The 72,089-nt window shown below is 36.5% G+C and overlaps 2 protein-coding genes and 1 long non-coding RNA gene across 4 annotated transcripts; all 3 read right to left on the bottom strand.

The window, feature by feature from the left end:
* Nucleotides 1–59: 59 nt before the first annotated feature.
* Nucleotides 60–5,207, bottom strand: LOC109045338 (homeobox protein orthopedia B-like). 2 transcript variants are annotated; one of them, XM_019063198.2, is made up of 3 exons: nucleotides 4,935–5,207; nucleotides 4,136–4,536; nucleotides 60–1,271 (listed from the first exon to the last, which is right to left on the bottom strand). In XM_019063198.2, the coding sequence occupies exons 1-3, from the start codon at nucleotides 5,008–5,010 to the stop codon at nucleotides 762–764; spliced, it is 987 nt and encodes a 328-aa protein (XP_018918743.2). In that variant the 5' UTR covers nucleotides 5,011–5,207; the 3' UTR covers nucleotides 60–761. The 2 variants fall into 2 exon arrangements, with proteins under 2 accessions (XP_018918743.2, XP_042634588.1); XM_042778654.1 differs by having other exon boundaries at nucleotides 4,974–5,186.
* Nucleotides 5,208–12,446: 7,239 nt separating this feature from the next.
* On the bottom strand, nucleotides 12,447–26,347 carry LOC109045341 (tubulin-specific chaperone A-like). Its single transcript, XM_019063200.2, has 4 exons — nucleotides 26,170–26,347; nucleotides 20,514–20,619; nucleotides 14,689–14,775; nucleotides 12,447–12,917 (listed from the first exon to the last, which is right to left on the bottom strand). Exons 1-4 carry the CDS (start codon nucleotides 26,220–26,222, stop codon nucleotides 12,837–12,839), a joined length of 327 nt encoding a protein of 108 aa, XP_018918745.1. The 5' UTR covers nucleotides 26,223–26,347; the 3' UTR covers nucleotides 12,447–12,836.
* Nucleotides 26,348–32,146: 5,799 nt separating this feature from the next.
* Nucleotides 32,147–52,155, bottom strand: LOC122149272. The gene is made up of 4 exons (XR_006162901.1): nucleotides 51,241–52,155; nucleotides 49,752–49,910; nucleotides 48,890–49,432; nucleotides 32,147–32,771 (listed from the first exon to the last, which is right to left on the bottom strand). It is a non-coding gene; the product is annotated as an uncharacterized LOC122149272 (long non-coding RNA).
* Nucleotides 52,156–72,089: the final 19,934 nt, after the last annotated feature.

The raw sequence follows: 72,089 nt of genomic DNA, 5'->3' as shown, positions 1-72,089 counted from the left end.
TTACCAGTCAAGATCTATTTTTCCCCAAGAATAACAGAAGATGCGACGTGTCAATAATGACATATTGAAAATGATTTTATTCGTTAATTTACATTCAATCGTTATAAACATGTTCAGAAAACAAAAGAACCGTTAAGAAGATCAAACATTTAAGAAATTTATATTGGTATAAGCACATACATGAACTTAGAACATATCACAAACTGACCGAATGCTTTATCTACACAAAACATCCTATATAACAGCATATAACAAATTCATACTTCTCGTTTAAATAACATTTCTCCGTTGTTGTTGTGGTGTTGTTTACCTTGGTCGGCACATGCAGTCAAGAATCTTAATTCTTGTTGAGTTATTTTCCTTTCTTTCCACCGATTCATAAAACAGTCCTAAAATTTGAACGATTTCTTCCATAATAACAATGATGATCATAATAATAAAAACTAGGGCACCGTCTCTCGTCTTGTTTCTCAAATGCAAACGAATACATTTCAAATGTACAGACTGTTTACTGTCCAGGTTGCTGATATTTTGATTAAGCAAAAAAGAAAGTGCTAATAAATAAAAAATAAATTATTAAATAAATAGGACGTAATAAATACATTTCGTTTTTTCAGCCTATGATGCTTTAGGTTTTATTTCCATCAGGTGCGCACAGTTCATGTTTACTGGAGGACAGTCGTATCCTTTGACTTCCGTGTGCGTCACTGGGCCAGTAATGACGGGTGGACGAGAAACAGGAGGTGAACCACGTCAAAGTATTAGGTGAAACTCATGGACACTGTGTGCTCGAGCGCTTTACGGCGCAGGGACGCGATGCTCGTCCCTCTCCAGATGTCAGTGTCCGGGGAGCTACACAGCTGAGGCGAGCCTGTCACGTTGGTGGGACCAGAGAGCGACGCGGGCACCATGCCGGGGAAGGTGGGTTGGTAGAGGTGGGACTGGAGGCCAGAACCGTTGGAGGACATGTTGGACAGGCTCATGGAGTTGGGTGGCGGTCCGGCGCCCAGGCTGCACTGGGATAGAGACTGTGCCATGGCTTGTTGTCGGCCTAGGGCGGGCGGTAACTGCAGCTGTGAGACTCCCGGCATCCCGGCCGCCGCCCAGCGGCCGTCATTAGCGTGAAAAGAGCACAGGCCGTCGCCCATGGCCGCGGCAGAGGGGAACTGCGGTAGGCCGTGGTGAGTGGGCAGCAAAGTGCCCGGAGCGCGAAACACGTTGGTGGTCTTCTTGCGCTTCTTCCATTTGGCGCGTCGGTTCTGAAACCAAACCTGCAAGCAGAGGGAACAAAAAGAGCTGTCAGAAATGCTCACATTGCATTAGAATAGATGTAAAAGTGTGCATTTAATAAGTTTAATAAAAACAGCAATGTAACATGGCGTCCAGTATTGCTCACTGATAAATTTTGTGTGACTATGATGATGTGTTGTTTTTGTTATAACATTTTATGTTCACTAAAATAAAATAAGCAGTCAATCAATAAATACGCATTATTAAATAAACACTAGACTAATAAAATAAACAAGGTGTTTGTGTGGTGGGAGTTTTTTTTTTTTTTTTTTTTAAACAAGAACCTATATTTCTTGATGTCATTTTACAGATTCTTGAATTAATGTTTTGGTTTCTTTGTTCAATAACGAATTGTTTTAAGGATGCTGAAGAAATATAGATATACAAAAATCTATATTGCACAAAAAAGTATAGATGCACAAAAGTATGTTGCGCAAAAAAATATAGATGCACAAGAATTTAAGTTACACAAAAATACACAGCACAGCAGAAAAATATTATTCTGTTGTTTCATTTGTTTGTTTGTTTTCATGCTATTAGTGACATCAAATTAAAAAAAACATTCACTGAAAAAAATAGTGACTTACAATTGGTAACATCTCAATTAACTATTTTCATTCAAGTTCAAAAATATTATTTAACATCACTGAATCAAGCTAAATAATGTACACTGAAGTTTTACAAGAAAATACTATTTTACTTTTTCTATTTTAAAATAGCGTGTTTAATTCAATGTTACTTGACGTTTCTTTGTAATTAATTGTGAAATTTACTAGCAATTTCTCAGTGAAAATTGTTACACGATTTTTTATGGATTAAATTAGGTAGAAATAGCGATAGCATGTTACCACTTTTGACTGTATAACTAACATTGTTTTTATTTTAATATTTTTGTTTGTTTTTCTTTTGCTTCTTTCCTTGATAAACGTCTTGACATCACAAAATGGCGCTATTAATGCTGCTTTAAATGATAAGGAATCATAATATTTAGACTCCCCATTATTATGTGCTCGATTTTACAACACCAGGGCATAAAAAGTCCCATCCTGGGCCGTAAAAGGCTCACACGGTGTTTATTTCTCGAGGTCCTTCAGGTTTATAGAGATATCAGGCGCGCTCACAATGATTAACGAGCGGATTTTGACCTAAAGAAAAAGGGAGAAAAACTGTGGAGGGGTTCATATTAGATCCCCGAATCCCACTCCACGCAGCCAGCCGTGAAATCCGGCCTCAAATGCATTACACTTGAGAGGATAAAAGAAAATGCAATTTCTCATACCATTAAAAAAGACAGAGCACCATCCGCGCGCTCGCCATTAAGTCGTGCACGCTGATAGACCTATTTCACGAGAGCGCGAAACATTCATGCAACAAACCTAGTGTGCTGTTTCAGAAGATCACCGCGCGGTCAGCATGTCACTAATTTATTTTTTATGTAAATAAAATAGTTAGGACAGAGTCTCAGGCCTGCTCATTATGATGGTTATATACGCAGAATCGTCTTACGCTTTGAGCTTAATAAGCCTGTTAAGTTATAAATAATTCTGAAATTGGTTAATAATAATGGTCTTGGTTTTATTGCACTATCAACTCGAAAAGCTATACATTTATAATGAGCCACTATAGATCACAGAGATAGCGCTGGAATGCCGCGCGCGCTCGTAGCGTCCTTCATTTGTCTCGCGGGTTCATTTACCGCTGCATTTGCGCCTGACCACCAATCACAGCAGCAGCAAGAGTCATAATCTTATGAAGGTGATTAAGATTTCGGTCTGCTCCAATGGCTGAGATAACAATAATGGTATTGTAAAAGGAAGATGACCTGAACAATAAAATAATCATGAAAAGCTCGCCGCGTTTTAAATGGGCGCACTTTCAAGAGCCAAGAAATTTGCTAAAGAAACGTAACCTGCGTCAAATACAAATAGGCCTAGTAATCTGTAACAGCAATAATAATCATCCTAATTATAATACTAAAACAAAATAAATAAAACCTTTATGATGGTAGTGCTTAAAGCTTCACGGAGGCGATAAACACGATTTTACAATAATAAAGCAAGAGATTCGTGAGACTGGAATAAATATAGCCTACTGTTGAGTTATTTTAAACTGTGTAACAGAATGAGAAACATATGCTACTGATAATAAAAATAATAAACAGGACATGCTGTCTCATTTAAAACACCAAGAATATTTATATGAATTTAAAAGTTTTGTAGACGTTATTTATAATTCATTTATTTTCATTGTTTTATTGACTCGTTCGGAGATGTTTTCACCACATTTAAGAGCGTTTTCATAAACAATTATAGTATTTTTATGCAATGATTTTTATGTTCTATCGACAAACTCATGTAAACAAATAGAAATGCACATTCTCTTTATAATAAAAGTAATTAAATAAATTCTTGAAATTAAAATATAAGGCGATTTCATTTCGTTAGACTTCGTATATTTAATACTAAACATTATTTGAAAAAAAAGTTTTAAACTTTAATATCTAGTTAAATTCTCTAACTAAATATTCTTTGGGAATTCATTTTATAGAAAATATAATCTGAGTAATAAAAATAATTGCATAGTGCTTTAGTTTAGAGCTTTATATAGTGCTTTAGATGTATCGATTTACCTTTTTAATTTCAAACATAATAATTGCAGCCTACAGCACCGTACAATTGTATATTATATATATATATATATATATATATATATATATATATATATATATATATATATTATATATATATATATTTATACAGAATAAATACAATGTTAATGACGATACAGCAAAAATAATATTAATGAAACAATCCGAAACGTGCTGATCAGACTTCACCGGACTCACCTGCACGCGTGACTCCGTCAGGCCGATCCGGAGCGCGAGCTCCTCGCGCATGAAGATGTCCGGATAGTGGGTTTTGGCGAAGCTGCGTTCCAGCTCGTTAAGCTGAGCCGGAGTAAAGCGAGTCCGGTGCCGTTTCTGTTTCTGACTCTGCTGGGCGCCGGACTGAGCGGGGTTCTGTTGCTGCTGCTGCTGCTTCTCCTGTTCCTTACTGTTCACCGCTACACCCGACGGATTGGATCCAGCACTGTTGATATCGTCTCCGGGGAGAAGGGTGGCCCCTTCCACTGCATCGGAGACCGGAGCGAGTTCTCCGGGGTGGCCCGGGTCAGTTCCGCCGCCGCCTAGCCTGCATTTCAATGCCTCCCTGTGACCCAGAAGCTCGGCCGCGGCATCCTTCATCCCTGAAACAGAGAAAACAGGTCAAAGCTGAGTGAGCTCAAAATCAACACCAAGCATTGCTGAAAAAGAGAGAAGTATTAGTGCAGAAAATCATTTTTCTAGACAGTCACAACAAGCATTGTTCTTATGCAAAAACTACCATTTGCTATTTATCATTACAGCCATAAAATGCAAATAAAGGTGAAAAACTAGCTCACAACAATGTCATCTTTTAAAAATCCTAATTCCATTTGATTCCACTCAATATCTTGGAAAACGACTAAATCAAATTACTGCGTAATATAATAATAATGATTACTTTTCCAATGAATTAGTTCGCTTAAATCGAATTAAGATAAAATAAGAGACAAATTGTCAATTTTCTCTGCTTGATTTAGATGAGAAGAGTCCTCCAGCTTACAGTAGAGTTGCAGACCGGAGTTTGGCGTTGATAACTCACCGAGGCGAGCATCCAGCAGGTCGGCGTGGGAAAGCATCGCGCACCGCTCCAGGGCGAAATGCTTTTCCAAAAAAATCTCTATGACTTTAAACTATTTAAAAAATATATATGGCCTAAATGAAAGCAAATTCGGTTTGTGGTTAAAAAGGAGGTTCCTTGCATTATAATGTCCTTTAGAGGAACTGGGAGGCGCTTAATAGTTGAATGAACCCGTGAGCTCCTTCAAATGAGAGCCAATCAGCGTTGAAGCCTGGAGGTGTCAGATGCGCGAGAGACTCTCTTGCTGCCCTCCCAAGTTCATTTCTCCTCGTTTTTTGATCCCGACTGCCAAATTATAACCTTTAAAATGACCTCCTTCAGAAAGCTCTTCGAGAAACTCCCTCAGAACTGGTTTAATTGAGCGTGATGCCAGAATCATTGATGGGGCCCTGATTATTTGAGGAGAAACAGCGAATTAAAGTATTGTTTTATAAACGTGTCATCCTTATCAAAGCCATATGGTTTAGTAATGGCTTCCCGAAGTTTATTACTGGACTAAACGATCAAACCGTGCTCTCTTTATGATACGGACTCATTTGCTTGGTTTTCATGCGCATTCATTAGATCCAAAAAATCTCGCCAGCTGGTTTTGCGTTTTAATTAGGCCTAGTTAAAAAGTTTCAAGTTCCCCGAAATTTCCACTTTTGTTACTAAATCGTTAGTGATAATTTCATTTTTCCTCCTGGAAAGAAGGCCTTCGTGTCGTGCCATGTCCAACTCTCGCCTTTTGGAGACGAAGTGAACCTCTTCTAATGTTTCTAGTAGCCCGGTGCAGCCAACAACAAAGTTTAGATTAGCCATATATCTCAAACCAGGGTAATTTTCAACATCATTAGGCTTTTATGTAATTAGTGCCAAATCTATAAGCTTTTTATTACGATTATTAGCGAGATCAGTATAAATTAGGGCTGATTTAGTAGTGTTTAGGCCCGACTGTCACGGCGGGAGGAACTTGGAGTAAATGATATGTGAGCAAATTAGGTGCATAATTCGGTGGAAAGTCAGAGTCAGAAATGTGCTTCCAGGGCTGATGCGCGCAGACACAGGGAAACCCCCAGCAAAGCAAAGGGGGGAGTGCGAGGACTTTCGCACCAAAATAGATACATTTAGACTTTAAACACTCTACAATGACAAATTGTATTCGTTGCATTGATTTTTCATCCAATTGCCCCAAATTAACTTGATTTATTTCATGCAAAGAACACTCGAGTGCCAGTGCAGCCCGTCTAACCACCAATAAACGAACCTGCATTTACACCAATTAACACAAGAGCTTTTGTCACACACGGAGCCGGTGAACAATATCAGACAACCAGCGCAAACAAGACTCTAAGCAGATGTCAGTGGGATGGTTTAAAGAACTCCTTTATTTGCAAGAGTGAATGGTGTCTTTTCAGCGTGCACAAAGGACGCGTCCGAGCGAGAAACTTTCGACAAGCCACCAATCTGCTGGTAAGAACAAGAGCGCTCGCTTCCAGACGCCGGGTCAGATGAAACTGTTGACTCGCCGGGGAAATGTATATGCCTCGCTGAAAATGAGGAAAGGAAGAGAGTGCGGATTCAATTTGGAAACAATTGTTCTTGCGCTGCGTTTTGATATCCGAAATGTCAGAGAAGGCGAAGGAGGCACCGGGCGCGTAATGGAAGATCTCGGGTTTGTGTTCATCTCACACTTTGCTTTTGGCCAGGAAATAGACTGGGGCTTTTTGAATTGGGATGATGATGTGGCTTTAAACCAGAGACTTTAATATAATTCGAACGCGGTTGTGTTGTTTTATCTTGCTGGAGTTGTAATACTTTTATTGTACACGTTAAAAAAATAAAGGTTCTTCGGTTGTTCCATTCAGACAACTGCAACTTGAGTTGTTTATATGCTTCTTTGGATACATCAAACGAGAATTATAGACTTTTAAGATCAATTCGATTACAGATTCTAAAAAACTACAAAATAAAACTTCTTTAAAATCATCATCATATCGAGAATTATAGACTTTTCACCGGTACCAGTACCGCCACTTCCAAATATAGCTATTGAGCGTACCGCCACCTCTCCGTGCGCCCAGAACGTGCTGTTTAGCGTACCGGTACGCTCATTTTGGATATCTGTTTTAATAGAGGTTTTAATCCTTTGCCTGCGCTGCCGCTTTTCAGAGCGCCCTTCATAATGCACGCTTCCCTAATTCGTCCCACCTAGAGCAGAGACTACATTACCCATACACCCTTGAGTTTTACAAGTGAAAAGCGCATGCGTCGCTTTTGCCGCTTTCAGTGTCAACAACTCAACGTAGCCGGAGAGGGTGTGTGTTTTGAAACGCGCACACTCGGCTCGGTAAAAATAAAATACATTGAACAACACTTAATATGCTCTCCTGGCTTCAGACTCTGAGTACTAAAAGAACACGGTCAGAATCAGATGACTCGCTCGCTGACACCCTGTTCTACTGTTCTATGGTTATGTTTGTTTATAATTTATTTTATTTACATTTTGTTAAAAAAAATTTAAATACCCTTTTGCACATTTTATTTATGTTCAGTAGCTCTTTCTAAGGGGTATTTTTTCAAATCCTTTTGCACATTTTATTTATGTTCAGTAGCTCTTTCTAGCTCAAGCAAATACACAAACTAATAAAAGGATTTAGTATTTTTTATAAGGTCGTCTGTTACTGCTGTATATAAAACCCATTCAACATAGTTGTTGTTATTCAGGGAATGAGGGGAGTCATCAAAAAAAAAAAAAAAATATATAATAATAATAGGCTATAATAGAGTACCGGCACCTCTTTTGGGCCACTTAAAGCACTGCAAAATAAAACTTCTTTTAACAATTTCTAGTTATAAGTGGAACCTTTATTTTTTTTAAGAGTGTACGATTGGTGTTTAAAACGGAAATTATTCACATGCATTCGCTGTTCACAATGGCATTTTTCCTTGTGTATCATAGCAAGAAAAAATCAACTGCATTACCTCAACAATAACGATCATTTGAAATCATTACATTGTTTGTTGTGAAACAGTTGCCGCGTGATTGATAGCGCGCTTCATTTGATGACTTTTCTATAGCTCGATCCTTTTATAGCTGCACAAACAGAAGTGAATCACTCTTCTGGAGGCACACGGTCATATTTAACGGACTAAAAGTGCGACAGACGCCTAACGATGCTTTCAGGGCACATATGAATGAAGGGCTGCCGTGCACTTCATAAAATATGAACAAATATAGTGTGCAAGCTGTGACCCTCAATTAACATTCTTCTATCCTCTTACTGCTTGCTTTTTTCTTTATTCGGCTGTGAGAGGTTTTTTTTTTGTGCATAGGATCAAATGTTTTTCCCCCTTCTGTAATAAATAAGTTTTAGATTGTTGCACACAAACGGAGCAAGGGCTGAAAACTGGCTAGCTGGAAATACATTGGCTTGCTCTAATGCAATTCATTCCGTCTGTTTACCTCGTACAAAATGTACAGATTGAATTTCTGTACACCAATACCCGGCCTGCAGCCAGCAAGGGGATTTCAAGCTTTATTTGTGAAACGCGAAGCGAAGCAAAACATTTTATTAAATGCATTTGAGGGGGATACACAACTGTTTCCTGACCTCACCAGTAATGAAAAAGAAAAAAAACTCTCTAGATCCTCTGAGCTGCAGCAAAAGGTGGTGATCACAACTAAAGTTCAGAAATCAACACTATAAAAACCTATACAAAAAAAAAAAAAAAGAGAAAAAAACACACAGAACGACCAGCAGTACCACGAATACACAGTACTGTAATTTAGCAATTAACAAAACGTGTAATAATGCAAATAATAATAAAAAATATATTTACATTATAGTGCATGCACACAAAACACAACTAATAATGTAAATATATAATATATAACCACTAACATTTGTAATTGTATCACCAAAAAATTAGGACAACAGAGAATCTGAGATTTCTTTCCCCAAATAACTGAAAGTAATTTTTCACTAAAAACTATAAAATCAAACTATAAATTCAAAGACTCCAATATGGATAAATTAGTACGAAGTTAAAACAAACAGTTATAACAGTAATAATACCATATTATAACTTTAATGTATATAATATGTAATGTCTTTAATAACAAATCTATGCATATTATTATGTATGGATAAATTAGTGTGAAGTCAAAACAAACATTCGTTTACTACATAAGCACTAACTTCGCATAACATTTAACAGTATAGCAGTATTATAACCGTAATATTATTTTTTTCTAACTTTAATATACATTATATTTCTTTATAATAATGATAATAATAACACAATTATACTATTTACTCATTTTCTAAGACAAAAGGTATTTTATAAAACCTTTGCGCTCAGGGATTACAAAAGTTATGCATCAGTGATAGTGTGCGTGTGATGAGAGAGAGAGAGAGAGGAAGAGAGAGAAGGAGGGTAATTTGGGAGGTGATTCAGAAGCAAAGCTGAGTTGCATCTCTCTCTCCCACCAGATAGCGATAACAAGCTCGCATCAATCTTCAACTGCATATAAATAAAAATAGACAAACAAACAAACTCGCGCCTTGCAAGTTAATGCGGCGCATCTGAGTGGAAAGTAGACATTTTCACGCGCTCTGGAGATGAGGAGTGACTTTTAATAAAATCACAAGAAAAACAAATGTAATTCCGAACGCGGTCTGGAGCTGAGAGAATTTTGCTCCCTCCCTCCTCATTGTGGAGGGATTTTCAGAGAGACTTTTGTTTGACTCACCGTGTCATGGCCTTCACATCCACATCACATCTGTCCCACATGACACACTGACATGCAGGACACATTTCCACACATACATGATTCTCCACCAACACACAAACAAGTTTACTTACGCGTCAACACAATGCCCAATGCCAGTTATAAATACAGACTAATAATCACTAACCCAAATCAATTCCGCAAAAGGAAGCAATTTTTTATTAAAATATAGATTATTATAGATTATATGATGACCTATATAATGAACTATAATAAAGGAATTATTTACTTTTCTAAATGATTCCTGATAACTAAAATAACCATTTAAAACACACACAAAACCTCAAAGTCATCTTTTCGCATTAAACATTAACTGGTACAAAGGTTTTTGTGTGTAAACTACTCTTCCCATCAGGGACGGATGAAGGAGGTTATATCAGATTTATTCATATTTTCAGATATTTTGCCTCCAAAATGTGGCAAAGTCGCATTCTTAGTTAATTGCATAATTGCTTGCGCAATTTATTTACAGCTTTACTATTTTTTTGGAAAAAATATTATAGATATTCTAATTTAATAAAAAATGAAGTAATTTAGAATATTATTCTAGAAAATATATTATTAATGTTATTTATTTTAGGGAAAATATTTTATACCACTTTTCACGAGATTTCGTGTAAATTAGCCACTTTATGTTGTACATTTTCAGCTAGGCTATTTTACTCCCAATGACACGCAAATACACTGACTTCTCGTTATACTGATCTAGTACACACAGACCTTTCTTTATTCTCTGATTTCCATTCAAATATTTTTAATGATTTTAGGTCTTAATGTCCGTGTGGGGACATAGGGTCCACACAACAGACAAATCCTGCTCCACACCCACACCCGTGCAGCACAACTCCCTCTGTCTCCGCACATGCAGTTCCACGGCGGAATGTGATTCACGGGGCGTCTATATTCACTCAATTAGAGAATTCTAAAGAGAAAATCGATCGTCCATCTGCAGAAATGCCAGTTTAACAAATTAGATTCTTGTTTCGTGCAAGTGATGCGGTTACAGTCGGGGGGATTAAAGGTAATAAGCTGTTGTGTTTTAGCTGGAGGAGGAGGAGAGGGTGATGAAGAATCCCTCCCCAATCCATCAGGTGCTCGGTTCCTCCGGTCGCGCGAGCAGGCTCAGGTAGCGCGCGCACGCCGCCGCATCTCATGCTCCAATTAGAGTCTGCCCTCCGAACGGACTCGATTAGACCGTGATTTATCCGAAAGAAATATAATTATGGCTCCAAATAAAATAATCAGCATTGAAGAGCGATTTCCTTAACGAGATGGAGCGGTTGGGTGTCACGGAGTGGCGGCGCCTCATTAGCGCTATAATGAGGCTTCGGGGTGAACCCGATAATTATCGAAATCTGTAGAATGAAGACCAAGCCAAATGGAACCCGAATTCATCTGCTCCTTCGGCTTTCAAAAAAACCCCGAAACACATTTTAAAACACAGCGAATTAGGCGGAACTATATAGCCTTGAGAGGAAACGCGATTGTGGGATGAACCTGACTGAAATCCATTAAATTATCACTGAAGGAACACCCATTGAAAAGGACAACATTTAAACAACTCCTTATCACAACAGTACAAAACTATATAATGTCTTTATTTAAACAGTATATCTATAATTTTACTAAAACAAAATTTAACATTTAATCATTTAGCAGACGCTTTTATCCAAAGCAACTTACAAATGAGAACAATAGAAGCAATCAGATCAACAAGAGAACAACAGTATACAAGTGCCATGACAAGTCTCAGTTAGTCTAGTACAGAACACGTAGCCAGGGTTTTTTTTTTTTTTTTTTAAGAATATGATAGACAAGAAAAGAAAAGGTAAGTCCTAGTATTAGTTGGTTAAGTGCTGGCGAAAAAGATGAGTCTTTAGATTTTTTTGGAAAATGAGTAAAGACTCAGCTGTTCGAATTGAGATTATTAAATGTCTTGTTTGAAAACTGATTATGCCATCTTTTCTTAAAAATAAATGCCACTTGGTTTGATTACTTTATCTTTTATGTTTTACTTTGTTATCGAATGCAACAACATTCACTCATGTTTAGGTTTGACTGTCCAAATAGTTTTTGGAGCACTTTAAACAGAAACCAATACATAACTAAGAGTTGCCCCCTGCATTTTATATCACATAGTTCTGTAAAAAATTCTGAACTATGTGATATCAAATGCATTGAAGAAAGCAGTAAGTTATTTACTCCTTTTTTAGCTTAACAATATTGATTGCATTATCTGAGAGACATGGGAAAAGCTTGATGCAATCTCTTCCAGAGGATCAGAAATAGGCCCTCCATTACCTATTATTCATGGCAAAGACATTCATAGCCTACAAAATACACCCGGAATTCAAATGATGTAATTATGTTAAAACTGCAATATATCCAGCAAATAGGTCAAAGCATGTGCAGGCAGCTACAGCCTTGGACACGTGCTTGCATGAGCGAAACTGGCCAGCGGAGGTCAGTGTCCTTTCAGGAGAGCTGGAAATACATTCTCATCATATATTAGTTTTTCATGCTATACCTGTCTCCCTCTGCATGCAGGAAAGCAAAGCCTGTCCACGTGATTGACATCCAGGTTCAAATTCTGCATTAATTACTGCAGTCCTATGAGAAGGGGAGTGTATGGCATCTTATATGAAAAGTCAAGGCCAGTGTTTTACATATTAATTCAGCTTTATGTAGTCACACATACCTGCAGCAGGAATACATGTGAAATGCTTACATGAAATCAAAGATGTGTCACAATTATTTCATTCCCAGCAGGTGAAGGTCTAATCTAAAAAAGTAACATACTATAATGGACTGAAGATATAGAGCTATACAAACTTTATTTCACGATTGTGTGCATTTGATCACAGAAGGCTAAGAAGAAAATGGTGTTGTTGAATTCTGAATCAATACAAAAATCTTTGAAATGCAAACATAAGCAATCAGTAAACATCGCATTGGTTCTGAAACACTAAACGGGTCAGAACAACTGGAATGGACACTTAGGATGTCAGTGTGTATGTTAGCGTCTGTGGGTGTTTATTCGTTTGTGTCCATCATCCTTCTAGCTTGGCTGAATCTAAAACTGTTCTGGCCTCCTTGTATTCTTCCATTTCAGCCAGTTCCTCTTCTGCTTCCTGAAAATAAAAATTATTTCAAGTCATCGTCTGTACCCAATCTGGAGTCTTAATGAGTGTGAGTAATATTTGGTTAATTAAAAATATTAATAATAAACATACAACATTAAGAAAGTGATGCATCTTACAACCCTAGTAATTAACAATACATTCAAAGCATTGGTTACAGAATTTCATGAACTGATCATAATTACTACTATACCTATTACACATTTGTTACTTGTCTAAAATACTGATATATTTTAAGATCACAATGTGTTTTTTTTTTTTTATAATCATGAATCATATAAATGTAATTGGATTATACCAAATCTCAGATTCCAAGATCCACTGCATCGTTTTAGTCAATATGATAACATTTATCAAAATATTTACACTTATATAAACAACCATCTTGGTTTTTAACCTGAAGTCTACAGAGTGGGAGCTTTCCATCCAGTTGGAGTTAGTAAATCAGATCACAGTAACACAATGAAAGAGACTAACTACCTCACCAAAAACAGCTAATCCACTCAGTGAACCTGTCAGATAATCGCACACACAAGCCTCTCAGACAAAAAAACCCCACACTCACACACGTAACACAGTGAGAAAATGTAATGGAGGCAGTGAGAGGAGTAGGTCATATCAATGCTAATCGATCGACGACGGTTCCTATGGAGGCCATTGCCGTGACAACATTACTAATGAACTGAATGAGTGCAGCACAGGACTGTGTGTGTAGGTCTGTGTGTGTGTGAAGCTTCACTGAGCTGCTGCTGACGGTAAGTTTTACTCCGACACAAAAGTGTGTGTGTGTATAGAAGCCATTTTTATATAAAAAAAAAAACCATTTTTATTGAAACTCAAGCTGTTTGAAAAGCACCTGTGCAATCAGCTTCGTTTCCTGTTAATTAATGTGACCCCTATAATCCTCTACTTCCTCTAAAGGCCAACAAACAGGAAGCGGATGGCACACTGTCTCCCCTGTACATCTCTCACGAACAGGCATTTTCTCTAAAGGCCAACAAACAGGAAGCGGATGGCACACTGTCTCCCCTGTACATCTCTCACAAACAGGCATTTTTTGACACAAAATGTCCTCAAAAAAGGAAGCGGATGGCACACTGTCTCCCCTGTACATCTCTCACGAACTGTAGTTTAGTTTGTCTCTTCATCTTAATTGTTTTTTAGTATTTCAGCATTCCATCATTTGCTCACCAATGGATTATCTGCAGTGAATGGGTGCCGTCAGAATCAGTGTCAAACAGCTGATAAAAACATTACACAAGTAATCCACACCACTCCAGTCCATCAATTAACATCATGGGAAGCAAAAAGCTACGTGTTTTTAAGAAACAAGTCCATCATTAAAAGGATTTTAACTTTAACCTCCAGTGAAAAAAATCATCTTGTCGGAATGAAGAGAGAAATATGCACGGATCAAGCAGCATTTACAAGTGAAAATAGTCCAAAACAGTTCTAAACAAACATGTTTGTGTTTTAATTGGCTGACTGGAGTGGTGTGGATTACTTATAAATTATTGTGATGTTTTTATCAGATGTTTGGACTCTCATTCTGACGGCATCCATTCACTGCAGAGGATCCACTGGTGAACAAACGAGGTAATGATAAATTTCTCCAAATTTGTTATGATAATGAAAACATTACATCTTGGATGGCATTTTGAGCAAATTTTCATTTTGGGTAATTATTTCTTTAATTGTGCTGCTGAGTTCAAACCTTTCAGTTAGGTCAACACCTGAAACACTGTGCGTTTCATATTCTCACCAACAGTTGTTGCAGGTCAGCGTGGGCCATAGCTAAACGACGATGGCAGTCAGGGATCATCATTCTTGACTCTTGCAACACCTCAATCTGTTGAAGACACGTTTAAGAGATTTTACTGGATCTGTACAATAACAAAACAAACAGAAGACTTTTCACATAAAAACATCATTCAGAAAACCCAGAACTTCTCTCTTACTCTCAGAGAGTCTGTATTACTTCATTAAGACTTTGAAGAAGCTCACTGGAAAACACTAAACTCCTTGTTGAGTGAGTTTGTTTGTTATTTTTTTGGTCTCAATATCTATATCTTGCACATGTTAATTGTATATTAAGATGAGTAAATCATGTCAGAATTGTACATTTTGTGTGAACTAGTCCTTTAAAAGACAGCTGTATATGCATTGACTCCAGATAGAGGGTGAAGAAGAGAATGAAGAGAGAGAGAACATGGGCCACTACTCCTTGAGAACCTCTAAATTAGCAGCATGTGTTGTTAATTACAAAACTCCTCTAAAGTTACATAACATCATTAATTTTGCATCAGCACATTAAAACTCATTAAAACTCTCCCTGATTTCACCGCAGCGCTGCCATACTGAATGAGCTCTCTCTTTCACCCTTACCAAAGCAATTTCTTTAACCAACAGAACAACCAACTGGTACCGGCAGTGTAGTTCCCTTTTGAACAGTCTCTCCCATTGCCTTGACACGCTTATGAGGAAACTCCTTTTTACTCTGATACTGAAGCCTGATTTATTCACTTTTGTGTAGCTGCACAAACCAATGGTGCTTCAACCTGACCTCTATATAATTTGCCTCTGTAGAAGCCTTCACTGCAGCCATCTGGCACACCTAAGAGCAAATTTCCAGCGACATTGCTTCAAATGTCACACGTGAGTGTGGCTCATCCATGGAACCCCTGCACAATGCAGATGGGTACAGTGAATGCGTCGCCTGTCTGGGCTGCGCTCACTGAGACGGCATGCTCTCACTGCAAGATCATGAGTCTTTCCTTCTCCAGCTCTCACTGCAAGATCATGAGTCTTGCCTTCTCCACTCTCCTGCTTCCTCTCTTCCCTAGGAAAAAGAAACAGTGGAACAGCGGGGCTTTAACATCTGGCCTGAGTGAACTCACACCGGCGCAGCTCTCGTGTGCTTCATTCTAGCCTCAAACTTGATTCGCCTGTATGCTTCACACATGATGATCAGCTCCCCTCGTCGGCTACGAGCAGCTTTATTCCCTTCGGCACATCTGAGGAAGAAGCCATCGTTGATGACTCCATATCATTAATGGCTTTGGATGCTGAAGAGTGTCAAAAAGCCTGAAACCCCGCCTCTGATGCAGACAACACGGCCTAGTGTGGACAGCGAGCTTATCCGTGTTCCAACAAAGGCTGTGGAGTAGGGTTGTGCCGATAGACGTCATCGGTCGAGTGCTTGGACCGATATGCAAACTGGAAGGGCTCCAGGGAGGGGGGTGGAGACTTGATATGGTGCATGAGTAGCTGTTCAAAGCACTTCATGAGAATTGGAGTAAGTGCAACTGGACGGTATTCACTGAAGCAGGATGGAGACGGCTTCTCCGGGACTGGAATGAAGGTGATAGCTTTGAAGCATGTGGGGACAACAGCCTGACTAAGCAAGATGTTGAAAATGTCTATGAAGACATCAGTGAGTTCCGCTGCACAGTCTCTCAGTACACGCCCAGGGATGTTGTCAGGACCCGGAGATTTGCGTGCATTGATCCTGCTGAAGGATCTCCTCATGCTGTCTGGGGTCAGCGTCATCACCTGGTCACCAGGAGGAGGTGGAGTCTTCTGTGCAGTGGTGCTGTTTTGATCCTCAAAGCGAGCGAAGAAGGCGTTCAGCTCGTTCAGCAGGAAGATGTTGCTGTCACAGGTGGGGGCTTGTAGTCCGTAATGGTCTGTATTAGGCGTTGACCAATTACCGGTTTCAAGGTATACCACGATTTGAAAATTTCACGGTTTCAAAACCACTAATATTTTCCATTTTACCGTTCCTGCGGTATGCGCTGTTTTCCATGTCTCCTCAAAGACTGAAAGTGTAGGAATCCCTCAGGCTGAGTGGAGTGTAGAGAGTAACACTGACCTCCTCCTCCTCCTGTTGGTGCGAGCGAGCAGTCAGTCACGTGTGTGTAAGATGGCCGAACTTAAGGCCCGGATACACTTCACATTCAGCGTACCTTTCCGTCTCGTGCAGAGCACAGCTTTCAAAAGTATACTCAACTCAGAATGAGCCCTTAGCATGAAGTGTGTCCACACACTTCATTAGTCTTGTGATTAGGAGTGCTTTTCCGTCTCGTGCAGAGCTCACCTTTGAAGAATTTGATGTCTTGTATTGATTTGATATCTCTGAATTGGCTATGTAATGGCATAATACTTACCTGACTGATAATAAATTGTTACATTGATTTACTCTGAGTTACTCTTAATGTGTTTTCCTCAGGTAGATTAAGTGAAGGCTATGTTTCCGCAAATCTGAGTCCAGGGTTAAGTATACTTTGGCCTTTATGGCGCATGGGGCACATCAGGTGAGGTTTTTTTCTGACTAACCGCTTATTAGTTAAGTTGTACTCAGTTCTGGAGGGGGACTAAACGAAAAATACGTTGCAAATATGCCATATTGGTAACCAAATTAAATAGTATTATGTGATAACCTATGAAGTCTGTTTAGACTGGCGAGTTTTGATCGTGGGGCACACGTAGAAGAACGGCCATCGTGGAGCACCCTGAGCGACATAGACGCACATGACGAGCAAATATAAAGTAAAGAGTTAGCTAGGCAGATCCAATGTCACTGTTCATAATAATTAGAGACAGACAATCAACCACTTTTGGAAGAAATTCTCAATACTTGATTTGGAGTCAGATGAAATATAAAATGGCGTCTGATTAGAGCTGGATTTAAACTGTCTCTACGCGCTGAAAAGTTTACATGCAAGAAATTTCACAATACCTTGTGGACAGAACAAGAAACCTTCAGCTGGTTCAGGTTGGGTTATTTGTTCAGATTGTGTGGGTGATTATTGTTTTTTTGCTTAATGTTGTGTTATTATTTAAATTTTTTTTATTGATTATTTTTATATAATTAAATGATTTTAATTGATAAAAATTGTTAAATAAAGATGTCAGTTAGTTTTTTATTTTAGGAAACCAAAATAAATTCAAGAAAAAAAAACTAATTCTACTGTTTCTAATATTCTGCATGTTGCTCAAAAACAAAATATATTGTCCAGCGGGAATTTTTTTTTTACCCTGTCATTTAAAAACACATTTCAGAGCTGTAACAACAATACTGTGATGCAGTGAAACCGTGATATTTTTGCGTAAGGTTATCATACCACCCCCCAACCAGGTCCCACATCCCCAGGTCCTTGCACTCCCCCCCCACTAACATAAGATGACATGCACCAGTCACTTTGTGCAGCATTGGTCTGCTCACTACCTCATTCAGCATAGAACTGACATCATTCTACTACCTCTTCAGTCAGTTTAAATAAAAGAACTGCTCTCTGAGTCCTGTCACTTTAATCAGACTGAATAAGCTTTTTTTTTTTTGCACTACAATCTTTTTATCTGCACTGTTTGTTCACCTCACTGGTTTGCATCTGCCATGTGCCTTGCGCTGCTTTATTTAATTTTTTTTTTTTTTTTTTTTTTTTTATATGGAGTTTTTTTTTTTGATAAAGAGTTTTTTTATTTTTGATTGGTATCTTTTTTTTTTTTTTGTTTATATTTTTGGTTTTATCTGTATGCACCATGGGTCTGAGAGTAACGCAATTTCAATTCTCTGTATGTATGTACTGTACATGTGGAAGAATTGACAATAAAGCAGACTTGACTACACCAGAGGAATGGCCTCCTTCTGGGCTTGTTCCAGTGGGATTTCTATTGTTGATATTTGAGTGGCTTCACCAGGTTTTATAACTATAACTGCAGGCACGGACTTTGTCCGCTTAATTCTACCTAAGCCCTTTTGTAAGTGGAGAGGGTTATGTTATGTGTATGTGCTGGTATCTTTTTTGGTAACTGTATCATAATAAACTTTAAGCAAATGTGATGTTAGTGAGGCGAGTGATTCTTTACTTCAGTGGAATATTTAACATCACAAGTTTTTCTAGGGTGCCTTACATTTTTGTTGTTGTTGACATGTAGAATACCTCACAAATAAAGCCACCAAAACAAAATAAGTCCAATAATCTCATATGATTCGCTATGAACTGTGCAGACAGTCACAAACACACATATGGTTTTTTATGAACTGTGCAGACAGTCACAAACACACATATTAATTGAAAATAAACGATTGCCTTAATGGAGCTCTGTATCACTGAAAGGGGTAGTCGTGGCCTAATGGTTAGAGAGTCGGACTCGAAATCCAAAGGTTGAGAATTCGGGGCTGGGGGAGTTGTGGGTTGTGGGTGGGGGTTTGCGATATTGAAGAAAAGGGCCGGCAGGAATTGTTTGTTTGCAATATTCGTACGATATTGGCTTAAAGTGTGTAAAGTCAATTTCAAATATATTTTCAAATATTTAAAAATGAAAATTATATATTGTTTCACATTCTTTCTTGGAAAAAAAAAAATCACTATAACTTCTGAAAGTGACCAGCAGTGTTTTAGCATTACATAAAAAATAAAGTTACAAATCAGAAATTGTCATTTTAACATCAGTGAACAAAAAAATAAATAAAATCAATGACACTAAATTTATATCATTGTAACTTTGCTTTCCATACACTTTAAGTACTTCATATACCACAGCAAAAACTATAGTCAAAGTTCAAACATGATTAAAGGCAAGTGTAAACAGTAGTATTTAGGTACAGAAATTTTATAAGTGAAAAATAACACTGCATAGTGTACACTGTATGAATTAAATTTAGATTAATCTTTGTTATAGCTGTTTTGTTGTTTGATTAACATTAGTGACATATTCAGCAGCAAGTATTTATAGGCTGTTGTCCCTTTAAAACCTACTGCACAGATCCAGTATAATGATACACATCCGATTTCTTTCTCAGCTGTTTACATTTATTTAAAACATAACCGACTACGTTTACGAGAATGGTCGTCGAGACGAGTACTACTGACATAATTCTGTGTATGTGTCTGTTCAAACATGTGAACTCATCTGAAGCGCGTCTCTGTGTGTATGCGCGTGCTTTGCACGTGTGCGGCAGAACTGAAGAGATGCTGTGCGAGATGTGGCTTGTGCACGCGCTTCAGGTGCGAGTCAGACAGCAAGACGAGACGACAAAGAGTTGTTTTCTGCAAATTATTGCACTTAACTCTTTTTAATGTCAAGCAATTCTGTGCTATATTCGTCGAACTAAAACTTTGACCTTTTGCAACATTTTGATTTAAGTAGCCTATTATTAAAATGATTCAGATATCACACACCCTTCCGATATGCATATTGTGATATTTACATTTGCGATATTTCAATAATATTGCTGTATCGTGCAGCCCTAGTTGGAGGAGTGAATGTACAGCGCTCTCTCCACCGTCAATACCATGACTGAGGTGCCCTTGAGCAAGGCACCGCAGCATAAATGGCCCCCACTGCTCCCAGGGGTGTGTGTTCACGGTGTGTGTGTTCACTGCTGTGTGTGTGCACTTTGGATGGGTTAAATACAGAGCACGAATTTCGAGTATGGGTCACCATACCACCACTTGGCTGTAAGTCACGTCACTTACACTGCATTCTTCATCAGTTCTGGACCCTAAACATCGTCCTTTAAATGATTGAATCTCATCAGGTTTCTCAACAGGGCAGGTGTTGTTTCAGGTAGTTTCTTCGTACCTGTTTCTTGATTACATACTCGTCTCCTGCCTCTGCCTTGAGACGCTCAACCTTCTCTTCCTGCAGCTTTGCCTCCTTTATGTAAAACACCTCCTCTTTGGCCAAACTGAGAGAGAGAAACAAGAATGAGAATGGATAGAGAGAGGCGAGTTTTACTAAAAACCTTATTTGTCTAACCAGTGCTGTCAAGAATTTATCGCCATGAAGTCAAACAACTAGCTAACTTGCAGATCTCTCAAAAGACAAATACACCACTTTTATGGGCCCAAAATAAGAACACCAACTTCTATCATTTTATTTTTTTTAAAGAAATCAATACTTTTTTCAAAGCAAGGATGCATTAAACTGATCAAAAGTGACAGTAAATACATTTATAATTTTTCTATTACAAATAAGTGCTGTTCTTTTGAATTTCCTATTCACCACTGTTTCTGCTAAAATATTAAGCATTACACTCAAAATAAGAAATGTTTCTTAAGCAGGAAATATTAGAGCATATTAGAATGGTTTTTGAAGGATCACGTGACACTGAAGAGTAAAGACTTGAGTAATGATGCTGAAAATTAATTTTAATTAAAAACAATTGAATTTATTCCAATTAATTCCAACAGAAAACAGTTCTTTTACAATTTAATAATATTTTAAAATAGTACTATTTAACAGCATTTCTGATTTAAAAAAAAAAACTGCTTTGGTGAGCATAAAATTTGAACAACTTTAATTTTAACGACCCTAAACTTTTGAACACTACTTAACTGAAACAACACGAAATGGTAAAACACAAACAAATGCAAGATGTTAACACACTTCTGTATGATTCCCCACAAAATTTCAACCCATAATCAAACACCTATACATTCTACTGTGTCCTACTGTAAACACATCCTTCCCAAATCCAATCTTTTTCCTCTTCCTTAATGATTATCTACTGGCAATCTCAGAAAAGCTGCATTCTTGTTAGCTGCAGCGCTAAACTGCATCAGCTACTTCGTGATCGCTACACTAATCTGTCTTTTAAAGGCATCTGTCTCCATCTCCCTCGCACACACTCACAAAGACACTGTACCTCCCCGACTAGGATTAATTGATCATCAATTTAGTCCCTAATTTGGACCAAGTCAGGTGGCAAATGGGCCACTTTTGCTTGATTGTTAGTGAAAACGCAGAGCGAGTACATTGATAAATTTTGATTATTTATCAATTATGGCCAAATGAACTAAACGCACTGAATAAATTCGCGGCCTGATTGCCGTAATGGAGTTTGAAAATATCACTATTGATAATGATTCTAGCTAATAGCCGCTTTCCGTCTGCGGCCTGCTCGCTTGTCGGGACGACATGCCGTTGCGAAATTCATTTTTCATAAAATCAGCCGTGAATGTGTGTGTGTGTGTTAGTCAGAGAAAGAGAGAGAGAGCGCAAGACACTTCTCTATTAATCAAACATACTGCCAGCCCGGGCTGCATGCCGTAAGATTCGTCTCCGCCTGCAACAATATGTCATATTTTATGTCAATTATGCCATTTTAACAGGCTTCAATCATAACGCCCTGGGTGCAATTCTCAACATATGCTAAGTTAAGGCTTTCTCTGACAAGCACACAAAAATGAGACCGCAGTAAAAGGAGAGGGGGTGCAACCACAGAGGAAACCAGAGGGGTGGAAAGATCGGGGTGTAACATAATTCTAACAAAAGTGAGAGACAGGCTAATGAAAAAGTGTCATGCTGATGTTAATTTCTTGTTTCTGCAGGGTGATGTGGGAGCTGCTTATAGCAGGGGCGGAGCTGGGCAGCTGTAAATGGGGCTGCCAGGCCTGCTTCCTTCAGCTTAATGGAAAAAGCATCTCTCTGGAAAATAGAGAAAAGAATTAGACTCGACACACACATTCTCTCCCCTCTAATACTGTATTTTTGAGGCAGGGGGCTGGTGGCGAGACCCGGTGACAAAAGCAAATTACGTCTGTCATTTTATTAAGTGCATCCGCTGAGCTAGGCCAGAAAACACTGACTGGAATACATCAACAAAAAGAAGAAGAACAGGGTAGAACGGAGATGGTGGAAGACGGAGAAGACTACGACAAGATGTGGGATTGTCAGGCAGTTCGTTTAGATCATCCTGTTTCAAAGCCAAGATTAAGAGAAAATTCTGTAAAAATAGCTAATTTCTTTACAGGACAAAAATTCTGATATTTTGCAAGACGTTTGGACTAAATTCTTCAGATTGAGCAGAGAACACTATTGAGTTGGCATGAGATCTTGACCACTTCATAGGACATTTCAGAAATTCCCTGGAGGTGTTTGAAGACGTGAAGTTCAGGAAGTTCAGGGATGTAGCAGTATGAGAGGAGCTTGACCTGAAAGTGTAATTAACTGACATTACAAGCACCCACATGTACTACAGCACCAGGTCTTACAGCACATTGACACGTCACCTCAGGATAACTCTTCATAGCCCTGCATCACCAAACAGGGCAAGGACAACAGACGTCATTGGTGGAAAGGATGACCACTTTACAATATGTGATTTAAAACTGTCTAGCAGCATCAATATATTCACAACAGTGTGGTCTTAAATACAAAACGTCACCAAAAATAGCAGTGCCAGAAACACTGGATAATCATAAAAATTAATTTATATTGCAAAATAACCACATTGTAAAAATATCCTGGGGAGTTTACGGTAAAAACAAAAACAAAAAAAAACAACAACAACAACAGCTGTGGTTGCCAGAAATTCACCTTAAAAATGCACTGACAGTGTTTCAGTTATTTCACAACGTTAGCATATTTTATTAAGCTATATAACGTTAATATACATTATATAGGCCTACATACAATAATCTACTCAAAGTAGATTAATCACGATTAATCGAACGCGATTAATATCATAATATTACGATATAATCGTAGGATTATGAAATCGACAAAATTGTTCGCGATAATGACAGCTGTTTGCGTATCTTCTCAGTGAACTACGGCTCTGTGTGGTAAATGCTGCTCCATCTGAGAGCACATGAAAATACCACATTTAATAACATGTTTTTACTCCAAACTTGCTTCATAACGTCAGTCGAGTGTTTGAAATAAATCCTTCTGTGAGATGATGTGGCCTCTAAGAGTAAGTAAAGCACACAATATTTCATTGTAATATAAGCAGTGATAAAGGCTATGTCGATTAGCATTTCATTATAGATATACTTTATGATGATGAAAATAAAAATAAGAACTCAGATAAACTATATATTGCCATAGTTGTTTGTTTATTAGTCACGCTGAATCAATCAAAGCAATTAAATCTTCTGTTTATTCAGCTGCAGATAGGCATTTCCTGGATTTCTTCTTCGGGGCATATTTGGATTTTCAGCGCGAGATCGCTCTCTGGCCTTCGGATGGAGACTTGCTACTGATCACAGAACTCTGCTTCACTGAAAGATATGCATGACAATCGCAGCTTCTGCCTAATCACGATTTATTGTCTTTGCAATTTAATTTCGATTAATAGTGCAGCTCTAACTTGAAGCAAAAAAATCTGTGTTGTAGCTTAAAATGCAGTGGTAACCACCATAATACAAAAATAAAAAAAATAAAAAAATTCACATTATAAACTTCATGTAAAATATGTGAACTTGTAAAATAATGTAATAAACGTTAAAAAAATACCAGAAAAATGTAACAAAAACAAACAACCTAATGTACATTACTGATTCAAAAAAAGAAAACAAAGAAACAAAATTATTTAAATAAAATATAATCATACGTGATTTGGCACACAGGCACTTCTGGGAATGTCCTATAGAGAGAACAAGACTTGTGCTACTTGACCATACAGAACAAAAATGAATACCCATGGACCCAGAGCAGGTGAAGATATAAACTGAAGCTAGCACAAACATACAAACAGACTTAAAATGAGTCAACCAAGAGACCATCAAGCAGCCCACACCTCACGGGCCGGACAAATGAAGAAATGCAATTCAGCATTCAAAGGTGGACAAAATCAATTATCTGACCTGGAGCCAAGAAGGCCTTGCCTGAGTGAACCACAGAGGCCTGTGCTCGCATGGGGAGAGAATTCTGAGACAAATCTATAGAAGCTAAAGACTCAGCTGAAAGAAAACAAAAGCAGCTCGCACCGCTCTAATCGATACGAAGGCTGGACCGTCCACATAGAGTGCAAAAAACAGATGGGAAATCCAGAAGAAACATGTCTGAGAGACACGAACGATGTGTCTGTCGTCGCAGGGCCTGACAGCGGGAATGTTCTATCATAAAAACCATCAATCGACACCAACAGTGCCCATGCAATAAGCAAATTCAACATAAATTCAGACATCTAGAAGTGATTGGTCCCTCATGTGAACATCAGCTGAGTTTGACAGGCCGAGTGTTTAGTTCTTATCACAACGCGGCTCATTACGATGTTGTCTCCTGTGTTGGCATGGTGTGCGAGTTGTTTCCTAACCCTCTCTCCTTCTCAGTCCCACTGAGAATCATTCCCACACTTCCATTACCAGCCCTATCAAACAGGCCCATCTCAATCAGGCCCTCATCTGGTCAATCAATGCAAACAGCAGTCAGGTGGGGATTGAGAAGAGAAAAGGAGGGGCGAGGAGAGGATGAGGCGAGATCAGAAACACTCGCAGAACACAAATGACCAACTTTAATACCAGTCTAACATTCGTTAAGCGGTTCTATGATCCTGGTCTTACTGGGGACTGTCAGTTGTACAGACTAAACATAATCAATGTCAGTGAGATCATATGTAGGTCGTATCTGATGCTATAAAGTTCGTACTTTCATGCTAAATTCAAAAATAAAGTAAATATATCAAATAAACCCAAAATACGTATTTTATATATGTATATGATGAAATTATAAAGCTCTATTTAAGGTTCACAGTGCAGTCCCAAATCATTAATTATCATTTTAAATATTTACAAAGGTATTTGTTACAATACATTGAATGACAATCAAACATTATTTAATTTATATTTTGGCATTTTATTTCCCCAAAAGTTATTAGAAACAGTAGATGCTTGCATTTAATATGCTTTTATATAAAACCACCTTATGTAAATTTAATTTGATGAGTACACCAAAATGGGACGTCTAATGTTTGACACACACACACACACACACACACACACACACACAATATACATTTAACAAACATATATACAAATATTTTATAGTACACACACACACACACATACGTCAATAACAACATAATATTTTTCAATAATCAATAATTACAATTAAATAAATCAGATGAGATTAAGTCATTCTTGATCATCTTTAATTATAGTCCTGACACATCTGCTGCTTGACAGAGGATAAAAATTTCTATTGCATGTGGCATCAACACAGCCTCAAATTCTTCATTCAATCCCTAATTTTTGTCTGCTTATGGTTGACTCGTAAACAAATAACTCTTATGAGTTGCATAACATCAGCTTTCTCTGCACTGAATGTGACTGGGGTATTCAGCATCTGGACAATGCTACAGCAGCTATCAGAGCACCGGGCTGTATTTACAGCTTCCGCCTAAAGAGGACACTCAATTGCGGCGTATGCCCGTGGAGGGGCGCGGTGAATCCGCGGCCTTATTCTGCTGCCATTAATACACTTAAAAAATAGGATTACTCAGCCTTCTTACCGTTTAACCACACCGGTCTTGATTTTTATTTGCCGTATTCTTGGATCTGCCATTGTCCGTGCTGTTTGAAGTAGTGCAAACGGAAGAAAACGCGGATAAATATGTTTATAATAAGAGAAGCAAGTAGCCGAGATCAGCCTATTAGCACAGACACTACGCACTACGCAGCAGGAAATGAGCGCATGCGCAGATGAAGCAGAGTGCGTGACGGTTCAAAGATCAACTCAAAAAGCTAATGTATTTTGTTTCTTTATTTTTACTACGTTATAATGTCATTTACCGGTATATAGGCTGTTTAGCTATAAAATGTGATCATGAAAAATTCGTTAACAACAACAACAAAGTAGAAGTATCATGCAAATGTCATAGTATGAATACAGTATCACACGGTGTAATGTTTTTCTTAATCTTTTTTTTTCTTTTACTGCTGATTATCAAGGAGTCTGATTTTTTTTTAAACTTCCATATGTAAATCACATGTAGCTATTACTAATAATTAAATGTAACATTTAACAGACCCATTAATTGCAGATTAAATTATATTATAGGCCTACAACAGACTATTTTTTGAATTATAATAATAATAGTAATAATAGTTAGTGGACAGATACATTCTCTGGTAGTTAATTAGTCATAATTATTAATAATAACAATAATAATAACAACAAGAAGAATAAATATAATATTATTATTAATTAACTATATATAATGTTAATAAAATTATAATATAAATATTTTATAATTATATTATTATTATTATGTTATTATACATTTTATAATTGTATTATTAATATTTTTATTTTTATGGAACAGAAGTTCACGGTTAATTAATAATTATTATTATTTATATATAATTAATAACATTATTACATCATAAACATTTTCTAATAATGTTTACATTATTATTAATTTAGATATTATTATACATATGTTATAATCATATTATCATTATTATTTAGTAGACAAATTAGTTCTATGTTGGTTAGTTAATTAAGAATAGTTATAGTTATTATTATTGTATTATTGTTGTTGTTGAAAATGCTTCAGTTGTTTCGGTCAGTGCTCTTGTGTTGGGCTCTGTGTCTGTGTGATCTACTCCTCACAGCCACTGGAAGCAGAGTGGACATCACAGACACCTCGATTGCCGGAGGTAATGTTTTAGACCGGGGCAGGTAAAGTGAGATATGTCACATGTGTCAGGAGTTGTCAAAATGTAGACATCGCGCCGGGAATGATGAATGTCATCACCGCCGGAGCCCATGAGCAGGGGCCCCGGTCTCCATCACCCGAGTGCAGTACTGTCCGGTGAAGATTGAGACGCGTGTGATTCATGATCACATCGTTAAATCGACTCATTTACGGTTATTGATCATAAAAAGGGTCAAGTGTAGCAAAAGAAAAAGATGCCATCAGAACAAAACGCCCTTGCACTGGCCTCCAGTCCATAAGAAACCAGAAGAACTGCATTTTCTACCACAAAAATGAACAAATAATAGAAACAGATAGAAATAAAAGTATGCGTGTATATGTAAATATATGTTCATCACCTTTAGACTTCAACCACTTCAACCACTATGTTTTGCAATGCGGAAGTAAGCTACTTCCTGTGAATGTGCGAGACTTCCGATTCATTAGCCGCTAAAGTTATAGATAAACATTTAATGTTGAAGAATAATAAACAGTAGTAAATGAAAAAAAGCGCTACAAACCAGTATGTTAATGATTATGATACTAAATCAAAATAATATGACAACAAATACAAGCTTTATTTCAATATTAAGCAGCATAATGGACTGTTTTTGTATAGCTAAAAATAACTAAGCGAAGACACCGGATGTTCCGCACATTCAAGCGACAAACGGCCGTGCCCACGCACTTACGTAAAAAAATAAGCTCTGCTATTCACACTATACAATCTACTTTGCCTCCAACGAAATACAGATCTATTTTATTCCATTCTATTTGAATAGCCAAGTGTAAATGAAAGAATTGGTCAATTTAAGCCCATATTGTTCAACCACATCAGTGGTGGTTATAGACCTAGCTGTATTTTATAATAGTTAATCTATTATGTGCTATTTGACAACATCAAAAGCAATTTAATCAAGTCAAGCCACATTTATTTATATAGCGCTTTATGCAACACACGTTGTTCCAAAGAAGCTTTACAGTAATAAACAGTAAAGTAACAGTGTTATTTATTGCAAAATTAATTATGAAACAAGTTCAGTTTCAGCTGTAAAGTAGTTCTACTGACAATAGTGTCATGTAATGTTAATGTTAGGCAAATATGATGGGCTGATTTTATCTGCTGCTTATTAAAAATGTGATTTATGCAGTAACATCTTAATTAACTGGTTTCATTCAAAGTCAAAAATAGTATTTAATAAGAAAAAAATCTAAGGTCAAAGTTCAGGTAGGAATAGCTTCTTGAGATACAACTACACACTGTCAGTTTTTAGCACAAATTTAGTCTAGATAGCAGATATTATTGACTGGCAAAGAGCTAAAATGGTGTTCAGACACTTTGATCAGAGGGGAATGGTGAATTTAATGCAATCCAATACACTGAAAATTTCCACAAAGATGCTGCAATTGAGCTGTGTACTTGCCATTGATATTGTTTACTGCAATAATCATTTACTGTGATTCCAGCTTCTGCGCCGTTCATTCACAAATTACCGTGCTTAATGAGAAACCAAACCATCAGGCTTCTGAATTCCCAGCATTTTATGTTCGCTTGTATCGCTTGGACACTTTATACAAGGGACCAGAGGAAAATAATTGCGGGCTTATTAGATGATTTCTATTTAATGATATAAATAAATAAAATAAACCATCATTAACTCCGGTTCCAGGAGGTTAGAAGGAGAGAAAAAATACTTATTCATTCGAACTGCTACCGGAACGACCTAATGATGTAGGATTTCAGATTTGTCACGCTTTAATGTGATTCATTATATCTAAAAGTGACTTCAAAAAGCCTAGATATTACCTTGTCTAATACATTTTTCTTCCCCGCTGACACCCTGATAAGGGGCCACCGTGCTCCGGTCTGAGATGACAGCTGTTATTATCATCCGGCCCTCATGCACACACTCCTAAAACTGGCCCCTGAGCTGAAAGTATCCATAAAAAATAGCCCTTTTTCTTGCTTTCCCTCTTCTTCTTTCTCTGACTCGTTGATTATTGGTATTTTCCTAGTTTTCCAAACTAATAAGTGGCACTATCAAGCATTTGGAGGCGCCCAGAGAGCCGCAGACAAGCTGCTGGGCCTAATTGATATTGAGCGAGTCGCGGGTAGGCTGAACGGGGCCACTGCTGGCTAATTTGCAGTTTAATCAGCGTCAGTAATGAGAGCGGCTGATTAGCGCTGCCTGGAAATAAAAGAGAGTTACAAGGAACGTCTGTCAGAGTCCGGTGATAATTCAGGACTAATTGTGGTGATTAGAGCAAACTGGATGACTTTGGAGTTTTCAAAAGCAGTCTCTGTGTGTGTGTGTGTGTGTGTGTGTGTGTGTGTGTGTGTGTGTGTGTGTGTGTGTGAACTCCAGTTGCTTTCAACAAAGGCCCCCCTTTCTAATATTCAATTAAACATTTAATAATGTAAATCAGTGTTCAAAAGCATGAAGAATGTCTGTCATACCAGACAGTATATTTGATCACATAAACCCAATAGTGGCTAATTCATTTACTGATGTACTCGCTCTTCCCCGCGTTTGGATTTGAATTAGCCTACATAACACAAAGCAGCGATGTGCATCTGGTGCCGAACACCACCGCCGGCTCTCTCTCGTTCCTTCAGAAGGCTTTTGTCATAAATTTTATGTTTGTTGAACCCAAAAGCACTCATTGTGGGAATTTATGTTATGCTATGTTTTTCCTTTTACACCCTTCGTATTGATAAAATGTGCACTACAAAAGACATCAGGGAGCACTGTAAACTCATGCACAAGCATCACCATCTTGAGGTGATATTATGTGTGAAAATACTGAAGGTTTGCAAGATAAAAAACTTCTAATTAATAATATGTTTTGCATTAATGCTAATGGATGTTAAATTACAGAACTGATGTCTTCTAAATCAGCAGGTTCTTGGTTCATTTGATATATAATATTACTATTTATCATCTACAAGAAAAAAAAAACATATCAAGACTAAGCAGACAGCAAGGGCTGTAAAGCCAGCTTTTTTCATTTTCCATATACTTACTACTGGATCCATAAACAAACTAAATTAAACAAAATGTGACAATGTGTGTGTGAGCCATTTATTTATTTTTGTATTATGTATTTATGCATTATTTGTTTCTAACTTTATTTTAATTAAAATGTTTAAAATAAAATGGGGATGAGGGATATTTTTTTCTGAACAAGTAATTTTAATTATAAAAAGTTAAAATTTTAATTAAATGTTTAAAATGCATATTTACAAATACAATATTCTAATACATATGATCAATGTGTCCTTGTTGAATAAAGGTAAAAAAATCTTACTGAGTACAACTGTATTTGATAATACATTGATAATAAGAAATATTTCCTGAGCACCAAATCAGCATTAGAATAAAATCTTTGTATATGACACTAATGTGCACATAATTTTTTTTTGTTGTTGCAATTTTTCTATTCTTAGAAAAAAAAAAAAAAGCTGACAAGGGAATTTTCTTAAAATATGTGTATGTGTGTGTGTGTATGGCACATTAACGAGTCTGAATTTTAAAGGCCTTATTATCAAACAAAGCTGCTAATTTCCTTCTACTTTTTTTTTTTTTAAAGATCGTCGATGGCCTGCACGGTAAGTGCAAATACTAAGTATTCCTTGAGACGTGCCTGGTTACCCCTCCGGAATAGCAAATGTAAAATTAGTGAGAATGTGTGTATGAACGCTGTCGGTCAATTAGCGCTCGGGAGGCAAGAAGCCGCTGGCACCTGCTGCCATTCATCCAGAGCACTCTCTCTCTCTCTCCACTTCAGAAGGAATAAAGTTGGAAATATGACAGATACATAACAGACATTTCTAATATCGACCTGCCATCTTCTCAATTCCACCCAGACCAAGTCTACAGGAGAAAAAAACACACAGTGCACAATGTGAATTGAGGTTTTACATCTGTTTCAGTCAGGAGAGAAAACCTGAAAGATCCACTAACCTTGTTTTATTTTATTTTAGTCCTGGTCCTGGAAAACCCCAGAGCTGCACATTTTGGGGCCTCCCTCATCTGACAAATTCACTTCCAGTCTTGAAGCCTCTATATTCCCTTTTTTATGTTTTTGAAAGATTATGCTCTTCTGCTCACCAAGGCTGCATTTATTTGATCAAAAATATGGTAAAACCAAAATATTGTGAAATATTATTGCAATAATAATAAAAGTTTTCTATTTGAATCACTTTAAAATGTAATTTATTTCTGTGATGCAAAGCTGAATTTTCAGCATCATTACTCCAGTCTTCAGTGTCACAGGATCCTTCAGAAATCATTCTAATATGCTGATTTGCTGCTCAGTTATTATCAGTTATTAACTAAGCCCAATTATAATAGAGTAATAAGGATTTTTATTATAATAAATGTTGAAAATGTTTATTTCAGGATTCTTTGATGAATAGAAAGTTCAAAAGAACAGCATTTATTTGAAATAGAATCTTTTGTGACATTATAAATGTATTTACTGTCAATTTTGATTAATTTAATGCGTACCTGCTGTATAAAAGTAGGAATTTTTTAATCTTACTGAGCACAACTGTTATAATAAATGTTTCTTGAGTAATGATGCTGAAAATTCAGCTTTGCATCACAGGAATAAATTACATATTAAAATATATTATAAGAGGAAAAAAAAGTTTTAAATTGTAATATTTCACAATGTTATTGTGTTAATGCAGATTAAAATATCTTTATTCCAAACTTTTGACTTGTAAATCAGTGTGTAAATAAGCAAAATGTGCAGCACTGGGGTCCTAGAGAAACATAAGTGGGCTTTAGTGGGTTGTCTGTGTCATGCTGGTGTGATTTGCTTCATTGTTTTACTTAATAAACCCGAGCGGAGGGCTGGATATACCATGCTTTTATTCTTAGCCTATTGTCCCATATGACCCCGAGTCTTTCACGACTGCCTGTGTAAGCTGCTGCCGGGCGGATCGATAATCCTCCGGGGGTATATCCATATGTGCTATTCTAATGTCAGAGAGCAGGCCCCAATTGATAATGATAAATATTTTGCCGGAAGATTAGGTGAAGGGAGCGTGTCGTGGAGGAGCTCTATTTTCCAGCCCCGCTAACCTCTGGCTCCGTGCGGCAGATCGGGATTCATCCATCCGAGTGTCAATGGCTGTCTTGTTGAGAGCATCAGTGAGTAAACACGGTGGACGGGGACGCCGCACCAGCTCTCGACAGAGACCCCCAACGGACACCCCCCTCCCATCCTCCATCCTGCTGTTCCCACTTTGTCCTCCATCAATCACCGCCATTGTGTCCTGGATGTTAGATAGAGTCACTTAATATCCTCTTCTTCATCTGTCCGCTCCAGCGGCACATGATGCACCTGCGAGAGCCGAAGGACGCTGTGTACGGATGAGGGACGGGGAACCAGGGACTGGTACCCTAAATGTGTGTGTAAGGTGTAAGAGAGAGAGAGAGAGAGAGAGAGAGAGAGAGAGAGAGAGAGAGAGAGAGAGAGAGAGAGAGAGAGAGAGAGAGGGATCCAAACATAACCTGCTGTACACACAAAATAAGACCAGACATATGCATGTTTTTGCTTTACACTCTCAAAAATAATAATAATAAAACTTAAAAAAAAGGTTCTCCAACCATTTTCCGCTGTGTAACATTTTTAAGTTGCTTTATGGTTCTTTGGAGAATATAGAATTTTACAAATAAATTAATAAATAAATATAAAATAAAATAAAATAACAAATGAATACAATTGTAAAAAGGTTCATAAATAATAATAATAACAATACTAGTAATAATTGTAAGAAAATTAAGCCCACTCCTCATGGACAAATTAAAACATACAATGCTATAATAATAATAATAATAATAAAATGTTTATTTAAAATATTGTCTTATACAGTTTCTGTTTACAATAAAAAAGCATTTTATAAATAAATAAATAGAATAAAATTCTAACAATAAAAATTAATAAAATTGTAAAAAGGTTAAATAATAATGTTTTATTGTTAGTAAATTAAATTATATCATGCAAATATACAAATGTTTTGGGACTCTAAACAAAATCTAAAATGCAATAATAATAATGATAATAATAATTTTTATTATATATAGTGCCTTTCTAAGTCGGTTTACAATACAAAAAGCATTTTAGGTTTCAAATGGAAATTTATAGTCCACAAAGAGCAAGATTATGTTTATTTACCTGCAATTTAAAAATACATGCAATGCATTAAATGCAAAAGGCCTGTAAGATCTGCTAACGTATGCTTTGTAAATGTATTAATTTAACTAAATAAATGCATTATTTGTTTAATTAATTGTCTGCAGCTGATTTTTAACAGCCAGCTGTTTTTTTTCTTTTTCTTAAAAATATAGAAAGGAAAAATAAAAGATGTACTGTAGTCTTAATTGTTTCAATTCAAAGGTATTTAAAAACTGTGCAAAATAAATGCAAATAAAGAAATAAATCAGCAGTTTGTGTAGGACTGCAACACAGACCTGACTCGACTGAGGTTTCCCTCTGTGCCTCAGTATTGACTCTTACAATTAGCAGCAATATCAGAGCCATTAGTGACCATATTATTGTGGGATTGAAATCAAAGTGAATTCATAATGACTACAGCAAACAGCACGACACGGTTAAAGGGCGGAGCAATTTGAAAAATAGCCCTTTCATTTCATAAAGCATTCTTAACAAATAATAAATTGACCTCTTAATAAATGGTGCAATGTTCAAACCTTGAGCAGCCGCTTAACTAATTAGGATTAAATTCCAGTATATTAGAACTCGCTAATTTGTCAATTAAAAAATGCTTAGCGACCATGGCATTGAATTAAACATTAGACATATCTGAGGACCTCCCTATCTCCATGCATTCCCTTGTAAAAATGACAAAGAAAAAAACTTCTTGTAGCATTAATTGTTTCTTAATTATACATATACTTGCTCTAAAATATATGCTTTTACTACAGGTATATTTAATGCACAATTTTTAATAAATGAAGACATTGTGTGTGAAAAGAAACTGTGTCATACATGTTCCCAGACCTCATCAGCGTGATTTATGGAGTTAAACAGTGACCTCTGAATGATGGTCTTTCATGTGCCCTCCGAGTTTAAGCTCCTGTTTAAAATGGAGACATCACCTATCCCGGCCCGGCCCAGTATTTATTTATGGAAGATTTTTTGACAAATAGGCAGTGCTGCCACGCGTGGATGGCCGCCCTCATTCCGCGCACGGCTTGTTTACAGCGCCAACACCATTTCCACGGATTAAACAAATCACACACACATAGACCTAGAACAGGGGAGCAAGATAAACGGCCTTTTCCACAGATGACCTTCCTGGCCTTTAGGTAACATGAAGACACTGAGTTTTAGAGTAAACAAATAGTATTTTAGTCCCTTGATGTTACTTATGCATCAACCACTATAATGATTTTAAATATAAATATGCCCAAAAACTCAAAATAATTTAATATGAATGACATACTATATTAATATTTTAGTTAAAAAAAAATAGATGCAATACGAAACTTATGTATTGACTATTATCATGTAAAAATATAAATATGCCTAAACACTTTTCTTGCTGCACTTTATGAGAACAGTTTGTGTGTTGTAATTATAACTTAAATAATAATATACAAAGATTTTGTCTTGATTTAGGAGGGCAGTCTTTATGTTTTATCCTTCGTCCTCCTGCTATCAGTGGGTATCCTGTTGTTTCATTGGCATTTGACAGTAAATTTGGGCACGGCCTCTGCTGAGGGAGCTGTGATGAGCCTCTCTAAAGAGGGAAACGCATCCCATCAGCTTCCATCAGATTTCACGACAGTTAGAGCTGCGATTCATGACACATAATGCAATAGCAATGAAAGATTTCCTCTGAACGGCGGGAGCCTCTCGAAGTAGGCCTAGATCAGGAAAATATTGTATAAATTCCTCTCTAATTTATTTCATCATTCCACATTAGGGACATATGAATTGTTCAAATTCGATAACAAGTCCTCAGTTCAGTTCATTATGTAAGATAAATTAGACTTCGATAAAAATGCAGTGACGCACAGTGGTTCCTTGAATGAAATGTAATTTGCGCGAGAATTTGTTTTATCTGTCACAAATATTCCCAATTAGCGAACATAATTATTTGATAGTTTCTGCAATTATGGTCTGAACTGGTGGATTTGGAACAGTGTGGGACCGTAATTGGCCTAAATGCGATATTTTGCATATTTGCATAATGAGGAAATTGGTAGAAAATTGTGTTCACCCATTTGTGAAAAATCCTATGAATTTTATGAATTTGAAAGGTCTGTTCCTAGAGCCGGTGACTTTGCCTGCTGCTCCCGAAGGAGGACCTGCAGTGGAGCGGGCAGAAAGCCAAGAACAGAGGAGGAGAAAAGAGCAGGAGGAGAGAACGAGCGAAGGGGGATGTCGTGTAGGGGGGAGGGGGAGAGTAGTATAGTAGGTCCGTTAGTTATTTAATTAGGAGTGGTCTATAATTGTTTTTTAGTGATGTGGGTTTGTAGTTTAGTGATGAGAGTGTACAGATTCCAACAGCTAGAAAAAATTGTAGATGGAACAATACATAGAACGACAAGACAACAGATAGAACGATAGAATGAAAGATAGAAGAACAGCTGGAAAGAACTGTAGAAGGAACAATAAATACAACAACAGAACAACAGACATAAAGAGCGACAGATACAATGACTGAACGATAGATAGAAAAAAATGATAGACAGAACGATGGATGGATGGATTGAATGAAAGACAGATCTGTCAGGAATACCCTAGGTGACTTCAAATTTTCACAAAAATATACACAAAATTGCTGCAAATACTATGATGGATAGAAAAACAACTAGAAAGAATGATTGATGGAACAATAAATAGAACAACAGATGGAAGGATAGAAAGAATGATAGATGGGATGATAGAACGATAGAACAATAGATAGATAGATAGATAGAAGGACAGACAGACAGACAGACAGATAGATAGGACGATAGATAGATAGACAGATAGAAGGACAGACATACAGACAGACAGACAGATAGACAGGATGATAGAATGACAGAAGGACAGAATGACAGACAGACAGACAGACAGATAGACAGATAGATAGATAGATAGATAGATAGATAGATAGATAGATAGATAGATAGATAGATAGATAGATAGATAGGAGGACAAAATGACAGATAGAACGATAGAACAATAGGTAGAACGATAGACAGACAGACAGACAGACAGATAGATAGATAGATAAGGAATACCAGTGTGACTTCAAACTTTCTAAACTATATATGTAAATGACATGCAAATTATTGCTTTTTATAAAAATATCTCCATTAACTCTAACAGCAAAAATCCTAACTGTAATTGCACTTATGATAATGCATGAATTAGTTCAAAATAATCAAAATATCTCACAGAAGGCATTACTGTTATTGTTATTATTGCCTCTGCTGTCGTGGCTGTTGTTGTAAAACAGTGATTAAGCGTGCGAGTGTTTGTGTGGAAGACACATGTTGATGGGCCATCATAACTTCATGAAGCTTTAACGCTGCTGCTCACACCAGCAGCACTTGACATGTGACAGGACTGCTGCGTTTTGATTTATCAGTGAAATTAATTTCTCTTGACATTTCCTGTAAACCTCTATCCTTCTGATTTCTCTGCTATTTGGCGGTTTATTTATTAAAAAGAACAATAATTAAAAAAGATAAATAACCAAAAACACATAATAACTTTCACTCTTATTAATAATGTTAATAGTATTAATATAAAATATTACATGAACATTATTCAATGTTATTAAATATAAATATTGCATTAATATTATATAATAATGTGAAATAATATGTAGATCTAATGCTTAAATATCAATGTTATGAAGTTAGATTAAATTACTCTAATATAACAAAAATAAATTAGCTCTTTTATATGTGTGTTTAATTTTATTCAAGTTTATTTGTATAGCGCTTTTTACGATACAAATCATTACAAAGCAACTTTACAGAAAAATAAGTTTCTACATATTTAGTAGTAGCTTATCAGTGGTGACTGTCATTTCATGTGCATATAGCAGAAATGTTCAGAAAAAATCAATAAAAAGACGTAAACAAACAGACGATTAACACTATTAACAAGCAATTTTGCAATCAAAACTTATAGCAAAATGTGGTAGTTCTGTCTGTTGTCTCTGGGTTAGCATCATCTGAGGTCCTCTGAGGGGCTGGCATCATCGCTTCTCAGTGTGTTCTGGATCCAGACTGGAGCTTGTGTAAATCCTAGTTACCACGGGATGTAAATCCCGTGGCAAAGCAGAGAAACAAATAGAGACATAATTAGCGTAGCTGCTTTTTCCAGCCAAGTAAAATTAATTTGTTTAACCCAAGCCTAAAGAATAATAATGCACATTTGATCAGATATAACTGCAGTCCAAATTAGGAGATGCATTATTTGAATGCTTGGCCAAAGAGGAGTGTGTTTTTAATCTAGATTTAAACAGAGAGAGTGTGTCTGAGCCCCGAAGATTATCAGGAAGGCTATTCCAGAGTTTGGGAGCCAAATGCGAAAAAGCTCTACCTCCTTTAGTGGACTTTTGCTATAATAGGTACTATCAAAAGTCCAGCGTTTTATGACCTTAGGGAGCGTGATGGGTTGTAGCGTGGTAGAAGACTAGTTAGGTACGCAGGAGCTAAGCCATTAAGGGGCCTTATAAAGTAAGTAATATATTTGTAACTGATACGGAACTTAATAGGTAGCCAGTGCAGAGACTGTAGTATTGGGGTAATATGATCTAATATAACAAAAATAAATTAGCTCTTTTGTGATATTTAGAGTTTCAGTTTTGCTATATGAATTATGCCATCAACAATATTAATATTCATGTTTAATTATTATATATATATATATATATATAATATATATTATATATATATATATATATATATATATATATATATATATATATATATCTATAATATTTTTTTTTTTTTTTTTTTTTTTTTTTTTTTTTTTTTTTACACATGTATAAAATATGTAGTATTCTTAATATCTTAGTACATTTCACATGATGCATTTCCATATGCATCATCTACATAATCTACATTATATAATGCTTCCTCATATCTTATTAATGCCAGTTATATAAAATACTACCAAACCATATTATATTCATGATGTGTACGGATCACCACCCGAGACAAGCCACCAAAGCAAACATCGTCGCTTCAATAATAGCCCGAAAGAGGAGGATAAAACTCATATATACAGACTCTCATATAAAATATTGCTCAGTGTTGGCCCATCCACTCAGCGCCGGCCATAAAGTGCTTGCAGTAATGATCCCCACCATTTCATGGGGTATTACACCATAATGATGATGGCGCTGCCATTTGCATCCGAACCATCAGCCACCTTCATCTTTACCTCGCACCACCGAATTTATAGAGCGTCGATATCGAAAAAAAGCAGCCTGGAATAATATAACCAAGCTTAGTGTCACCGAGGGAGATTTATATATAAAAGACAGAGCACACCATCATAACCAAATAGTTTGTGTGTATGTGTGTGTGAAAGAGAAGAGAAAAATGAGGAGGTAAAATAAAAAGATAAAGGTTGTAATAGTGAAAATGGAGGCTGAGAGAGAGAGAGAGAGAGAGAGAGAGAGAGAGAGAGAGAAGGGGGGGGCAGATGGAGGAAATAAGCAGATGAAGATGTACACTAAAATCCTCCAATGACAGCCCATAAAAGATGATAGGGTTAGGATAGGGATTGGGGGAGGAGGAGGAGGTGTTGTCGAAATGTAAAAATGTCCCTCAAAAACAACACTCACACACACACACACGTTCCATAAAAGTGTTGCACGGCAGATAATTCGCAACAACCAACCTGTGCAAACAGTGTATACACACACAAGCGCAAACACAAACAGACACACAACGCTCTCTTCCCTCCTTCGCGCACAAACCCTCAGTGTATTTTACCATGGGAGTTAATGGGAATGAAATACCTCAGTGGATGAGTGCAGATGTGTTTGATACAAATAGTCATTTTTCCTATTTGCTGGCTCATTGACTTTGATGAATGATGGGAGTTTGGGAGGACGCATGATGAGATGTTACGATGGCGCTGCGATGAATGGCAGCACCTTGGCTCCATTGCATGCCCTATTGATTCTCTTTCTTTATTACTGCTGCAACCCAGCTGCCTGATGCTGCTCTCTCTCTCCCTCTGGAAGAGAGGGGAGATGGGAGGTTTGGGTTTCTTTAGGGAGTGAGAGGGGGCATAGGTGCTGTGTGTGTGTATGTGATGGGCTGGCACTGTGGGAGGCTGCTTTTGAGCAGGTATATATTTGTAGTGGTTAATCACACTGCTCGCAACTTATAATGTGTTGCAGGTGCATGAGCGTCCTTTCTGGGTGCTTTAGCGAAAAGTGCCAATGAACTTTGACTCACTGATACATTTTATTGGCTTGAGTGAATGTTTATCATCAACAATGTAATCTAAATTCATACATCCACATTAGAATTCAAAATTTCAAGTAGGAAGTTGTCATTCTGTTGATATTTTCCAAAAAGGAAATTCCAACATTACAAATTGAATGGAAAGCAACTGAATGAATGCATTTATATAGTGCTTTACTGTGTATTATTGTACACCCAAAGCACTTTACAATAAGTCAGTAATCATTCTAGTATGCTGATTTGGTGCTTATGAAATATTTCGTATTATAAATGTTGAAAACAGTTGTGCTGCTTAATCTTTTTTAGAAAACACGATACTTTTGTTTTTCCAAAAGTTCTAAAGAATAGCATTTATTTTAAATCTTTTGTAACAATTACTCTATTACTGGCATTTTTAATCAATTTAAACAGAGGTGGACAGTAGTGAAGTATTTTTACTTTACTCAAGTCAATTTAAAAAGTATCTGTACTTTATCAGAGTGTTTTTCTTTGGAAAACTTTTACTTTACTACATTCCAAAGCATAATGTTGTACTTTTTACTGCACTACATTTAATAAATAAAAGATTTTTTTGTTTTTACCTTTAATACTTAAGAACATTTAAAATGTAGTACTTTCTTGCACTCAAGTAAATGTTTTTGAATTAATTTTACTTGAGTAAAAGTAAGAAAGTACTAGATTTCTAATGTAATTAAGTATTAAATTATATTTAATATGAAAGGTAGTGCAGTACAAAGTACAATATTGTGCTTTGGAATGTTGTGAAGTAAAGTTTTCTAAAGAAAAAAAAACTGATAAAGCACAGAAACATGAAAAGTAGGCTTCTTTTAAGGCAGAGTAAAAATACTTCACTACTGTCCGCCTCTGAATTTAAAGCATCCTTGCTGAATAAAACTAAAAAGTTTAATTTATTTAAAAATAAAAACAAAAAACGAATTGATCCCAAACTTTTGAACCATAATGTAATAACAAATAACAACATTTAAATGTGGTCTGGAGGCTGAACTTTACCCTTAGCTTCCACATTTTCTCATTGAATATGCATGGAAATATATCACATTACAGAGGTAAATGAGTCACAGATTATAGACTGACAGGTGTTTTGTGATAATTAAACACTTTTTGACTAGATTATTGCACAACATAAATTGTACAAATGAAAAAAAAATGACTTAATTATGTTATACCTTCCATGAATCACTCACACAAATCAGTTATTTCAGACTAAATGTTAATTTTCTCAAAGTAACATTTCCCTTCTTGAACCCCAAATTTTCACTTTCACATACACTATTTCCATCATGTTCACACCACCACGCACACATTTGCTCTGGATATTTTGATTGAAGGTAATTCAAGGCAAAACTGAAAGTGATGTGTATGAGTGAGAGGTTGAACTTTTCTCATTTTTGATGGACAGTAAGTTTCGAGGCAGGCATGTTTATGTGAAGAGACTATGTAAATCATAATTGCTCTGCATGTACATGGTTTGATAAAATTAATTAATTTATGCAATATTTTTCAAATGCCAAACATGGATGCTTACGCTGTTAATGTAATTGTTCCAAAATGGAAACACATTAACTATACAATATAAAAAGGCCACATAGTGGTTTTACGCTTTGCTCACACTCCATACAATGTTATGACAACACTTTGTATAAATCACTCAAGAGTACTGAGTGAAAATATGAAACCAGGTGTGTGATATCAACCTCATATCAGCACACAGATACTCGTGAAAGATCTGGCTAATTATGGCTATTGAATCTGGCTAAAAATAATACTCCAGATTTACACTGAAGGAGGGACTAATGCCATATCTAGAGACCAGAATATCAGAGATTTGAGGGTCGGCTCCTTTGACTTAAGAAACCACCTAACAACGACTCAGAACACCCTAGCAACCAGGGTTATCCCCATTCGGAAATGAACAGACAACACCTTTTAAAATCCAATTCAATTACCATTTTTTAAGCTAAATTTGAATTGAAGTATCAAACATAATACTGACTTAATATCTGAATTTAAGTAATTAAATTAAAATTTGTATAATTCATAATTTTAGAAGGAACACAAATAGAATGACTGAAAGAACTACAGAACGATAAAATAATCAAACGATAGATAAAACGATAAATAGACTGATAGAATGACAGATAGATAGAACGATAGATAGATAGAACGATAGACAGATAGATAGATAGATAGATAGATAGATAGATAGATAGATAGATAGATAGATAGATAGATAGACAGACAGACAGACAGATAGGACAAAACGACAGCTAGAACGATAGATAGATAGATAGATAGATAGATAGATAGATAGATAGATAGATAGATAGATAGATAGATAGATAGATAGATAGAAGAGCAATTTGCTTTAAAAAACAAAAACACCCTAGCAGCCACATTACGCAATTAGATAGAACGATAGACAGAAAGACAGACAGACACACAGACAGACAGATAGATAGATAGACAGACAGACAAAACAAAAACACCCTAGCAATCACAAAATGCAATGGCAAACACTGGCAACTTAACTGCTGAATCATCAAGTGCAAATGCGTTTTTAGACTCTAGCAGTCAGTTGAATACATCTTGTGTGTGTGTGTGTGTGTGTGTCTTTAGTCCAGGCGGTCCAAGTCTGACGAGACTCAACACAAACTCAGAAAGGCTCCGTCACACACTCTGCTCGGGTCACTGCTGTTGCCCACAGCAACGACAGGCAGCAAATCACAACCCGCACTGTCAAACTGACACATCTGAAAGCTGAGAGGTGGACTGACTAACAGCCCTATTCCACAGCTCAGCGCTCCAACACACACATAGCTAGCTTCTCTTGCTTTCTCAGACAAACAATCTGGTGTAACTACAGGTGATGTATAATCCAATTTCACACTGCTGTGTATAATTTTTCTTTAATCTGATTTGTATAATTTTGGGTTATGATTCACATCTATATTTTTAACTTGAGCCAATGAAAAATAAATAACTTGCTAAGGGCAATGGCTCAAAGATTAAGTCTATTTTGCAGACACCTGCTGATTCACATGGCTGTCAATCACTCTCTGACCCCCAGGAGTGTCTGACAGCGGGAGAGGGTGGGATCGATGACTTGAGCTGATACAGAGTAATTAGCTAAATCACTGGAATCAAAATGACTATTGAACGTGTGCGCATCTGACCACATAAAGCACATGAAAGTCTTTAAAACACCTCACATCAAGAGACAGGCTGTCAGATGTAATCGGCCAGATGCTAGTTTTCGTGTTTGATTTGATTTCTACAAAGGGAGTCAGAGAACTAAGTTATGAATTTAAGACCTCATTCTATTGTTGGTCTCAGGACGCATTGAGTCGTGCTTGAATTCTAATTAATTCATCAAGCTAATCTACTCTTTGCAGTTACTCTCTACTGATGGTTTAATGTACTTCATATGTTCTGTATTTTATCTGATATACGCACACTAATGTATAGCTTATATATTGCATAGTATACCCTATTTTATCAATGACCTCAATAATCTATAGGTTTTGTAAGGTTTTGTTTTTTGCTTTTTAATTATTACTTTTATTCAGCAATGAGGCATTACATAATTAATTGAAAAATAATATATATATATAAAAGTAAACAGTAAAAAATACAGTAAATACATTTAGAGTGTTCATAGTTTATTAATTTATAATAGTTACAAAAGATTTCGAAAATAATAATAAAAGAAATTATATTTCAAATAAATGCTGTTCTTCTGAACTTTGTTCATCAAAGAATCCTGAAAAAACATTAACACAGTTTGAACAGAAATATTAATAATAATAATTGTTTTTGAGCAGCAATTCAACATTTTAGAATGATTTCTGAAGGATCATTTGTTTATTTGGTTTGGAGTTTTGATGCTGAGTGTTAATGTTTGCATGAGTGGTGTTGATTAAATTTTAGAATTTATTTATTTATTAAACAGTTATTTTAAATAGTAATAATATTTCACAATATTGTTTTTACTGTATTTTTAATCAAATAAATGCAGCCTTGGTGAGCAAAACCATTAAAAAGCTATAATAATATCCTTGCATAAAAAGAAGCCTCTCTATGTTGTATAGAATAATTTTATATAGATTATCTTTGTAGAAAGCCAATATACCATAACTGACACATAAAGCATCACTTGAAAATCCACAAAATTACAGATAACATGTAAACTCAAACTCATTATACTCTTCACAGACACAATACAGGCCTGTCAGTACTTTGTCCATCAAATTTCCTTCGGTCCACTCCAGCAGTTAACGCAGTGGTACATAAAATTACTCTCACCCACTGAGAGGCCGTGTGTAGTCAGCCATTACTGTTCAACTAAATAAAAAATAAAAAACAACAACAACAAAAAACAGCCTCCATCTCCATACCCCCTGCATACCCCATCTCTGAACTACAGCAGCGGCGGTGAGCAAGACACAGGCAGTAATGAAGCGCCGTGTCATGTGGAGATGTAATTACCTCACTCTCCTGCTGGGTGTGCACTTCCTGGGTGAGAGGAAAGATGAATCACCAAAGTGGGAAAGCGCTGAACCCTCAAAAGTTTAATTCACCCAGCGCAGCGCCTCTCTCCTCTCCTCCTCTCCCCTCCCGTCCTGCTGGCTGCTTTGGGGAGGGTAATGGTTTGGGCAGGCATTTAGCTAGTTGATAAATGATGAGTGTAGTTTTTAGTGCTCAGGATCCAGGAGATGTGTTTGTTCTGTATTCCTCCATTTATGTGTGTGTGTGCGTGCTCAAATTCCATGCTGGGAGTTATTGAGTCACAGCACATTGAAAGACACAAAAAGGAGGCGGACAGAGGATATAGAGGGCTGTATAAAGGAAACAAGGGTTAAACTAAGAACAAAATTAGAAAAGGACAAACGGAATAGAGGACATGAAGGGAAATAAAGAAAACTGTGAGATTTACCACTTTTCCACCAAAATGGCGTGAGTGATCACAAGTCTCTCTCAAAACTGTCTCACTTTTCTTTGACTAAAATCCATGTGATGACAGAGCTGACTACTTTACTCCATGACCTATGTCAATATTACATGTACATATAATTTTAAATATCCATTTTAAATGTATTAAATTTTTTGAATATAAATGTAAAAGTTACAATCAAAGTGCAAAGTTATCGGGGTGCCGATGTTGGTACAGACCACTTCCTGCTCATCATAACCTGCTGACTTCGATTACAACATTTGCCAGCCCACTACCAGCGACCAAAGCCTTTCGATGTTGTGCGACTCGAGACCTGGATGTATTGCAGTAGTACAATGTCATGGTCCGGAAACAGGCTCCCCCAAATGACCTGAATTCTCGCTGGTAGCAGTTCCGAGATACTCTGGTAACAGTGGCAGAGGTGGCCATCGGTGGCCGACGGGGCATCTTCAGACAATGCTGGAGAACACTTGTCACCCTATGCACCGAATGGCACCAGTAGAAATAAGGTTAAGGTTATTAAGCTTAAGAATGAAGAAATTTCAATATATAAAAAAATTCTCATACACATATTTCAAAGACCCAATTTGTATATATTTTTTTTTACTTTTTATTTAAAACTATATTTGAAATATTGTACTTAAAATAAATTTAATTAACATTTAAATTTGAATAATTGTATAGTTTGCTTATCACTTTGTACCTTTTCTACCTTACTAATAATAAATAAATAATTATATGTACATTTATTTTTAAATAATTAAAAAATCTATTTTAAATTATTATATTTAAAAGTCATATAATGCATAAAACTCACAGCAAATGCATGCGCTATTTGCAAATAAATTAAAAGCTAAATTAAAGAAACAGGCTGGATGGCAACTAAATCCATGTTGCATTGGCCACTTGAAGTGTTGAATATCAAAAAGTTGTGTTTTGTAACACCTTTTTTTCATTTGCATTTAGCTTTGAAAAGTGCACTTGGTGAGAACATCGGGTTGAAGACCACAAAGTTTAAGTGTCAGGTGCAGAAGCAGCATTTTTGTGGCAGCGATGCACAGAATGGCTTCAGATTGAGTGCTGGTGCCTGCAAAAAGAGGTAAAAGAGAAAAGAAGACAGATAAAAGAGAAGTGTAGAAAAAAGAGAGAGAGGGCAGGTGGGGGTTATCGGGCCAGTGGGTGGAGATCAATTTTCCAACAGCCTATCAGTCAAACAGCTCTACCCTATTCTGCTGATTGCACACTTTCAGCTCAAGTCAACCCATTTCCAACTTCCAAGTGTGTGTATGTGTGCAGAGTACTCATAACTACAGTACTGCAGTGAGCGAGGATCTGTCACAATGCTTTATTTCCTGAGCTGGTTAGCCAAGAAAGGGACAGCGAGAGAGAAAGAGCTCTCAGGTGAGGGGAACCCGGTCTGCTGGCGTTCGCTCTGGGAGAGGGAGGTGGCAGAAAGCCGGTTGTGTCAATGCATTATGCATTAGAGTCTGTGCTCGACTGACAGCCCCTCTGCCGCCCTCGGCTCTAACAGGGCCGCCGCTAATCAAAGACGACACATCCGAATGTCCAGACACACACACACAGAAATTTACTAATCAAAAAGTGTATTTCCTAGAGGCTGTCTCCCAGGAGAAATCCAGCAGGGAGAAATTGGAATAATTTATTAGCTTACAAGTTTTGGTTGACAGTTAGCCCGGGGCTATTTATCTCAGTAATAGAGAATGTCTCCAATGTGGCAAAATTGACCAAATCAAACAGCTTTGATCAGAAAATGAATCTGGCAAGCTTGTCTGTCTTCACGCACCCCTCGAGAAAAGCGGGAAACAAACAAACCCAAAAAGAAAAAAGAAAAAAAAACAAGGTAGACAGGGAGGGAGAGAGACAGAGAGAGGCTATATAAAACAGATTCACGCCTTTTCAAGAGGAAAAACTCTCAGTGATGATAAACAATGAGTTAAATGCATTTTATGACAACATATAATTATACACTAGGGCACAGTGGTGCCATGACCCGACTATATATATTTCAACCGTCATTTAGTTTGATTTGCTGAATCTCTCATAAGTCTCATCAGAGGGCTATTTTTACACTTAATGGATGGCTTTAGTGAACATAAAAACACTTTAGCCAGGACTGTGTTAGCACACAGAAAGAAATTTGGTGTAGAAACTATTTTCAGGGTTTCTGCAGGTTTTATGAAGGTAAATGTAAGATTTTTTTAAGACAAAGTAAAGAAAATTTAAGGGAACACAATACGTCAATATTTTCTCTAAGTGTAAAATGATCTTCACTTTTAATACATTTTACAAAGGAAAAAAAAAAGAGCTCCCAACCACTAGTATATATGGAAATAACTTTTACTGTACCTTGTGATCATACTGCAAAAAAAGTGATGTTCGTCTTTAGTACATTTGTCTTGTTTTCCAGTGCATAAGTATATTTTGTTCAGTTTCTCAGAAAATAATTTCATATCTTCATTGTGCAACTCAAGTAATTCTTTGCATTGGAAAACAACAAAAATACTGAGGAACATATTAATTTGTGCATAAAACATTTAATGCTATGACTTTATGAATTTGATACTTGCTGTTCTGATTTAAGACTTTTTTAAAGGGTTAGTTCACCTTCAGTTGCTGGTCCTCATTGACTTGCATAGTGTTTTTTTTCCATACTATGGAAGTCAGTGGGGACCAGCAAATGAAGGTGAACTATCCCTTTAAGGCTTTATTTTGAGGAAGGGCAAATTAAGACTTTTTAAAGCACGCAGAAACCCTACATTTTTTACTCAGAAATTGCTAGTAAATTTCACAAATAATTAGAAAGATAGATTAAGTAACACTGAATGAAGTTTGTTTGAATTTTCTAGTCAAACATCCTCCAATAATCTTTGAAAAGTATTTTTTATAGTCTATTGAACCACTAGTATATATGGAAATGTATTAGTTTTGAAGTTTTGAATAAATATTAATGCAGCCACTTGCTTTAAAGGATGTCCATGAACCGTTCGGACAGAAAACAGCATGTGACAACCTTCAGACACGCGCCACGGGCTTCACTTGTGAGGGACGCACGGAGCAAAGGGGAACAAATTCGGGTCGAGCACCACAACAAACCCCCATGGCAACGGCTTTTGACAACATCACACCCAGCCTCTATACATGGCAGACAGACACGCTCATTTGCGCGGGAGATTGATGGTTCAAAGGGTCTTGATTTTGACACTGAAAAGGAACAAATATTCTCACATGTTGATCTAGTTTAATTAGAGCTGCGTGCTTTGATGCATGCTTGTCAGGGGCTGCTTGATGTTGCATCAAGTGAAGTTAAATGCGTCTCACTCAAGATGACCACGCACACATCAGTGGAAGAGAAGTTTGTGTGGGCCTACTGTTGGAATGCAACATTCATACAACCTTCATGCAAGGACTCTTCATCTGTGTTTGACATAGCTCACCTGCAATATGAACTGTAATGTTCTATGATCACTCTTAATAGGTTCTTAAATGGTTTTTAGCTTTAGCCATTATTGATTTTATTTGGAAATACTAACAAAATTCCTTATAGTTATCATATGTTGTATAGTTACAAAATTCTTTTCTACATACACTACCGTTCAAAAGTTTGGGGTTGTAACACTTTTTAAATGATTTTGAAAGAATATGCTCACCAAGGCTGCATTTATTTGATCAAATATAAAGAAAAAACAGTGAAATATTATTACAATTTAAAATAACTGTTTTCTATTTAAATATTTTTAGATATCATTTATTTGTGTGATGTAAAGCTGAATTTTCAGCATCATTACTCCAGTCTTCAGAGTCACGTGATCCTTCAGAAATCATTCTAATATGCGGATTTGATGCTTTAAAAACATTTCTTATGATCATCAATGTTGAAAACAGTTGTGCTGCTTTATATTTTTATGGAAAAATATTATAATTGTTTAAGATTCCTGATGAATAGAAAATCTAAAAGAACATAATTTAATTAAATATAAATCTTTGTAACATTATAAATGTATTTACTGTCACTTTTCATCAGATTAATGTGTCTTTACTGTATAAAAGTATTAATTTCTTAAAAAAAACTGACCTCAAACTTTTAACTGGTACTTGTGCACTAAGCCTGTTTATGAGTTCAGTTCATTACAGGCCCCTCACGCCGGCAGCAGTATGAAATTTTTCACCTCGTACAGACTGCTTTTTAAACTACATTTGGACTTGTGCCGATAACTACCTCCTCAAAGTCTCTAAAGCACCAAAGCTCTGCCTAATTAGTATGCATTATCAATTAACGGCCTTAATAGGTGGCAGATTGATCACATCCCCCTGTCTCAGGGGCTGAACAGAGGCAAAAGCTGAGTGAAAATTCCCTCTCCCTCTCTCACAAAGAGCAACTAAAATGGCCAAATGGATATAGAACAACTTAACTAGTGCTAACACTTCTGCAATAAAGTACACCAGGAACAACAACAGTAGGCCTACTACTAAAATTTTTCTTATTATTAATAATTATGATAAACCATGCAGAAACAAATATCTTAAACCTGCCTAAAAAGTTGTTTGCTGGTGGTCTACCAGATGGTGTTCCTGCCTGACCAGCTGAGATGTGCTCAAACCATCAAAACAGACCAGCCTGACCAGAGGAGAAAAAAAAGGCAAGTTTAAATGATAAATAAAAACAACAACAAAGCTAATAAAATATAAAATAAATAAATAAATAAATGAAGCTAAAAATGAATAAATTCAACAAATGAAAATTGGTCTGAAATACTTCAATGAGAGCGGCATTAAACGCACACTCAACTAAAACCGCGTTTGATCCAAAGTGCGGCCATTCATCAGCCAAATGAGCCTCATGTTTCCAGCATACATTCATTTTCAGGACATTGTTTAATTGTGCTGTTTAACATAAAAGTCGCTGAGTGGAGGAAGAGAGTGTGATTTTCACTTACTCTCACCAAACTGTGTCCTCGTTCATCACTCGAACTCATCAGAACTCTCATAGAGAGCTGTTTTCATTAGAAGAAACAACAAAAGAGAGTTGCTGATGGCGTGTGGTGTTGGTGAAGATTGATTGACTGATGCATTGATGGAAACGATTCACAGAAGATCTGAAAGCAAAGGACAATAGAAATGTGAGATTAAACATCCTAAAATGAAGCATGTCTGCAGAAAATACAAGAAACGGCTCTTTATTCATTTCCTTTCTAAATATAATAGAAAAATGACGTAGTTACAAAATATACATAAGGCAGCATTATTCAAATGACCCACTATAAAATAATATTAATTCATAAATAAAAAGCCTATATATTATTCTAAGCCTCCACATTTTAGTTGCATAGTCCTCAAATCATAACCAAGTCTTCATAACCTATTTATATTTGATTCATTTTTGACTTATTTTTCATCTACACTCTGTGGCCTACATTATGCCACATAATATGCAGGTCAATATTGTGAGTAACTGAGATTGTCACTGGTCATTAAATTAAAGTTGGACAAATGATGCGCTTAGTGAACAAATTTCCAGCAAAACAACTTTGTTCACTAGTTGAACCATTTTTAGTCTGGAACAGAGATGCATTTTAAGTTAGACTGCTCATTTTATCATATCAAGCATCATATTTACTGTAATATTTACAACCTTTTGTTTTCTGTACAGGTTTAAAGCCTGTTTGAAGGTGCTGAAATGTAAAAGAGCCTTGCAGGTCTACCTCCACCACCCTGTTCGAGCTTGCAAAGTTTTAATCGGTATAAATTAATGCATTAAATTGTTTGCTTATTTGAATAAACACCGATACAAATCATTAGATCTATTACTTGGCTTGCTGATTACAACTTATGCATCAAAATGCACTTAATTTTCATTAGGAGGTATAAAATTAGATGATTATTATATTAATTAAGATGATTACAAACAATTATCCTTCGCAAGCACGCACGGTCCTGCAAACTAGGTCAATCTGATGATGTATTATTTCTGCACTGAGCCATTTCTCCTGGCCTTCATTCAGCATGGAGATCCGTAATAAAGTCTGTAAGGGCAAACAAAATGATGGTCAGATATTTTCTTTGTTTCAGCAGTCATAGGGCCATCGATGTTGGGTTGTGTTTCTAAACATGAGAACAGGGTGCTGAATCCATTATGTGGCTATAGGGCCACAGACACGCGTCTAATGTCCGAGTAGTTCACGGCACGTAATACACTGGGCAGAATGTGCTGAGGATTCGGGGAAGCTGTGGAATTGAAGAGTCACAAATAATAAGCATCACCGGGACAGTGACCGGAGAGAATGGCCTTCCTTTATGTCTGTCTGAGAACAAGCAATATAGCGCCAGAGAAAACAATAGCACCATATAGGTCTCACTGGCTATGATTTAAATGAAATTACATAAAAAAAAATTACATTAGGATTTATATAAAATTCATAAACTCACCTCATACCTCAAGATACCTTGCAGAAGCATGTAGGTTTAGTGAAGCAACCGCAGACTTTAAGATCTAGGGTATAATACAGTTATAGGTCTGTCTAAGATTTGAGCAAAAATTGAGTGAAAAGAAAATGTAACCCTGCTTTTGCCAAACTAACAGTTATTGTAAATACTGTTAAACAATAAATAGGCCTAATAATCTCTCTAAAAAAATAAATAAAGCATATGCAACTAAGCAAAGATAATAAGTGCAGCAGATTCATACACACAGATAGCCTACTGTTAATAGGCCTACTGTTGTTTTAAAAATGTTTACACAACTACTTTAACAGCGCTATAAATGCAAGGTTTTTTTTTTTACATTGCAGTTCCAGCCGTTGCATAGTAGTATGGTATTTCAGCATGCATGGTAGATTTTGTGTTGGGACAGAATTTGGCTTGAGCATGTCTGATGTTTCATAAAGCAGATCCACACACCACACTGCAAACCCCGCGCGCGTTCCGCCTGTAGCTGCATTTCAGGCCTGTTCTCAGCACGCTGATGTATATTTCATTGTCCACGGCTTAATTTTGATTTATCGTCCGTCCATAAATTAGAAAAATATGTTTTAGAATTCCATCTTGCGGAAAAGCTGCGCGTGATGCCGAGGGATTGGACGATATTTAAGATGTCAGAGATACATATTGGATTAGCGCGCTTGGTTCGCGCGCCATAGCAGGTGTTTAATCACGGCTGATGCGCGCGCTGAAATGCGTTAGGACAGGAACGGCAGCCGCGTTCCCCGACTGCGATAAATCACAGCCGAAAGCAACTAACGTTAGCATGCCCCCTCCCCATCTAACGTTATCCAAACACACACACACACGTCTTCCAAAAAGCATAAAGGTAATCCTAAAGGCGCGGGTGCATATAAGTTTGCTCGCCACACCTAAATGAAAAGCAACTAACGTAATTTTGCAATGTATTCATCCTGTCAGTAAAGTTTCTCGCAAAAGAACCACTTTTTAAAATTAAATTCCTGTCAGTATTTTTCTGATTCTCGCGCAACCAAATTGTATTTGGCGCCAATCAACTATTTAAAATAATTTTGATATAAATCGTTTTATATACCTGTGATATAAAAGTAATATTGTGTTAAACAACGAAAACGAAAAGCTTGTTGTTTGCAAACGCGGTTGAAATGAATCTAGCCTACTTGTATTAAAAAAAAAAAAAGATCATTGTAAATCGAATTTTTTGTAAATACAGTTCATCTAGCCAAATGTAAAAAAAAATAAAAAATTAAAAAAAAATAAAAATTAAAAAAAATAAATATTGAAAATACATTTTTTCAATTTCTAGCCTACTTTAAAATGTCATGGTTTCAACGTGTTACTTGCCGTTTCTTTGTAAATAATTGACTAGCAATTTGTAAGTGAATTTTGTTTCTACACCTTTTTTTTCAGTATACATAAAGGTGACACTATATAGTTATGTGTTTATTAGAAAGACAGTTTATGCAGATCTTTCGACAAATACTGTACAAAACCTGACAGTATATTTATATATGGAAACAAATAAATCATTTTCACTGAATTACCCATCTTCTCTTTGTACAGCTGTGCAGCAAAAAAAAGAAGAAAAAAAAGTTATCTTTCCTACCTTAAATTTGAGTTTAATTGCTGCCTGAAATTGGTAAGATAAAAGTTACAACCTGCAGTGATAAGTTACTTGCACTTTTGACCTCTTTGAATATAACTGTGAAGATGAAAGTCAACTTGATATTCTGTAAACCTCATATTATCAGGTCCAAATGAGAAAAATTACTGTGACAATTTAAAAAGCGATTGAAACAAGGATATTATAAGAATGAAAACATTGCATGGGTGTTTGTATGCGAGAGAGAGAGAGAGAGAGAGAGAGAGAGAGAGATGAGAGAGAGTGAGGATAGAGAGAGGAGAGAGAGAGAGAGAGACGACAACGTTTAGGAGAGCAAACATTTTCAAGGTCATCCGGTGAGCTGGAACGAGCTCAGAGAGATGCATGGCGAAAACGGCGCGTTTTGACACGAGCGCGAGGTTTGATTAAAAGGTAAAGTAATGGGTTTAAACACACGCCACGCGCGTGGCGCGCCAGACTCTGTTGGCTTTTCGCAAATTACTTAACGGTGCAGTGATGGAAATAAGATTGTAATGTTTGGTAATGGAAAAGAAAGCCCCATATTCTTTTTCTGGCCTTCTTGTTTTCTGACATACACAAAATAAATTACCCAGGCTAATAGGCATGGCGCGTGGATTTTTTCCCCGCACCTTCTGAGGGAATTCAAACATGCTCCTAGCGGTTTCATTTTACATTCGTTATCTCACGCAATATTGGTTGAAATGATGAAACATCAAACACCTAATGTAACATTAACAGTACTGACTGCTGAGACAAATAGCTCACACAAAAAAGCCCCAAAAGTAACTCAACCTTGAACATGGTGCCTCTGCTGCCTGCGCGCGCCTGCATGGCCCTAAATATGCCTAATAGTGAAAACCAGGGGCAAGAAAACAGCCGTCACAAACTACAGCAAATGAGGGATTGCAAAACACAAAACAACGATGATTTAAAGTGGTACACAAAAACGTGCACATATTAGTTAACACAAACCATAACTAATCATGCATCTCTGCGTATCGGCAATACCTCCCAAGCCCGCACACTATCAACCTTCTGCTCTAGCCCTGCTGGGATAGGCATGCAAAAGATGCAAATGCATGATTTTACATGCATTTTGGCTATTTATTAGACTTATGTGCGGGAACACCGGAGAAGCAAAAACCTGCATAGTAGGGGAGACTAGGGCTGATTGTCACACCTTTTACTCCAGTAAATATTTCTCAGGCTCGGTTTATATTTGATGTCAGTGTATGTACAGTATAGACACGTATACCCAGTGCTGGACTGGGACAAAAAATCGGCCCAGGCATTTTTTGGTCCAGGCGGCCTACCACCACTTCGACTGTGTATATAACCTTGCAAAAGTATTCATACTTTTTTACATTTTGTCATGTTGCTGCCTTATGTTAAACTGCTTTAAACTTCCTTTTTTCCACATCAGTCTACACTCCATACACCAAAATGGTAAAGCAAAAAACTGGTTTTTAACATCTTTCAAAATTTATTAAAAATAAAAACCTTAAATGATTCCATTGCATAAGTACTCCCTTATCAGGGACAGTTGAAATTTAGCTCAGGAGCATTCATATTGCTTGTAGATGTTACTACACTTTGAGTGAAGTTAACCTGTGGCAAATTCAATTGAATGGATATGATTTGAAAAGGTACACACATCTTGATAAAAGGTCTAAAGGCTGAAAATGCATATCAGAGCAAAAACCAAGCCCTGAGGTCAAAAGAATTGCCTGTAGAGTTCAGAAACAGGTTTGTGTCAAGCCACACATCTGAAGAAGAGTTCAGAAAAATATTTTGCTTTATTGAAGGTTCACAAAAGCATGTAGTCTCTGTTACCCTTAATGGAAGAAGTTTGAAACAACCAGGACTCTTCCTACAGCTCCATGATCATATGTGGAGATACCTATAGAAGGACAAACATCACTCCAACACTCAGCTGATCCAGTCTTTGTGGCGGTGTGCAGGGCTGTTTTTCAGTGGCAGGGACTGAGGGACTCATCAGAGTAGAAGAAAAGCTCAGTGCACCAAAATATAGAGATAGCCTTAATGAAAACCCAGTCCAGAGCATTCAGAACCTCAGACTGGGCAGAAGGTTCACCTTCCAGTGGGACAATGACCCTAAACACACAGCAAGAGTCAATTATAAACTCTGTGAATGTCCTTGAGTGGCCCAGCCACAGCCTGAGCTTGAACCCAGTCAAATATTTCTGGATAAACCTGAAAATGTTCATCTGCCCCCATCCAACCTGACAGAGCTTGAGAGGTTAAGATATGAGGAGAAGAATGGCAGATAATTGCCAAATGATGATGAGCAAAGCTTGTTGCATCAAACAAAAAAGACTTGAGGCTGTAAAGGTGCTTCATCTAAATATTTAGTTAAGGGAATGAATATTTATGCAATGTATTATTTCAGTTTTTTTTTTTTATAAATTTACAAAGCTGTGACAATTCTGTTTTTGCTTTGTCAGTATGGTGTATGGAGTGTAGATTGATGTGGGAAAAAATTAATTTAAAGCAGTTAAACATAAGGCAATAATTATACTGAATCCAAGCTTTTGAATGGTATATGTATAATGTTACAAAAGCTTTCTATTTCAGATAAAAAAAATGCTGATGTTTTTGATCTTTCTATTTAATCTTTCCTACTGTTTTAATTTTTGACTGGTAGTGTATGAATGTAGCTTATGTATCAAATCTTAATAAATCAGCCTAAAAGAAGAAAGGAATCACATAAGAATAGAATTGCGCACTCAAAATGCAACCATTCAACGCAAACAATTCACACAACTTATAACTCCACATACCTATACAAAAGGATAAAACCTGCATGTCGACCACAAAAGTTAAAATGCTGTTCATCGAGAACCAGGGTTAAGAGGCTGCACATCAAGCACAACTTCAGAAACATGCCGATCTTACCATTTGTCAGTGCAAAACCCATTTATGCTTTCTTGGTCACATGACTAGCCACCCGCATCTGAAATTCATTACTAGACAGTCACCTCCCACATATACAATGTAATATTTTATAATTTCTTATCTTACTGTTATATACCTTCCATAACCAAATAATTTTTTTAAACATTAAATGAACAGAGCTAAATATCGTTTTCATAACTAAATGTGAACAAATGCAAAACGTCCTTATGCATATTTTTGTTAGCTTTGTAAATCATTACAAAAATATGGTGTAATGATATGGTACAAAAATTATAAGACATTGACATGGACTGGACTTTAGACACAAAACCTTGGCCTTGTTCGATTCTTTTAACTGGTCACCACCTTGACCAGAACACCCATCAAGTGCTTCCGCACAGTGTTGGAGGCTTCCGCGGGTGATATCGTGTCATTAAAGAGTGATCAGAATATAGCAATTATGCTGACATTACACTCGCCCAGCGCTGTCCATAGGTGTCCACCGTTTACCCGGGAACCACCTTCTCTTAATTGCCTCCTAATTCCTTGTGTCAGATCCATGTTTCCCCGCTGTCCCGCCCGGTGGTCTTGTGTGTCTTACCGTTCTCAACTCCGAGGCCTTACTCAAGTCAATGACACAAGGCAAATTGCGTTTAATAAATGAGCTTAATGGATCACGCCATTGGATTGTGAGCGCAATGCTTCCTCTGGTTAGGCAAAACATTTATATTCAGTTCTAAGTGTTTCCCGCACGTTTTAAACCCGCACAGACAAACTGTGTCTCTCACCTACGATTTAAACTCATTATAAAGCAGGTGAGACAAATTCAAGAGCATGAAAAGTGATTTAGGGTAATCAGGGGCACGACAGTGTCAGTTTAAGCTCGCTTCAGTCGAACCAACATCATTTAATCACACATGACAGTGAAGTACTGAGATATGCAACATACTTAGCAAAGTTATGATGACACTTGTCCAATATGGCATATGGCAGTCATCGTCAAACGTCCTGACGCGGCCACGTGGATATTCTCTAATCTTGCATGCTCATCCGATCGGAAATGCAAGTAAAATGTCAAAGAGATGATGACATGTTCTCTCTGCCTCTCTCTCTCTCTTTTATGGCCTCGGCATGTTTGGTTGCGCAAAACAATCTCATCGGACATTATTGATGTTACAGATGTTGTGGTAATCAAATTATCGGTCTGTGAAGGGCCCCCCTCAGTCATCGGCGCGCTCCGTGATGAATTACGGTAAAGGTCATCATGCGGCTCCGTTTTATTGGAAGTTTATATGGTAACGCTTGGATGAGCGGCTGTAGAGACGCTTGCAATTCTGTGTGTGTGTGTGTTGTTCTGTGTGAGGGAGAGAGAGAGAGAGTGTATGTGTGTCTGTATGGGTGGTTATATTAGGAGTTTGGGAATATTATCTGCTAGCAAACTGTGTTCAAATGAAGCAAAGATAATAATAGCCCACAAAGTTCATTATGCTGCCACATTAGCTACTAACTGTAAACATATCTATTTATTAAAGAAAAATCTATCTATGCAACCATAGAAATATCTATCTTCTCTCTATCTATCTATCTATCTATCTATCTATCTATCTATCTATCTATCTGCCCATCCATCCTTCCATCTATCTATCTATCTGTCTATCCATTTATTTATTTGTTGTCCATCCATCCATCCAGCCATCCAACCATCCAGCTATCTATCTATCCATCTATCCATCTATCCACCTATCTATCTATCTATCTATCTATCTATCTATCTATCTATCTATCTATCTATCTATCTATCTATCTATCTATCTATCTATCAAATGTTATTAAATACCTCTCAGAAGAGCCACTTTTCAAAAATAAACTTTCAGTATTTTTTGTTGAGACTCTCGAGCAACCAAATTGCATTTAGTGGCAATCAAATATTTAAAATAATTTTGATATAAATCGGTTTATATACCTGTGATATAAAAGTAATATTTTGTTAAACAATGACGGTATTCATGTTTTGTTGATGTACATACGACAAGAAATCCTAACGAAAAGCGCTCAAGTGGTGTACTGGTTACTTCCTCGGGAGAAGGCGACTTCCAGTTATTGAAATGTATGTACTTATACGTAAAAATAGATAATTGCATATCGAATTGTTTGAAAATAGATTTCATCTAGCCAAATGTAAAAATTTTTTTTAATAATAATAATAAATAAATTAAATTAAGATAGCAATTTATGAGTGAAATTTGTTTCTACACCATTTTTTTCCCAGTATACATATATAGTTATGTGTTTACTAGAAAGACAGTTTATGCAGATCTTTCCGCTGGTTTCATACAAAACCTGATAGTATATTTATACATGGAAACAAATATATAATTTTCACTGAATGACCTATCTTCTCTATGTACAGTTGTGTGCAGCAAAAAAAGCAGTTAATTTTCCTATCTTAAATTTGAGTTTAATTGCTGCCTTAAATTGGTAAGTAAGATAAAAGTTACAACCTGCAGTGATAAGTTGTTTACACTTTTAGACCTCTTTGAATATAATTGCGATGATGAAAGTCAACTTGATATTCTGTAAACCTCATATAATCAGGTCGAAATGAGAGAAATTACTGTGACAATTTAAAAAGTGATTGAAACAAGGATATTATAAGAATGAAAACATTGCATGGGTGTTTGTATGCGAGAGAGAGAGAGAGAGAGAGAGAGAGAGAAAGAGAGAGAGAGAGAGGGGGGATAACGTTTAGGAGAGCAAACATTTTCAAGGTCATCCGGTGAACTGGAACAAGCTCAGAGAGATGCATGGCGAAAACGGTGCGTTTTGACATGTGCGTGAAGTTTGATTAAAAATGTAAATCTATCTATCTATCTATCTATCTATCTATCTATCTATCTATCACATTCTACATATCTAATTATAAAAGAACTTATTCGGTCTCTCAACATTCAAGCACCAATTTTTGAATTCAGTTCAGGTACAATGATACTAGTTGTGATAATAAATTATTTCTCTATGGTATAGCATCCTTAAGACACTAAGTGGGCTATTGCATTTTGGTCCACAGCAATGCAGTCAAAATAATGCATCATAAAGAAATTATTGTCATGATAGGCTACGCAAATGTAATTCAGTTTATAGGCTACCAGAAACAGACCGTTTTCTCCATTACATCTAACAAGAATGTTACCTGACAAATCAGCATATTCAAAACAAGTAGACCTAAGTGCTACATAAACAAATTGGCTAGCTATTTTCATTCTTGCAATCAATTTAAATGCTTAAATTTTTTGCTACAATAGGCATATTTTCCCATGGACAGATCCTATATTCAAATGCTCATTATATAATAGGCCTAATGGAATGTTACCAAATAATTCATCTTTTCAATCCTAAACAAAATGTCTCTCAGTAGGACACCTATAATCCCTAAAGGGGTACCAACACCTTTATAGGATTATCATGGATTACACCACATTAGGGTCCCACGTGGCCCCACACCAAAGGCCCGGCACCTCATCCATTGTGCGGCACCAGTCTCTCGCACTGACACTCTGGGTTATTTGTTGTCACTCCGCGCACATTAATCCCGCCACAATTAGATGTCAGCTCGCGCCATTCTCTGTTTGATGATAGCCTTGGGCGGCTGCAGCGCTGGAGCCCTAATCAGCAGAGTAAACTCGCGCTATATTTCAATTTGGGGAGGCGCTCTTCCGCGCAGAGGGCCCCAGCACGGCAATAAATAAAGCGCCTATTTACGCCACCATCACACAGAGACATCCAAATGCACTTACCACCAGCCCTCTCATCATGGCCCGCATTCAACAACAGCCATAAATCAGCGCTTTTCAAACGCAATGATTAGTGTAGCTATTTACACACACACACTGTGCTGAAAAACCTAGATATACACTTTACACTACCCTTGCACATTGTAAATGATTTTTCTTTCCATAGGTCTGTGCTATAGAGAGGAGGAAGGGAAAGTGACTTCAAGCAAGTGCATTTATTTTGAAACACCTCATATTTCAAAATCACTGAAAATGTGACTTTAAAATTATTTTAATATTATATTGTGACTATAATATTTACTCTGAATTGTTACAAAATATACTGTGTAATCTATCTGTCTATCTGTCTATCTGTCTATCTGTCTATCTATCTATCATCTATCGACTCAAGTATCTATCTATCTATCTATCTATCTATCTATCTATCTATCTATCTATCTATCCATCCTTTCATCCATCCATCAATCAGTCAGTGCTGGGTAGTAACTGACTACAAGTAATCTAGATTACGTAATCAGATTCTAATTAGAACTAATTAGATTAAATTAATTTTTAAATACTCGTAATCGGACTACAGTTCGTTTTGAATTGATTACTTGATTACATTTAATCTTTTTTAGTAAGCATTTTATTTTGATGTTATTTTAAAATGATTTATTTACATTTTAAATTTTTTTGTTTTTTTATTTTTTTTTATTTATTTTTTTTTTTTTTTATTTTATTATTATTTTTTATAGATTATCTATCTATCGTTAATTTCATAGTGACACTATTTTGAAATTATATCAATATGGTACATGGTTATCCTATTTAAATCAATGTGATAAACGACAATAGTAACTACAAGTAATCAAAAAGAAGTCTATCTATCTATCTATCTATCTATCTATCTATCTATCTATTGTTAATTTTATATTGACACTATTTTGAAATCACCTGAAAATATACAAAAAGGTTCAGAAATCGCCACAAACAAAGCTTTAGCACCAAAGCTAAATAATGAGTCAGCCTTTTTACAATGTAGTTATATAAATGAACAAATGTGTCAATCATGTTGGCAAACAATGTGCATTCTAGCAGTCAATTTAAACACCCCAACGTCTAATTTCAGCAGGAGTCGTCACATGGGGTGATTTCCCCTCTTCACACGGATTACAAATATCTGCTATTATGTTTAATCTGGCATTAGATATGCGGCACAAGGTGGATCGAACAGTCCAAAACAGCACTATTGAGATGTTAAGCAGTGCGTTCTGTCTTTTGTTAGAGTGTTAATTGGGTAAGTGTAGTCCATTTGTGTAATCCCTCAGTTTCTCCTGATCTCTCATCACTTTACTGCTCTGAACGGGAGTGGATCTGTGTGAAGTGGCGCCCGTAATCTCTATTCAAATATCTCCATATGACAACTGCCCACAATTAGAGCGCCATCACTCTCTATTTACATCCTTCATCCTTCATCCGTCAAGGGAGCGCAGGGGGCCAAACAAAGGAAACGCTTTTAAGTGTTCCATCCATGATTTTCCATGAGCTGCCTCACAGTCTAATTTTCACGCTAGAGGAAGATTAGGCCTGTTTCCACATCTGGCAAGCTGCCTTCTTAGTGCTGCATTCATATCATGTCAAGTTCTGACTAATAACAAACATTTCTGCTTATAACATCAAAACCCATGTTTATGAAAGGTATGATTTCTTTCACATGACCATTTTAAAAGAACCAAAATAGCAGCGGTAGCTACCACTACACATTTAACCATTTTTTGGATGTCATCTTTAAAAAAATATATATATATATTTTTTTTAAAGATGACATCCAAACTCAAAACACTCAAAATATATAGACAAAACATATGTAGACAAAAATCAATTTATTTTACAGTCTGGTGTTTGAATGTTGCTAAGTTAACAACATAAGAATAAATAAGAATTATAAGAACTAATAAGAATAAAAACACAATTATTAGGTAAATTCAATTATCAATCCAATCAAAAGTCACTTTTTAATTACATTAGAATGCATTATATTTATAATCAATAATTTCTGACTTTGTCTGGCATCTTAACAAGTCCAAAAAACTGTTGCAATGTATTCTGCACTGAATTATTAGATTTTTATTTTTTTTGCAGTTGTAAATAAAGATTATTTTTTACAATAAAAAAAATAAGAAAAAAGTCTTCCTACTTAAAAAATTCTTGATTAATTCAGTGTGTTACTTGACACATTTTTATAATGATTTCCAAACACACACACAGATTTATGCATGCAAATATGTATTTATTCAAATTAACTTTTGTAATAACTATGAAGCAGCTAGATCCTAATTTGCTACAGTTTTATGCAAATAGCAAATATGTATGTAATACTTTATATTTTTTCACATTTTATTCAATGTGTTACTCAATGTATTATTTCTAAAATTTACTAACAATTTCTGAGTGAAAATGGTTTCAAAGTAAATACTAGACCAATTTTTTTTCAGTGTGGAATTTCCTTTTCTGTAAAGGATGAACATGATATTGCATTTTAATTTGTCAGAAAGATACTGTCTTAAAATAGCTGCTTATGTAGTCAGCTCACCAGTTTTTAGAACAGAGCCTAAATCTTGGATGAAGGAAGGGATGTGCACGGGTGAAAAACATGTCCCCTCTCTTAACAAAAGTGACCAGAGCAGCCAATTGAGAAATGAGATGCGCATTTAAAAACCGGAGCCTCGCTGCAGAGGGGTACCTGCTCCCTTTGAGCCTGGCGGGTTAATTAATTGAAGTTGAATGCACATGGGCGAGGAGTGGCTCTGCGCGCCTGGTGACGCTCTGCATCTGTGCAGCCAAGTTGTGTGTGCGTTTTGTCTTTTCTCCTCACGGAAAGTCCATTGAGAAGGGGTGCGCGGGGGAGGATTCTTAAATGGTAAATTAGCATTCTGATGAGAGCACGCGGGGCCCCTGAGAGAGTCAGGAAAAAGGGAGGGTGGCATTAATGACACTGCGCACACTCCTGTGACATAATTTTCCACCGTAACCAGGCCCCTTCTCTCTGTTTCTCATCCCATCATCCCCACACGGTGCTAAAAAGACCCCGCTATAGACCCTCCGTCCCGAGGGAATATGTGCCCTCGGTGCCTCTGGCCCCTGAAGAGTCTCAATACAAATAGCCAATTTGTAATACATATTGTGAGGAGGAGGCCGGCCTGGTTTTGTAAAGCAGTCCGGCAGCAGGATCTCATTTCCAACACTTCTCTCATGCTGTTTGCCGAGATTCACCTATCAATGGCGGCTGTGACTCGCACCTGCTCGCGAATTTGGTTTTAATTCGTTTTTCATGTGAGTACGAAGGGAAATGACTGGACTTTTAAGAGACCAATCAGACATGCACCCATTATATGGGCCTACATACACTCTCATTTTGTGAAAATTTTATTTTGCCTTTTCTTTTTTAAAAAAAAACATTGATTTGCGCCACCAAAAACTGAAAATGGGGGGAATAGTGTGTGTTTAGCAAGGTCTCTATTATGAGCTTAATTTCAAATGCATTTATGTGTTAGGACATTTTGTGTGATTTATTAGATTGAAAGAGATGCATTTTGGTGGCCGCATCTCTTCATTTTAAACATCTCATAAGTCAGGCTTTTACACAGGGCCTCTTGATTTGCAGGTTGATGGGGCGTTCTGATTGTTTGTAAAAGAGGAATTCATTTAAAAAGCCAAACCGTGGACAAAACCTAAATGGGCATTTCCATGCCTCCCGCAAGAGTGCTTTCTCTCTAAGAGAAGTATTAGGGTGGATTTAAAGAGGATGAGATGGGGAAGAGGAAAGCTCTTGCTGATAAGAGGGTGGTGGTGGTCTTTATTAGCATTAGCGTGGAGAGCTACATGCTGTTTAATGAGGAGTACTCAGGGTCTTTGTGAAGCTTTTGTGTCTCTAATGCTACTCTGCTTTGTCTGGAGGTGGATTTAGCCAGACCTTTATAGAGTAAAATTACAGCTGAATAGACCAATCAAACCCCGGGGCCCGGCCCCCTCCCTCAACAACTCATTCATTCATATTAACTGACTGTGAGCACTGGATTTCTGCATGCAAGTACTAGTAGTAGCTGAAGACTTTAATTCACTATTAGTTTAAGCAAAAAGTAAAATATAATGATGTTATATATTTAAATGAATAAAGAATATAAAAGTAATTTTGAAATATTATTACTTCCAATATTATTACTATTAGTGAAGTATATATGACATGTATATAGTGAATTTTTAATTGTTTTTGTTATGTTTTTATTTCAAGTATTTATAGGTAAAAATTTATTGTCTGAATGCACTGTAAGTCGCTTTGGATAAAAGTGTCTGCTAAATGCATAAATTTAATTTAATTTTAAGTTTAATGTTTGGGTGAATGCATTGTAAGTCACTTTGGATAAAAGTGTCTGCTATATATATAAAGATATTTATATATATATATATATATATATATATATATGTATAATGTATGTATGTATACACACACACACAGGTTTATATATATAATATTAAGTACATTGTAAATAAATATATATATATATATATATATATATATATATATATATATATATATTTACAAGTGTGTGTGTGTGTGTGTGTGTGTGTTTGTGTAAGTATAAATATGCTTACTATTATTTAAAATAAATAGAAGATATAATAAATCTGAAATATGAGATATAATATAAATGACTTATTGAAATATATATTTGCACACTTTAATGCATGTATGTATTTAATGCAGCATTTATGTAATAGCTGTGGCCTAATTCACTAAAGTTTTATGCATATAAATAAATCCAAACATAAAATATAAATATAAACAATGTAGCATATTGGCATATTTGATAATGTGACAAACTAAAATTACGTATATGCATACAAGAGAATAAATATGAAGCACACCGTATATAAGACTCAAATTCACAAATATTTGCAAAGGGTAAAAATTATTTGCAAAATGTTATTATTATTATTATATATGAAACTGTTATTATATGTAGTTTTACTATATATATATAAGTCCTTCTCAAAAAATTAGCATATTGTGAAAAAGGTTCATTATTTTCCATAATGTAATGATAAAAATTAAACTTTCATATATTTTAGATTCATTGCACACCAACTGAAATATTTCAGGTCTTTTATTGTTTTTAATACTGATGATTTTGGCATACAGCTCATGAAAACCCCATATTCCTATTTCAAAAAATTAGCATATTTCATCCGACCAATAAAAGAAAAGTGTTTTAATACAAAAAAAGTCAACCTTCAAATAATTATGTTCAGTTATGCACTCACTACTTGGTCGGGAATTCTTTTGCAGAAATGACTGCTTCAGTGTGGCGTGGCATGGAGGCAATCAGCCTGTGGCACTGCTGAGGTGTTATGGAGGGCCCAGGATGCTTCGATAGCGGCCTTAAGCTCATCCAGAGTGTTGGGTCTTGCGTCTCTCAACTTTCTCTTCACAATATCCCACAGATTCTCTATGGGGGTTCAGGTCAGGAGAGTTGGCAGGCCAATTGAGCACAGTAATACCATGGTCAGTAAACCATTTACCAGTGGTTTTGGCACTGTGAGCAGGTGCCAGGTCGTGCTGAAAAACGAAATCTTCATCTCCATAAAGCTTTTCAGCAGATGGAAGCATTAAGTGCTTCAAAATCTCCTGATAGCTAGCTGCATTGACTGCCCTTGATAAAACACAGTGGACCAACACCAGCAGCTGACATGGCACCCCAGACCATCACTGACTGTGGGTACTTGACACTGAACTTCAGGACTTCAGGCATTTTGGCATTTCCTTCTCCCCAGTCTTCCTCCAGACTCTGGCACCTTGATTTCCGAATGACATGCAAAATTTGCTTTCATCCGAAAAAAGTACTTTGGACCACTGAGCAACAGTCCAGTGCTGCTTCTCTGTAACGGTCAGGCGCTTCTGCCGCTGTTTTCTGGTTCAAAAGCACACGCCTGTGCAAGGTGGCTCTGGATGTTTCTACTCTAGACTCAGTCCACTGCTTCCGCAGGTCCCCCAAGGTCTGGAATCGGTCCTTCTCCACAATCTTCCTCAGGGTCCGGTCACCTCTTCTCGTTGTGCAGCGTTTTTTTGCCACACTTTTTCCTTCCCACAGACTTCCCACTGAGGTGCCTTGATACAGCACTCTGGGAACAGCCTATTCGTTCAGAAATTTCTTTCTGTGTCTTACCCTCTCGCTTGAGGGTGTCAATGATGGCCTTCTGGACAGCAGTCAGTTTCGGCAGTCTTACCCATGATTGCGGTTTTTTGAGTAATGAACCAGGCTGGGAGTTTTTAAAAGCCTCAGGAATCTTTTGCAGGTGTTTAGAGTTAATTAGTTGATTCAGATGATTAGGTTAATAGCTCGTTTAGAGAACCTTTTCATGATATGCTAATTTTTTGAGATAGGAATTTTGGGTTTTCATGAGCTGTATGCCAAAATCATCAGTATAAAAACAATAAAAGACCTGAAATATTTCAGTTGGTGTGCAATGAATCTAAAATATATGAAAGTTTAATTTTTTATCATTACATTATGGAAAATAATGAACTTTTTCACAATATGCTAATTTTTTGAGAAGGACCTGTATGTGTGTGTGTGTGTGTAGATATAATTATAAGCCTTGTATTAAACTTAAACTGAATATGAAGTGGTGGTGATTAATACACTGGATTTTGTTTTTCTATTTCCAATATTTCTATAAGACATGTTAATGCACTGAGTGTTTTTTTATGGCTAATTCAGGCACTTGAGGGCTTTCACTGAGCAATCGGGGCTAATTAAGACACTATAGCCTTCACACTGAGCAACTCCCATTACATCTACAGCTTTTACTGCACAAACACCCAATCAAAGGCTGTGTGTGTGTGTGTACGTTCTGTTAACCCGAATTCAGGAAACACCTGCAAAGAGGGTACTTAAACCTTAACGTGGAGGCACAATGAAAGGGATGGCGGCTTTCAATGAGAGTTTAATATGAAATGAAAACACCCTCTTTTATGACAACACATTCTATAAAACCCATTATCAGGCAATTACACAAACTCCCTCCTTTACTGAGCAGCTTCGATTTCATTAAACATTCATAATGTGCCATAACAGATTTTTTTTTTATTGTATATTAAATCAAATGAGATGGTATACACAATTGCAGCCAGACGGCTATTCTGGTGAAGTTATTGCCTTTTTTTTGTGCTTAATTACAATTTTTTTCTTTGACTAAACTACATATTTACATTTAGTGGTGTTTTGCCAGGGTGTTGTTGGTGGTTTCTTCCTAAAAACTACTTACAGTTCATTTAAAGGGATAGTTCACTCCAAAAATGAACAATTCTGCCATCATTTACTCACCTCACATTGTTCCAATCCTGCATTACTTTATTTCTTCTGTCAAACACACAAGATGATATTATGAAATGCAATGAAAGTAAATATTTGTGCAATGATTTCCTAAGATAGAATTTTTTGAAAGTTTGAAATGACAAAAGGTGAATAAATTATGACATTTTTTTGGATGAATTATTATCCCTTAAAAACCCTTTTTTTAGTTTACAGACCTTAAAAACCACATATAGTCAGATACTAGGTGACCTTTGACCCTGACCAAAATTCAAGACTGAGCTTGAAACCTTTCACTTTCCATCAAGAAATGGGCAAATATAACTAATACTGGCACAAATTCCCACAGATATCAACTATAGGAACTTTGAGAATCAAAATGTGGAGTTGGTCACATTACATCATTCAGTCAAAAACAACATGCTGAATGCAAATACACAAGCGCTTGAGTATTCTGCAAGTGCACTGATCCATTGGACATATTTAAAGTGGTTTCTTATGTTACTGCAGCAGTAACAAACCTCCAAACCTCAAGGTTGCTTCAAAGGTTTATGCATTTAACAGTTTAAACTAACTTGAAACACCTCACTTAGCAAGATTCACTTCAAATGATGGCAGACAGCAGAAACCTGTTTGGAAACAGCCATTATGCTTTCATTTCCATTAAGTGAACAAAATGACACATTTAAGCTGTGAATAAACAAATTAATGTGGCAGAAAACAGAGTAAAAGCTGAGTAGATGTTGAGAAGAAAGATTTGACATCAGTGTGTGTGAAGAAACTGTTCAAAAATCCATTTTTTCTTCCGTTATCACTTCAAAAGCTTGTAATGACCGCAGGCAGAAATTACGATTAGCTGTTTCAATCCACAGACTAATCATCTATATGAACGAAGGAAAAGAGGAAAACAAGACGATGAGGAAGAGAGAAAGGCAGAGATAGAAAGAGAGAGGGGGGAGAAAAATCAGTTGAAAATCAGAAAAGATGAATCTTTCTCATCTAATGAGCGTCTGATTGAATACTTCAGAGGGAGAACATGCAGTCGTTTAAGTTCAGCTCCTCAAAGAGGACCAAAAAAAATCTAATTACAATAAAACAGACATAACATAGCTGTGAAGCAGCCACTTACAGCTAATCATATCAATTACTGCGCTCGGGGATCCTCGGAGACACAGAGTGATTGTTTGAAGAGAAAAATTGTATTTGGTGAGCCTGAGACACTCACTCACAGCAAACCATCCATTACTCTCCATTCACTTCCCTCTGCCTCTGCAATATACTCATAACCTACACACACACACGAGCATAATCACAGAGAGGAAGGTATAGGTTACTGCTGGAATTTATGCCGTCAAGCTGTTTAAATATTTCGTAACTACCTAAATCGGATGTTAAATGAGATGAGAAATTTAGATGCATGAAAGGAGATTCACAAAAACAGTGTTATTGTTGTCTGATAAAGATGTAGATGTGATAAAGCCGCAGGTGTGTAAATGTGTTCCATTAGGCTCACAGAGATGCTTAGGCTTGCAAACCTTACTTTAAACCACTTTACTTAGCAATATCTACTCTAAATAGACTATTTGTTCTCGCTTTTAAGTGAAGCACACATGCATTGAAGTACAAGAAACAGATATAGAGAAAGAAATCTACAGATATACACACTGCTGTTTAAAAGTTTAGAGTGATAAGATTTGACTGTTTTTTAGTTGTTTCTTCTAAAATCTCTTATGCTCACCAAGGCTGCATTTATTTGATCAAAAATATTGTGAAATATTATTCCAATTTAAAATAGCTATTTTCTATCTGAATATATTTTATGTTTTGTTTTTTAATTTTTTTAAAATGTGATTTTTTAGTGTGATTAATAGATTATTTTTAGTCATATTTTCTTTAGTATTTAGTTTTAATTAGTTGTTTTGAAATCATTTTAATTATTATCAATGTTGAAAGCAGTTTACTTTTCAGGATTCCTTGTTTAACAAACAACTCAAAAGAACAACATTTACTTTATCAGTTTACTTTTCAGGTTACTTTTTTTGATTCATTATTTAATAGAAAAAAATAAACTTTATAATTAAATGTAGTTTTTATTTGACAATTCATATTTCTTATTTTAAAATGGCAAATACAGGCTTTCTTCAAATCAGTGACTTTTTTTGGTTTTAAAAATTTCAGTTTTAGCGTCAGTGAATATTTAAGTTTTAATTTTCTTATAAGACATTTCATGAAAAACAACGTTTTAGAAATGCTGCAGCACTATTTGAAATGTCAAAAATAACTGCATGCAAGAGGTTATTCATTTATAAGCTACAAATTTATTATTATTATTATTATTTTAGGTAAGTGTATTTTATTTGTCATGTCTATATTTAGACAGGTTATGTAAATCCCTAATTAATAATATTTTTTTCTCTGTCATAATATTATTATTTTAAATGTACTAATTAATAATATAGTTTTGAGAATTACATAAATATTCGTTTTCAAAAAGTTTTGCTGCTATACTGCTTTTAGATCTTTGTTTCAGTTGTTTCTGTGATGTACTGAAATATAATTACAAAAGCACTTCATACGTTTCAAAGGCTTTTATCGACAATTACATGACATTTATTGCAAAGAGTCAGTATTTGCAGTGTTGGCCCTTCTTTTTCAGGACCTCTGCAATTCGACTGGGCATGCTCTCAATCAACTTCTGGGCCAAATCCTGACTGATAGGAACCCATTCTTTCATAATAACTTCTTGGAGTTTGTCAGAATTAGTGGGTTTTTTTGTTTGTCCACCCGCCTCTTGAGGATTGACCACAAGTTCTCAATGGGATTAAGATCTGGGGAGTTTCCAGGCCATGGACCCAAAATTTCAACATTCTGGTACCCGAGCCACTTAGTTATCACTTTTGCCTATGGCACGGTGCTCCATCGTGCTGGAAAATGCATTGTTCTTCACCAAACTGTTGTTGGATTGTTGGAAGAAGTTGCTGTTGGAGGGTGTTTTGGTACCATTCTTTATTCATGCTGTGTTTTTGGGCAGAATTGTGAGTGAGCCCACTCCCTTGGATGAGAAGCAACCCCACACATGAATGGTGTCAGGATGCTTTACTGTTGGCATGACACAGGACTGATGGTAGCGCTCACCTTTTTCTTCTTCCGGACAAGCCTTTTTCCAGATGCCCTAAACAATCGGAAAGGGGCTTCATCGGAGAATATGACTTTGCCCCAGTCCTCAGCAGTCCATTCACTATACTTCCTGCAGAAGATCAATCTGTCCCTGATGTTTTTTTTGGAGAGAAGTGGCTTCTTTGCTGCCCTTCTTGACACCAGGCCATCTTCCAAAAGTCTTCGCCTCACTGTGCGTGCCGCAGATGCTGCTCACAGATGCTGCTTATTGCCTGCTGCCATTCCTGAGCAAGCTCTGCACTGGTGGCACTCCGATCCCGCAGCTGAATCCTCTTTAGGAGACGATCCTGGCGCTTGCTGGATTTTTCTTGGATGCCCTGAAGCCTTCTTTTCAAGAATTAAACCTCTTTCCTTGAAGTTCTTGATGAACCACTATATTGTTGATTTAGGTGCAATCTTAGTAGCCACAATATCCTTGCCTGTGAAGCCATTTTTATGCAACACAATGATGGCTGCACGTGTTTCTTAGCAGGTCACCATGGTTAACAATGGAAGAACAATGATTTCAAGCATCACCCTCCTTTTAACATGTCAAGTCTGCCATTCTAACCCAATCAGCCTGACATAATGATCTCCAGCCTTGTGCTCGTCCAACATTCTCACCTGAGTTAACAAGATGATTACTGAAATGATCTCAGCAGTGTCCTTTAATGACAGCAATGAAATGCAGTGGAAAAGGTGGAAAGGGGATTAAGTTAATTTTCATGGCAAAGAAGGACTGTGCAATTCATCTGATCACTCTTCATAACATTCTGGAGTATATGCAAATTGCTATTATAAAAACTTAAGCAGCAACTTTTCCAATTTCCAATATTTATGTAATTCTCAAAACTTTTGGCCACGACCATAATATTATTATTTTAAAATAATATTATTTATTGTTTTAGCATAAAATGTGAACATACCTAATTCAGACCATTGTCAAAATTTTTTCCGAAAACCCAAGTTTCACATTCAAATTTTTCAGACATGAGTTATATTGCATGTGAACTTTGATGCCAAACACGGTGTGATTCTTTCCTCCTAGCAGTCAATATTTTACCCTGCAAACAGTGCTGAACATCAGGCAAAAATGACTGAACAGTAGATCACACTTCCTCGTCCCTCCCAGCACTTCAGCCGCTCTTAAGTGTCTTTGTTAGAGCACAACAGATGCATTTGTAAACGCCTGTGGCAGTTTAACCATACAATTAATCAAGAGAGCTGCTTTCCTCTGTGTTTTTATTGTTTTCTTTTGTTACAATATCTGCTGTCACGGAGCACTTAGTTTATTTCAGCATCTGAAATCCCTCCAGGCCTCTTCTAACAGATGCAGGGCTTTTACTGCAAGCTTTTTCACCTCTTCTACTGAACTCCAGTCACTCCGCTCCAGTTTAATACTGCTGAAGGCCACATTTTGTGCTGTAAGCTACTGAATGCAATAGACTAAAATGCATTATGTTTTTACTTTAAATGGTAGTGTATGGTGTTATGCATAAAAATGAATATTTGTTCTTTTCTCTTAAAGTGATAGTTCACCCAAAAATGAAAACTGTCATCATTTACTCACCCACGTTGTTTAATTTTTTTTTTTTTTTATTATATTTTAAAGGACAGGTTCTCAAAATATCTTCTTCTCAGTAAATGTATAATACATTATAATTCTTACATCAGAATAATTCACATAAAATTTAAAATGGTTACAAATTACTCTCTCTCACATTGAGCCAAACTCATATAACCTACTTTCTTCTGTGCAACACAAAAGGAGATATTTTGTAGAAAGTAGATGCTGCTCTTTGTCAGGGTTATTAGAGTTTAAATAAATAAAACCACAACCATAAAAATATTTTAGTTACTTAAAATACACAATAACTGAAACTAAATAAAATATGAAAAAATACCTCCAACTTATATTTTTATCTAGCTGCAAAGGAAACATTCTCATTGTTTAGTTTAACTTGAAGGACTAAACTA

Source organism: Cyprinus carpio, chromosome A21 (genome assembly GCF_018340385.1).
Source record: "Cyprinus carpio isolate SPL01 chromosome A21, ASM1834038v1, whole genome shotgun sequence".
Classification (NCBI taxonomy): domain Eukaryota; kingdom Metazoa; phylum Chordata; class Actinopteri; order Cypriniformes; family Cyprinidae; genus Cyprinus; species Cyprinus carpio.
Note: the sequence above shows the minus strand (reverse complement) of the source record. Positions and strands in the feature narration are given on the sequence as shown.

Coding starts and splice junctions, on each gene's coding strand:
- LOC109045338 (XM_019063198.2), bottom strand. CDS start 5,010: ATGCTTTCCCACGCCGACCTGCTGGATGCTCGCCTCGGTGAGTTATCA. Junction 4,537..4,934: donor CTCCGGTCTGCAACTCTACT/GTAAGCTGGAGG, acceptor TCTCTGTTTCAG/GGATGAAGGATGCCGCGGCC. Junction 1,272..4,135: donor TGACGGAGTCACGCGTGCAG/GTGAGTCCGGTG, acceptor CTCTGCTTGCAG/GTTTGGTTTCAGAACCGACG.
- LOC109045341 (XM_019063200.2), bottom strand. CDS start 26,222: ATGGCAGATCCAAGAATACGGCAAATAAAAATCAAGACCGGTGTGGTT. Junction 14,776..20,513: donor AGTATGTAATCAAGAAACAG/GTACGAAGAAAC, acceptor TGTCTTCAACAG/ATTGAGGTGTTGCAAGAGTC. Junction 12,918..14,688: donor CTGACCTGCAACAACTGTTG/GTGAGAATATGA, acceptor TTTTATTTTCAG/GAAGCAGAAGAGGAACTGGC.